At 38.4% G+C, this 60,948-nt stretch overlaps 1 protein-coding gene across 6 annotated transcripts; it reads left to right on the top strand.

Annotated features, from left to right (window-relative positions):
- The first annotated feature begins 5,483 nt into the window (after nt 1–5,483).
- ICE1 (interactor of little elongation complex ELL subunit 1) lies at nt 5,484–43,132 on the top strand. 6 transcript variants are annotated; one of them, XM_059469635.1, is made up of 19 exons: nt 5,484–5,642; nt 6,384–6,442; nt 8,005–8,040; nt 8,483–8,500; nt 9,256–9,367; nt 10,354–10,430; nt 15,589–15,626; nt 17,427–17,509; nt 17,765–17,804; nt 17,893–17,949; nt 19,581–19,670; nt 26,417–26,769; nt 27,919–32,346; nt 34,097–34,265; nt 37,207–37,298; nt 38,837–39,027; nt 40,180–40,286; nt 41,209–41,307; nt 42,237–43,132. In XM_059469635.1, the coding sequence occupies exons 1-19, from the start codon at nt 5,559–5,561 to the stop codon at nt 42,416–42,418; spliced, it is 6,315 nt and encodes a 2,104-aa protein (XP_059325618.1). In that variant the 5' UTR covers nt 5,484–5,558; the 3' UTR covers nt 42,419–43,132. The 6 variants fall into 6 exon arrangements, with proteins under 6 accessions (XP_059325618.1, XP_059325598.1, XP_059325611.1 ...); XM_059469615.1 differs by having other exon boundaries at nt 37,138–37,298; XM_059469628.1 differs by lacking the exon at nt 17,893–17,949 and having other exon boundaries at nt 37,138–37,298.
- Nucleotides 43,133–60,948: the final 17,816 nt, after the last annotated feature.

Below are 60,948 nucleotides of genomic sequence, written 5' to 3'. Positions count from 1 at the left end.
GTTCCCTGAGGCTCAGTATTGGGCCCAGCCCTGTTTAATATCTTTATTGATGATCTGGATGAGGTAATCCAGTGTACTCTCAATTGTGCACTCATGGATAACACTAAGTTGTTGGACAGGAGTGTATGATCTGCTAGACAGTGGAAAGGCTCTGCAGAGGGATTTGGACAGGCTGGATTGATGGGCCAATGCCAATCGTATGAGGTTCAAGAAGGCAAAGTACCAGGTTCAGCATTTGGGTCACAGTAACCCCATGGAACTCTACAGGCTGGGGTAAGAGTGGCTGGAAAGCTGCCTAGGAGAAAAGGATGTGGGGGTGTGTGAGAGTCTGTCCGAATTTTCCCTCATCTGCCTCACGATCGTCATTGGGAGACCACTGAGGAGAAGACACACCCCCTGTCTAGAATCTCTGGCTCTGAAGAAGAAAGTCACATGCCAAAGGCCCTGAGACCTGAAACACAGTATTATTTGTTTTCACAGGTGTGTTTGCTGTATGCTAAGAAGGGGGCACTGTGCCCCCTTTGCAACAATAGCAGCTTGGGAAGCTGGCCCACCTCTTGGCCTGGCTGGACTTCTCCTGAGTTTCAGGTGATCTCCCACAGAAGACCCTCACCTGTTTTACAACCACCGTGACAGACAGACTGAGATGCAAGAAGCTTCTCCATCAAGGACTGAGACATGAAACTCCTAAAAGGCCCCTCTCCTCCTTCCAAGGACTGGGACTGAAACCCCCAACCCAGGGGAGGTGTGTGGGGGAGGCAAGCTGACCAAGCCGAGATGTTTGCCTGCAGTTTGTGACCACTGGACCAAGAACACAATGGTTCTTGCCTGCTGCCTAGCTTGGACTCTGTGTACCCTCCTTTCCATCCTTTGTTTCAATTGTGAAATTTATTCTCCCTTCCCCAAGGAAAAAGAGTATAATTGGGGTGCAAATGAACTGTGCCTTTGAGATCTCCCCAGCATAACAGAAAGACCCTCGACTGGACTGGACCAAAGGACTTTGTCTCTGCGTTGGTAGCTATATCCCCCCCACCTCTCTCTCTCTCCTCTCTCTTTCTCTATCTTTTTCTCTCCCTTAATCCCTCTATCGCATTTTTGCTGTGGTTATTTCAATAAAACTGCATTTGTTTTGATTATCACTGCAAACCCCCTTGTACTGTGTTGGTTTTTGCACTCTGAGATCACTCCTACGAACCATCAGGTCATCCGTTCACTAGGACAGATCCTGACAGGGTATAAGTCAACAGCTGGCTATAAATGCGTTTATCAATGTGACCAGATGGCCAAGAAGGCCAACGGTATCCTGACCTGTATTAGCAATAGTGTGATCAGCAGGACTAGGGAAGTGATTGCCATCCTGTACTTGGAACTGTTGAGGCTGTACCTTGTGTACTGTGTCCAGTTCTGAGCACCTCAATTCAAGAAAGATATTGAGGTGCTGGAATGTGTCAGAGGAGAGCAACAAAGAAGGTGAAGAGTTTAGGGCATCAGTCCATGGAGAAGCAGCTGAGGGAGCTGGGTTGTTTAGTGTGAAGAAAAGGCTTAGGGGGACCTTTATTGTGCTCTACAACTGCCTGAAAGGAGGTTGTAGCAAGGTAGAGTCAGCCTTTTTTCTCCCAGGCAACTGGCAACAGGACAGGAGGACATAGCCTTGAGCTGTGCCAGGGGAGGATTAGATTGGACATAAGAAGAATTTCTTCATGGAAAGGGTTGTTAAGGATTGGAACAGGCTGCACAAGGAGACAGTAGTATTGCCAATCCCTGGAGGTGTTCAAGAAAATATTGGATGTGGTACTTAATGCCATGGCCTAGTTGAGAAGGTGGAGATTGGTAAAAACTTGGACTTGATGATCTTGGAGGTCTTTTCTGACTTAAATGATTCCGTGGAGTCTAAACAACTAGAAAATTTGGACATTTTTAATGTTAAACCAAAATTTTGGTAACATTTTCACTCCAAGCATGAATAGTTACAAGAAACATTGAATTCTTCTGAAAACATCTTATCTACTAATTTCTTTCAGATATAGCATTACTTCTTTCTGCAGAACCCTGTCCTTAAGAAACTCACTTACCATATCTTTATTTTCTCTCTTTCTTCAAGTTGTCATGGTGATAGCCTTGGTTAAGAAACTCACTTGAAAAAAGGCTGACTCTACCTTGCTACAACCTCCTTTCAGGCAGTTGTAGAGCACAATAAAGGTCCCCCTAAGCCTTTTCTTCACACTAAACAACCCAGCTCCCTCAGCTGCTTCTCCATGGACTGATGCCCTAAACTCTTCACCTTCTTTGTTGCTCTCCTCTGACACATTCCAGCACCTCAATATCTTTCTTGAATTGAGGTGCTCAGAACTGGACACAGTACACAAGGTACAGCCTCAACAGGTGCCTTGTTACCTGACCTGACTACAGGCCCAAATTCTCAAATCTAAAACAAGTAGTATTCGGCTCCATTCCCTTGGAAGGGCACTTCACATGGGAAACTTAGCCCAGAGGGTAAATTCATTTCAGTGACACTGACACACAAACTCTATTGTAATTCTAAACGGTATTTTATTATACTGTTGTAAGGCTCTCAAAGTAGAAAGAGAAAGCCTGACACACAATGTTTCATCAGAGCACTTATGAAGTTACAAGAGTTACAAGTTTCAATGTCTTCATCAAGGTCCAAGTAACTGTGCAACTCTATACATTACTGTTCATCAGAAGGAAGATTTAACATGGTCTTCAGAACTAGAAATGAATATTGATTCCCCTAAGGAATATGTATAAACTACAAGGAAGACAACAGTGAAAAAGCAACTGGATAAATTGTAAGCCAGAGAAAGTTTCAGGTAGACTAGAAGTGTAAGCAGCAGCATGCAGTGAATAAAGTCCAACACCATCAGCTGAATAGAAAAAATTCACAAACTAATGTCATTATAGAGCACCACTTGGCACAAAGAAGGCTGTATAGATCTATTTATTAAAGCAACATGTTGCCTTTATAGTTTTACAAGATATTTACCTTTGCTTAACAAACACATACATACTGCCCATTGGTTATAAAAAGGAAACAAAACTCTCAATAGGTGAAAAGGAGCCACGTCACTCTCTGAGCCAATCAAAGTCCATATCTTTATTTTCTCTCTTTCTTCAAGTTGTCATGGTGATAGCCTTGGTATCTTCCTTAAGAGAGATAGGAGGATTTCCTTATCTTCAGGAAGCCTTCGCTGGCTCACAAGAACAGAAATGTCCTTCTTACAAACTAATTTGGACTTTGTGCAACCATCTGTCCTGTCTGCTAAATACTGAGCGATTTCCATGTACCTTAAACAGTAACACAGGGTGGCACAATACAGTGTGAAAAATACATATTAAATGATTGGCTCTTCACAGATATTAAAAGGAATACTGTATGTGTTGCATTGTATTAATTAGTAGTAGTGTATTTTTTTAAGTAGTGTGGTAAATATAGTTTTAGGTTACAACACAATGTTAAAATAGAAACTATGCGATGTAAGATACTTTAACTAGCTCAAGAAAGGGATGAGATAATCAAGAAATTCTTTGCACAGCGATAACAGCAACAAGACACCTAAATCTCCAAGAGAAATATTATTGCCTCCTTATTGGAAAAGACCAACTTTCTTCCACCTCCTTCCTGACTTTGAGAAGCCAATAGGATTAAGGGGGAGAACTTGATAATAACCAGAGAACACCCTTTATTTGAAAACAATTTATGCATCATGTATAAGATATATGAATATGCAACAGGCTATTGCTTTTAAGGATTAATCCTTTGTCAGCATGTGTGCTTTCGGGGCTTAATTGCCCAGGAGGCACCCGGACTGTCCATATGTCTTTGTTTTTATTGTACTTTATTGTCCTAACTCTGATTGTCCAAATTCTTATTACTCTAATTTTTATTACTATTTTTATAACCATTTTATTACTATTAAACTTTTAAAATTTTAAAACAAGTGATTAGTGTTTTTCACAACAGTAAGCAGTTACTACTTAAACTTCTGTGCCTCTAAGTGATTGAAAGCATGGCCTGAAACACATAAGTAATCTGGTCTAGCAGCATGTGTCCCTGCCCATGGCAGGGGCCTTGGAACTACATGATCTTTAAGGTCCCTTTTAAGCCAAACCATTCTGTAATTTATAAAGTCTTTCCCAAGCTTACTCGCTATAGAAAGATGTAGGGTAAGTGGGAAATGCAGGCAGTCATGACAAGCGATGCTAAATATTAGAAGTGTTTACAAATGCTTGGATGAAATAAAAAGCTTGATCTCTTCCCATGAGTATTATGTTCCCACAAGATGCTGAGTGAGCTGAAGTGATCCGCTCCCATTTGAAAAACTAGGATGTGGATGCGTGTCAGGGAACGCCATCAGCTTAGCATGCCCTTGTCTAGGAGGCAGCTCTAGCTTGGTAGCACGGGAGCAGAGAGCATCACCCTGTAACAAGGGTTATTAGCTTCTGAGAGATAACACAGAGAATATAAATTTTCAGTTCTCCTGAAGTTCCTAGATAGAGTTTAAAAACTAACTAGCAAAAAACCCAACCCAAACCCAAAAGAATGTAAAAGTATGCACAAGATGATAAACGTGGCTGGAACCAGTGGATAAATAGATAGTGAGTAATATAGTGAGATTTTTGGCAAAGTTATGTAACAAGAAGCAACAATGCAGGCCCAAAAAAAAAAAATGTTCAAGGGAAGGTCATCTGTAATAATGGGACACTCAGTAAGTACGAGCATCAGAGACCCCTTTAGATGACTGCCTAGGACTATAAAAGGACTTCCAACAGGAGGCAGACGCATGCAAATTAGTTCTACGGCAGTAATGTTTACCTATTAGCTAGGAAGTAAGTTGTATGGCTATGTATGATCATGATAGAATCAATGCCCTGTTGTAGTTTCATTACACACATCCGATTAGAGGAGCTATCCTCTCAAAGTGTTCAAAGCTGTAATAAAGACTGCCGGCTTTCAAATATTTCAAATTGTATTCGTTTATTTTCCGGCCGATTTCGGTATCACCTCAGGCTGATTACCAATGTTCGGTGATTCCGGCCGCAGGGGAAATCAGCTTCGCCCGGCCTGGCCTCGTGTAATTTATTGCAGAGCGTGGCCGCACTGTCACGGAATAGCCGCCCCCGCGCGTGCAGCCCCACCTTTCCTCCCCACGCGACCCTCCAGCGGCGGCTCCGTCCCTCCTCTCGCGCCACGGGAAAGAAGCTGCCCTATTCCGCACCTGCGTCAGGCCCACAGTAGTTCCCTTACCAAAAGTGCCCGCACCGAGAAGAAGGTGAAATAATAGTAGGGGTAGAAGGGCGTGGCTGAGGCCGTGCCTTTCAGGGGACTAAGTCGCTCTCCACCAGTTGCTTTCAACGCTCAGTCTCTGCAGAGACCACTCTTTGCTGTCTTTTCTGCTGCTAATAGTCAGGCAGCAGTGGACAGCATTATTGAGGAGATGAAGGCGAGCTGGGTCCTTGCTAAAGCGGTGGCGCGGTCTGTGACGCCATTGAGCGGCGCACACGCAGGGCTCTCGGGGCCGCACGGAGGCGTGGGCACGATGATGCCCGGAGAGACGCCACCGCCGCCGGCCGAAACTGCGGCCGCCGGCAGGACCTGCGCCAGCTGCGGTGTTCTCCAGCAGGTAGGCATCGACCGCCGTCCCTGTGGCGCTGGAGTGGGGTTTTTGCTCACAGACGAGGTAGTGGATCAGCGCCGGGCCGCTAGTGGGAAGTGTCGGGTACCCCAGTCACCACTCCCTGTGCCGTCGGGAACGCGGATAGCGTGCGTGGTAAACGGGCTCTAAAAGTAGCAGCAGTGTCGAGTTTTAGCTAGGCGAAGTGTGGAAAAGTAGCTCGTGTCTCTGCGACGTGCTTAGTGGGATCTACCAGGGAATTTCTAGTTGTGTCCTGTTGGCTTTGATTCGATGCAGTATAAGGATTTAGAAATTACTTCCTTGAGGGCTCTTAAGCGAGTGTGTATTTTTATGGTATTACGCTTTGGGTAATTTTTGTTTTTCCTGTAAATGAAGAGAAGGTCCTGTTGAGACTTCATAGGACACACTTAGAATGAGTATGGATGAGAAACTGGAAAATCTCAAGTGAGCTAATGTTTATTGCTGATATTCTGCCGAAAGGTCAGTTGAATTTTGATGGAAAACGTTATAGGGATTTAGTATATTATCTACTGCAGAGGCAAAGTTTGAAGAGCTTTTGTAGCAAAGCCTCACTTAAAGATGCATACTTACTTGTGGAGCCTGCATTCTCTGCGTGAATGAAGACAGTTTATTGAATTTTCTATAAAATTAGCCATTGGATTAGGGGTTATTTACAGTACTGATTTTTGGGGTGTAAGTTCTTTACTGACCTGAGACTCTTCCTTCCAGAATATGAATGAATATGTAGCTGCATTAATTGCATTGAAGCAAAAAATAATTGATGGAGAGTAAGTACAATTGCATGGATTCTTGTTTGTTTGTTTGGGTTTTATTCTTAAGGACTTACACCAATGCAGGAGATATGATTTTTGGAATGTGAATATTCGCTTATGCACTACACTAAATGCTTCTCAAAATGAAAGTTCTTCGCAAGCATGTCCTAAATCTAGACTGTAAGACTAATTTATTCTGTAAAACATCTGTGTATTATGACAGTAAACAGAGCTATTTTGTGTACCTGTAATATTATTAGAAGTACAGGCAGAAGCAACTCTTTGAAGATATTTATTTATTTATTTAAGGCAGAAGCAGATTATATTTATTGATTTTTATTTATATTTATTTTGTTCATTTAATTGTGCTTGCTTATTTCATTTTTCTGTAGTGAAGAATGTGGGAACTAAAAGTTGAGTACAGATGTGAACTTTTTCAGCAGAATTTGGTCTGATTATTAAATTCTGAAATTCTGTTGGGATTAAATATCAGAATGTGAAAAGTGAAGCTGAACATTGTTTAGAATTATATGATTATAAAATCCTTCTTACAGTTTGCTTTCCTTTCTGTGCTTGCTTCCAATTCTTCTCAAAACCCATCAACATATTGTATGGAGTATGGAGTAATATATCAAGATATGTTTACCTCCATACTATGGCCCAATATCCATGCAATGGCTCCTAATTGTAGTGGTTTGTTTCTTGTGTATCCTTTTCTAGATACATGTCAATCTGGCTTTAGTGAATCTAAATGACAGTCCTACATTCTATTTCCAGAGTATTTCAGCTAGTCCACACTGGGTCTCTTAACTAGGATCCTTTTTTCAAAGCTCCTTTACTCTGTTGCAATTTCTTTTCTGACCTCTAAATTTTGTGTCCCTCTTCTTTCTGCCAGCGCATATATTTCTTGCGGAAATTGCCTCTTCTTTAGCTACTTGCAGCTCAGCCTTTCTTTTTTCCTTTACTGGATTGCTCTTAACTATTGCAGTAGAAAGTAATGCAGCCCTCTCTGTATAGGGTAACTCCCATGGTATTACTCTTTCTCGTCCTTTCCTTTCTCTGTTCTTAAAAAGCATAATATTTGAGAAAAGAAAGGAGTAGCTTTCCTTGGTGCTGTCCCATGGCCCTCTTGCATCAGGCTAAGTGTTACCCTTTATGGCTGCTAGGAGAATAATATAAAGATTAAAGCCTTTTAGGGTCTTTCATACTATTTCTCTGAGATGTGTGTTCTTTTTTAGGAAAACATCCTTTCAAGTATGGAAACATGTTTTTTATATATATATATATGTATATTATTTCCTTTGTCTAAGCAATACTTTTTTTTAAAGCTGCAATTAGTTAATGGCTACAACTTCATGTAATCGCCAGTTGGTTTTTTTTCCTACTTAAAGCAGTTTGATTTGAGGTTTGAATGGCTTAATGAAATCAAAGGTTTATATTGGCTACTATCAGAAAATTTAAACCAATCTTACACTTTCTCTATTTATCTATAAAGCAAAAGGAAAGATACCCTAACATATGATTGTCAAAATCAGGTGAGAAAATGAGTAATGTGTGGGTTTTTTCTTTTCTTACAGTCATTTGCTGACAGAGTATCAACAGAAATGCACTGATATCCTTTAGTTTTCTCTTTGTGTTCTTACAGGATTAGTATACCTAAAACATTTACAAAAGGGCTTGAGGCTTTCTGTTTAGGTTATGAGATTATGTCTCTAATAAAGAACAAACTGGGTGGATTTTGTAAAGAAAATAGGCCTTTGGAATTAAAACTATCCACTTAAGATCTGCCTATTTCTGGTATATGATTATGGTGGTCTATTTGAAATCTGAGTTGCTGAGAATTACTCAATCTTTTTCATGTAATAGAAGAAGCTCTAATTCACTTCAAATGTACTGAAATGCATGTATAAACACTTAGTTCTGCAAGTCTTGGGGAGTTTTTTTTCTGGGAGGAAGTCTTTACTGGATGTTTCTTTGCAAGTTGCAGTTGGATTGAAATATACTTAAGGACATTTGTTAAACTGTTTTTAATTTCTGCCTTAACAAGAGATAACAGCTTCAATTTGCTGAACGGTAAGTTGGATTTATATTGTTTACTAAAGATGTATTACTAAAGATGATATATTCTTTGTGTTGCGGTTACTTTTAGGAGTCTGACGGTGTCATAGCAACAGCCATAGGTCTAAGCTGCACTTTTAGTATGGTACTTTTACCATGCTTCCTAGGCCATAGTTAGCAAAGGTATGATGAGGAGAAAAATCTGTCCTTCCTCTACAATACATGTGTGGGATTCTTTCCTGGCCCTGAGCTAGTGAGAGTCCAGATGTAGATGTGAAGCTCATCTTTTGGTGGTAGTTAAATGTATGGCTATTTGGAGCGTCCATATTTGTGTGAAGTGTTTTGACTTAAGAGTTGTGTCTGTGTGCCCTTGCTTACTCTATGATTATAGAGGAAGAGGCAGCGTATAATTTTTATGGACTCCAACCTGCCTGTTGAAAAACACTGCATTTGGACTCTGCTCTTACTTTACAGCACTGTGTATGCAGAGACACTTATTACTGGCACTTTAATGTAGGCAGCATACTTCTGTGGCACATGCCATCTGCTTGCTTCTAGCTTTGGGTTCAGTGTAATGTTTTTAAATCAGATTTTCTTTAAATAGGTGGAAAAATGAGAATACTGAAACTATTAAAGTTTTTAGGTATCTCTCTCAGCATTTTTTCCATAGGATAAAAGCAAAATACTCATGCTTGATTGAAGAATCAGAATGCTGAGTTTCAAAGCATCTGTGGTTTTGGCAACTTTTTAAATTGCACATCTAATTTCAGAGAGATCTCTGCTCTTCGTTGCCAAGTGGAGAAGATGTTACAGAAAATTCTGCCTCTGGAAAAATGTCAGGAAGAGTTGGGTTCTGTGAAGGCAGAGTTGGAAGAAAAAAAGGTGTGCTTGTTTAAATAACTTGAGCTTTTTCTGTTGAAATAAATGCATATTCCTAATGCTCATCTTAATGAAGCTGACTTTTAATGAACTCTGTTCTTATTTCTAGCTCACTGAGACAGGTAGCTCTGGTGAAGTTAGGTGAAATTAATTAAATTACTTCAGGTTTCAGAGAGGCAATAAGTTTAGGTTGTTGTAGTTCTTAAAATTTTTGGTCAGATTATTTGGTTATTTTCTCACGAAGGAAGGAAGAAATGAGAAACATTCAGACTCCTTTGGTTTTCTGCTCTGGTCTTGTCAGATTATTGAATATAACTTGCGCTAGTGAAAAGGTGCCAAGAAAGAGGGTCTGTGCAGAATAGTGTTGTGCTTCTGTTACCTTTTTGAACATATGTTTAATTTTACATCATTATCTTCTGAAGTTTATTCCTAATTTCTCTCCCATCGCTTAGCTGAGGTTTAGTCTACAGGGAAGAAAGTTTAGATTGTTCAAGTTACCTACATGTATATATTTTCTAGACATTATAATAATTTCTGAAGAAAATACTCCAGTTTCTTTCTTGTAGCTTTTTTATAATGAAGATACTAACATTTGTCTTCTTGCTGTATGTAGTTAGTGTTCTGTGTTAGAATGATTTTATAACTGCTCTTCCCTCAGCAAGCATTAGTAGCTGATGTCCTGATGGCACTTTTTCAGAAAAATGCATAGTGTATAATAGTTAAGATCTTGATTTCATCTTCAAGTTCCTATCCAGCTAGGTGTTCAAGGCATGTACTCAAAGATAGACATAAAGAGATTAATGTTTGTTTGTTATAACTTTTGCCTTTAAAGAAAGAAGGTAACCTGACTCTCCAACTTGCTTCTTTTCTTATTGAATATACTTAAACTTTTTTGGCCAGGCACTGTTTTCATTAGAAGAGGTAAGGTGTCTGCCATTTTTTTTTTGCCCTCAGTATGGACATATTTTAACTGTGTTTTCCTTCTTCAGAATTCTCTCAAGATTTATCAGGAGAGCCAACTGGAATATGTTAAAATTAAAGAAGAAATATTAAACAGTGATGCTATGTGAGTGATGCTTCTTTTTTTTCTTAACCTTTCTTTGCCTCTTTTACCTCTTCCAAACTTGATAATGTACCTTATCTAGTTATGCTTTCCATCTCACTCAAATTTTTGTACTTATGGGTTCTTAGAACAAGGAGTTGATGGAAGAATGATCCTAAGTATTGTAGCAAACTCTTTTGAGTGCAGTGTTACTTACTTTATTGTCTTGTCATGAAGTGGCTTTATATGGTTGTTTAATTAAAGTCTTTAAGAACAGGATGAAATTGAAAAAAGCTGTAGTTTCTCCAGTTCTAAGTGGTTCTTAGTCTCAGCTTTTTGTTATTGCCATCCATTTCAGTTTTGCTGTTAAGTCTCTGAGGCCAGTATAAGAATAATATTGCCAAAGTGGTCTGAACTAAAATCAGTCCTTAAAATAATTATTTTAATGTAACAGCTCAGCAGTTCATAGTGAACTGTCTGCCATGTTTGGAAATGAGCAGGAAGGATTTGGCACCAAAAGTGCAAAAGTAATTTTTGCTGCCATAATACAGAGTATTCTGAAGCTGTGCCTTGTTAATTTCCAAAGATTGTTTTTCCAGTAAGCAGTCAGTCAAAGGTTTCCTTGCCTGGAGCATATGTGTGTGTTAACTCTTACAGCTCTTTATGCATACTCTTAATGGGCTTGTCTAATTGCTTTTTAATCCTCTAATATTTTTAACCTTTAAATCACCTATATCAGGGAACTGTGACTTCTCAGTATTGTGTGGGAAGGTTCTCATGCTCTCAAAAGAGAACCAGCTATATATATAGCAAGATGTTGGTAGTTGTGGTTATTTTTCTTCATGTGCATCACTTTGCATTTACAAAAACCAGTTGCACTCTAGTGACTTGGAATTCTAAGACCCTTTTGATTTTGTAGTCAACTTTTATTTCTAATGTGTTCTAGCACACATCCCAATGGGACTCCCTCTGGTGACTCCTTTCTTCCATGTAAGCTGGCTATCATTTTTAACTTCGGTGTTTCTAAGCTATTTTGGTGCTACCAGCCGGTCAAGGAAAGTGATTGGTTCTCTCTGCTCAGTACTGGTGAGGCCATGCCTTGAAGCCCAATTCTGGGCTTTTTTGTACAGGTTTACAGGTGTACTGGAGAGAGTCTAATGAAGGTCCACAGAGATGATCAAGTGACTGAAGCATTTCTCAAAAGAAGTACACTAGTCTCTTCATGTGACTTGTGAAACATACGGTGTTCACAAGCAGAGCAGCAAGCCATTATTACCCAAAAGACTGTATGAGGAGACTAGGATTGTTGTCATTTCTTCCGCCATTCTGCACTTACTTCACATATAGACGTACTCAATGTACTGTGAGCTTAATGAAATAGTCAGTACATTGTCTTATCTAAGAGCAGCAGAGAGCAGCTACCCCATTGCTAACTGCATCTTCAGAGGGAACTGACCACTCTGATGTGCTGGCAATTTATTGTGTCAGTATAGATATAATATTTGTCCCTGTCTGTCACTCCTATCTTCAAGAAGGAGGAGCCAGGGAACTACAGACCAGTCAGCCTCACTTTGATCCCTGGGAAGGTGATGGAGCAGGTCATCCTTGAACTCATTTTCAGGCACATGAAGGACAAGAAGCTCTAGAGTAGACAGCATGTCTTTATGAAGGGGAAGTTGTGCTTCACTGACCTTATAAATTGACATGTTTTCTAGATCAGGGGAGAGCAGTGGCTAGTGTCTGACAGGAAATAAGATCTCTGACACCGTTTCCCATAATAGCCTCGTCATAGCCCATTAGTCTGGTGCTGTAGGGGCTGGATGGGCAGACGGTGGATCAAAAACTGGCTGAATGGCTGGGTCTTGAGTGTGATGGTGAACACTGTGCCAAAGTCTGGTTGGAGACCAGTAGATAATACTACCCTAGGGGGAGACAGAGAGGCCTGCACAGTGGGTCTAGTCCAGTTTAACATCTTGTTAGTGATCTGCATGATGGGGCAGAGCCTACTGTCAGCAAACTTGACAATGGCACACGTGTGGCTGATGGGCCAGAGGGGCATGCTGCTATCCAGCACAAGCTTGACAGGCTGAAGAAATGAGGTAACTTTTCAGCAAAGAGAAGTGTGAAGCCCAGCACCTGATGAGGAAGAATCACCAGTATGTGCTGGTGGACAGCAGCTTGGGATGATTTCATGACGTGAGCCAGCGATACACACTCGTGGCAAAGAGGTACCAGTATCTTGGTTTTCAGTGAGTTTTGCCAGCAGGCTGAGGGAGATGCTATTCTCTTCTGCTCAGCACTTCTGATGCAACCCTTGAAATAATGTTAGTTCTGGACTTCTCAATACAAGAGAGACATGGATATATGGGAGTGTGTTCAGTGAAGGACCATGAAGATGATTAAGGAATAGGAACATTTCTCCCATAATAGAGGGCTGAGAGAACTGGAACCGTTAAGTCTAGAGAAGAACAAACTCAGGGGTGGTATTACCAATGTCTATAAATACCTGAAGGGAGCGTGTAAAGAAAAAAGAACCAGGCTCACTTCCTTGGACCTCAGTGATAGGACAAGAGGCAGTGGGAACAAACTAAGACAAAGAAGGTCATGTTTCCTGTGAACATCAGGAAACACTTTTTGCTGTGAGAAGGATTGAGTACTTCCATGAATTGCCCTGGGAGTTTGTGGCCTTATCATCCTTAGAAATTTGGAAATGGTCCTGGCCAGTGAGCTGTAGGTGGCCCTGCTTGAGCAGTGTGGGTTGAACACCATAACTTCCAGTGGGTTCTTGCCACCTCAGCCTCAATTCTGTGATGCCGTAGCTGTTTTGCATACCTCTGATACTGAGGCCATTTGAAGCAGTAGGTCATATGAGTTCAGTAATTTGAAAGCTGGATTTTTCCAGAAGCAGAATAATAGTGAATTGTGCATAAAATTACTGTTAATTTACAGGTACTATTAAAAAACCTAGGTGAGAAATTATCACTCATGTCCTTTGGTCCAGTCTGCTATTCAGAGCCAGTGTTAAAGTTAGTTTGCTCAGGACTGTCTAGTTGAGATCTGAATATTCTACAGGGATGGCAGTTCCCATGGAGTACAACTTCTCATAGCATTCTGTCAGCTGCAGTTGTGCATGTGTCTTAAGGATCAGATGTTGAGGAACTTGAGTTGGGTAACATAAAAGGAGTTCTGCCCAAATGCATCATCTGCAAACTGCTTTTTGTAAATTGCTAGATTTAACATCTACCTATTTTCTTCATGTAGTTGTGTGTTGATGAAATTAGTATAGTTCTGCATATGTAAATGTAATTACGTAATTTATAAATATTATTGCAATGATTATGTTGGCACTTTGTTTCTCTTTGTTCAGATTCTTGTTATTTGTATCCTAATTTTTTTTATCTCAAGTTGAAAAGTGCCTATGAGGATCATTGAGTCCAACTCCCTTCTCCTCGCAGGACTACTTAAAACTAAGCTGTAAGACTAAGACTATCATTCAGGTGCTTCTGGAGCTTTGACAGGCTTGATGTCAATGATTGCTTCCCTGGGGAGCCTGAAGAACCTTTTCCTAATGTCCCATCTAAACTTCCCTAGTGCAGCTTCATTGTATTTCCTTCTGTCCTATCACTGGTCACCAGAGAGACGAGATAAGCACCTTCCTCTCCACTGCCCCCTGCTGAGGAAGTTGTAAACTGTGATGAGGTCACCCCTCAGCCTTCTCTTTCCTGAGCTAAACAAGCCACTCATGGTCTTCCAACACAGGTTTCTGGTAGTCCCAGGGTCTGTCATTGGTGACAGATGTGAAGAAGGCATTAAATATCTCTGCTTTGCATCCCTATTTGTGATGTGACTAACTACATCAAGCAATGGACTGATGTTATTTCTGATCTTCCATTTGCTGTTAAGATATTTTGAAAAGCCCCTTTTGTTGAATTCTAATTCAGCTTGAATTCTAATTGAGCTTTGGCTGCATGAGTCTTCTCCCTGCAATGGTAAACAGCATCTCTGTGGTCTTCCTGTGTCGACTTATCTTGCTTCCAATGTCCATGCATTGCATATGTAGTACTTCTGTGCATTCACTTGAAGATAATCTACAGAGAAACAGAAGTTCATTACGTCCTGTTTTCTAAAGGACAACTCCCCCCTTCCCCTGCCTCCCTGTATTTTTTTCTATGAAGGTGTTTTATGAGGAATTTTGCTGAAATTCTCACCTATGGCTTGACTGTCAAAGCCATCATATAGAAAAGTAAGTATGAACCTCTTCAGGCTGAGAAGGCACAGAATCCTCGGTCTATTACTTTATACTATAAATACTTTGACTACTAAACATGCAAAAGGTGGTCAATCATACCATTTATGAGAGGATTTTTGAATATATTCTGGTTAAAGTCTGAAGTGGTAATTAAAGCCTGAACATCCAGAAAGACTTAGATGGTAAGTCTCAATCTATTACACAGATTTCAATATGGGGAATAAATTAACTGTGTTCTACTTCATGAAAGTGATCAGTTATCATTGGTAGAATTGTCTACTTACCACAACAGTTTAAAAACAATTTCTGTGATATTAGAATTTAGTAGAAGAAAATAATAGGAATGTGTATTTTTCTATTTTCTATTTATTTATTTTCCAGTTCTGTGTGTTTTACATTTAAGGTAGGATTGGAAATGTTGAAGTCAAAATTGTTCGGGATGCTTCATGTTTTTTCTTTTGGTTTGATTTTAGTCTAAAGTATCTGGATGTTCTGAACAAAAAGGTTTGGGACATAAGTCATTCTGAGGGCCATTCCTGATTATATTATTGCTTAGATATTATTCATTGTAAGCAAAGCTTGATAGTTTTTAAGGAGTAAAGCTAACCTGTCTGCATTACATCTTGGAAATGCAAAAAATAGAAGCCAGTTTTCTGCGGTTGTATTTCTAATACTGGGTTGTTGCTAAAGGTATATTTAGTGGATTGACTCTCTTAAAAGCAAACTTTGCGTCTGTAACAGATACAGCTGTTTGTGTGAGAATGCCAGCAACATGGCACCAATTTGATTTTTCAACTTCAAGGACTCATTGGTCTCACAAGATCCTGGGTATAGGAGGTGTTTTTTCTTTGAATGGCTAGATTTTTTTTCTGACTTTTCATGCAACATAGTTGTATTTTAAAAAATGATCTATTAATGTGTTCTATTTAACAGGAGAAAGAAACTGGAAACTAAAGTGAAAAAACTTGAAGGTAACTTTCTACATTGAGTAGGTCAACAGTACAGTAACATAATCCCTTTTTTTCCTTTTCTGTCCAGAGGAATTGTGACTTTAACTTTGATGCCCAAGGAACAAGGCAGGCCAGTACTATGTGGGGTGCTTAGTCTCTGATTTATATCAGCCGTCCTGCAGAATACTTTCTGCTGAGTGTCTTAGGCACATGACTCAGATATAGTTGGAAGGGAACTTCTAGTCATGAAAACTTCAAAGGATGGAGTGTTACCAGTGTCTGTAGGCAGCTTGGTTCAGTAACATGTTGGAAACTCCCGTGTTTCAGTTTACACCTAATTCTACCATACAGCAGTCTCATTCCATCTTCTTGATACCTCTTTGTACAGGAAAGCTGTTCTTGTATTCTTTCTATGATTTGTTATGTTTTCCCTTCTGGCTGGTTAAGTCTAGTTCAATTAGACTGTTTTCGTAGGGCATGTACTCCAGTGTTCTAATAATCCTGGCAGGATTGTTCATGTTTATGTTCATATTAAAGTATTTGTTCCTGATGCACGTTTTCTGACTTTTAAATGGTCTGGCACTTATATTTTAGTTGGTTAGTTAGTTAGTTTGCTTTTTTTTTTACATGGAGAAAAAGCATTGGCTTCATGGCCCTGTGTTTTTCTTGTTTGCGAGGATGGATGTACGTAAGACTTTTTGAGACTTCACTTGCTGTGTCATCAATTGGTAGGGCAGATATTTGCGTTCCTATCACGCATATTTTAGCTGTGCTTACCATAGTTCAAAATACTGTGAACTGAGTGACATATCTTAGTGATAGAAACCCCCTGAATCTTACTGTAAAGTGCAGGTACAAGGTGTTTATTTTGATGAGAATTTTGGAGTTCCATTGCAGGACAGCCAGGCTTTTTACACACTTGCCTCCAAAATCTCAAATTCTGGCAGAACTAGAACAAAATACTGAGAAAGAGCATGTGTTAGGTCCAATTTCAGTGACTATTTTATCTGTTTTGGTTTTTTCTATGTTCATTAATTATCTCAAACATTGTATCTTTTGGCAGTATGAAATTTTGCCATTATTGTTTTTTTGTTAGCTTACCACTCAAGGTTCCTTTTTAAAACATTTTATTTTAATAGGCTCTCTTCTGATTTGATCAGCAGGAAGATTCCTTTTCTTTTCTTTCCTATCCATATATAAGTCATCAGGCTGAACTCTCAGGAGTTCTCTCAGCTGACTGTGTCACCTAAGAATTTTCCTAGGAACTTTGTGTTCAGTTCTCACCTACCCTATACCCTCTATTTCCACCCATCTGCACTCTAGCCAAGTGTCTGTTAGACATTAGGAGATAAGGTCCTCTTCTCTATTAGTTTTGAGTGCTTTATGTATCTTTCTAATGCAGCTGGCTGTGGTGTTTTCATCTCTGAACCAGAGCTCTTATTTAAATAAGAGAATAAAACTGTAAAAACCATTTTGCAGTCAATTTTATCTCCTTTTTCAACAATATACTTGATGTATTTTGTTCTACAGTACAATATCATTACAATATGACCCACTCTTCATTCTTGCATATAATTGAGAAAACTAATAAATGTATTGCTGTGGTTCAAAACAGTAATTATACAGTAGAAGGCAACATACTTGTATGCATGAGATTTTGTCCAAATGAACCAAAATATAACTTCAGTAGATTTGTGTTTCACACTATCTTTTTTTTTCTTGTGACTTTATTTGCAAACTAGGGAACTACTATACCAGCACCACTTAAATTAGTGGCCTCTTTACAGTTTCTAAATTGAATTTTGGTTCTCTTTTTTGAAGAGGCTGCAAGAAAGCATGCACAGGACTTCAGACAACTAAAAACTGAAAAGAAAAGGCTTGAAAAGGAGCTGAAAAAAGCACAAGTAAGGCTTTCCTTGTCTTTGTGTGCAACTCTTTTAGTATTTTTGGGGGAAATAAAGAAGCTATTAGTGTAATAGGTGCTGAAATAGTAAAATTACATTTTTGGGGGAATATTGAGTAACTAAACATTAGCAGTTCATTGTAAGAGAGAAATTTTCCAACTTCAGAAATGTTGATATAGATTTCATGCTCTTTAGGAACTGATGTTCTAAGAAATATATATGGCATAAAAATTCTGTACTTCTTAATTTTAACAGGGAAAGCTTGGTGGTGTAATTAAAGAGAAGTGCAGAAAACGTAAGTGCTTACCTTTGAATGCCTTTGAATTTGTATGTGGTGTTGTTCCATTTGAATATTTTCTTTCCACCTCTCCTCTTTTTAATAGTTAAACATGCAGAAACTCAGAGTTCAAGTGAAGATCTTGCAACGTATATAGACAAAGGTAAGACTTTTTGCAAGTCCATTCTCTGTGTGGAACCAATTGTTACAAATTTATTGCAGCTCTTCTGGAGCTGCAATTTTGGAAAGAGGGGATACTGCTAAAGTGCTATAAGAGCAGATGTGATTGATACAAGTAGGTTACACTGATGAAAGACCAATCTAATAGATTACTATTTTCAGTTTTTCAATAAGGAAAATTCTTGATTCATAAAAATGACTAGTCTACCCTGTGCATATGTGAAGTCAGCTGATGTGCAATTATAGAACAAAATGCAAACACTGAAAAAAATACTAACAATCCTTCTGAAGTTTCCTGAAATCATAAAGCACCAAATAGGAGAGTAATATGGTAAAATTTCTATGTGAGACTTGGAAAATCAAATGGAAATACAGGAGGTATAGTTGTATCTTATCTTATTGACATTTTTTTGGTTTAGTGATCTTAAATATATACTACAAATTACCTGAATCTTACTCTAATGGAGCAAACTCCTTGAAAACTTCCTCCAAAGTACCGAGGCCAAACTTTAGGCAAATTTATTATTTGTATTTTTTGCAGTCTTTTAAAGTGCTGGTACTGCTTTTGAACTGTTTAGATATGCTGAAGGCTGTTTTGAGGCAAAAGAACTTCACTTTTCTATTTCTTGCTTTGAAAATAGGTTTGTTGCAGAAATTAAATGTTTTTGAAAAAGCCACACCTTGTCAATTTGTGTGTGTCTTGGCATATTTTTTACTTTTGGATTGTACTGAATTGGTACCACATTTAATCCTTTGATTTTTAATTAGTGGCAAAATAGGAAAATTAATATCTGAACATTAATTTGAGCTTCAAATAGCAGCAAGGATTTATTAATAATGAGTAAATGGTAGTGTTGTTATTAGCTGTTTAGCAAAATTTGGTAGGTTTGCCTTGTATATGCTGACTGTTTTTTAATATGTCTCTTCATAAAATAACAGCAGTTTGCTATGGCCTTTGACTTACAGAATTTGCACAAAAACAGTCTCAGTTCCTGATTGTTGGATTTATGATACTGTTGGCATAAGTCTATAAGGTGCAGTTCTGAGTTTTTCTTCCCTCTCCACTTCTCTTCTCTGAAACTAGGTTGTTTGACATCACCTAGCAGTGGTGCTGTTACAGCTGTAGACAGTCTCCTAGTGTTGTGGCCTGATAATTAGTTCAGATACATGGTGCTATTACATGATAAAACTAAGATTAATTATTACTGAGTAAGCAGAAATGTGATACACATCTTTGTAGAAGATTTTCTCCCAGGTTCATGTAACTTGATTTGTTTTACAGAGCTGTTTGATTTCAGTAATGCTACATTTGTATATGTTTTACCTTTTACTTTGGGGGCTGTTATAACTTTTTGCAGTACTCCCTATGAAAAGGAAAAGGTAGAGCATTCTCCAGCTGTTCCTTTAGTCTGCTATGGGGATGTGGCCAGTACAGGCTCTATTCCCTAAATGGCATTTAGCATTTCTCTTTCACTGAAGCTTGTGCCTTGTTTTAATTTTTGTAGGTATTTTGTAGGCATGTCTGTGTTCTAAGTAAAATAATCACAAATTCTTAGTTCAATTCTATCAATTTCTTTAAAATAAATAGATTTTTTTGTTTATTTATTTTAACAGGAAGAGCGATGTTCTTATTAGAACAACTCCGGATGTGCATTGACAGTGCAAAAGGAGAAAGAGAGAATGAGAAAAATTATCCTGTCTTAGGTACAATGGCGTGCAAAGTCTTGAAATTTTCTTGATACTCTCTCCTTTTCTGACCAAAAGGCAATGTTAGTATTTTCTTTCAGCTTCTATTTGGCATAAGGAATGATCGAACAAAAGAAAACTTAACTGTTACAGAGAGTAGGTTCCAGTTGGGTAGTAACTGCATAACACTCTTTTCAAAGACTTAAATACTTTCCTTGATCTTTGTCTGGTCAATTACATGTGTGATTAGAATCTGAATTATCTGAAAATAATACAAATATTAATTTGAATGGGTAAGTAAACTTGAACCATCTTCTGATAAAAAGCTGTTGTAATTTGCTGTTGCAATCAAGAAATCAAATTCTTTTACTGTTTGTAAGTAGTCAAAACTCATCTCATGGTTAAAACATTATTATTATATCATAATCAACTCTGTGGTATATAATGTGAATGATGGTGCATATGGGCTCTTTTTAGTCTGAAACAAATATGTGGTAACATAGTTGAATTATAAGGTTTAAGAAGCTGTTAAACTCCATTTTCTTCTTTGTAATGTGATATTCAGATAATGGTAAAAAATAATCTGAGTAGTTATCCACATGCATATTCACAGCAAACTTTTAACTTTACATAGCAGATATTTTCTTTCTGCACTGAAGACTAATAGATGCCTTGAAACTGCATTAATTTCTGTGTTGCATCTCTGGAATGTTTTTATTAAGCTTTATTAGTTTTTTCAGTTTCTCTACTACTTTGATTTTTCTGTAACTAAAGGTGTAGAGATACTGCCTGGGATTGGTACCCAGCAGCATTAAGAGCTTTGAAGATAAACTTTTCAAAGACCCTGTTAAGTCTGAAAATGTGCTACTAGTGTAGATCATAGTGAATCTGCCTTCAGATGTGTTCCAGTGGAATCCACTTAAGAGGTGCCAAAATATAAGGACCAGCTCATAAACCTGTTAGTCAGCCTTACTTCCTTGAGTTTAATGCAGCAAATGCATGGCTTCAGCTCCAAAACTGAGCTGGACACTTGTGCCCTGCAATTCTGAATTTAATGTCTTGATCAAGGATCAATCAAGTGACAAGAATAAGCGCAAGAAACTGAAGAGTTTAAAATATATGTGATTTTAGGGGTATCAGGTTCCAGAGTAATCCCTTTGTCATCCACCAAAAGAGGAACTTTAGATTTCAGAAACTGTGTTCCATCTTTCCTATTCATATCTTCTCAAGGAGACGACAGTACTTTCATAGAAGGAAGCAATTATCTCTAAGAGTCTCTTCTAGCCAGTCTTTCTTTCTTGCCACTTCAGTATGGAGAAAATTCTAAGCTTAGACCATGCTTTTGTTGGAATGATTAGATTTTGTAGAAATAAGTCTTTTGTCCTGTTACTGGTTCGTTTTTTTTCCCCTCATCAAGTCTAGAGCAGCTATATCGTTATTCAGCCTCTTATGAAACTGGCCTTTACCTTGAATTCATAATAACAAAGTGCTTATGTTTACGGGTGCAATCTTCTAGGAAAAAAAGGATCTTAATGAGTTTGCCCATATTATAATAGTTTCAACCTAGAGAGCAGATCAGCTTGATGGTAGTATCTTTTCCAGAGAATGTCAGTTCATCTGCTGCCTGGATCTAGCCTTTCAAAAGTGTACATCTTCTAACATTTCTTAGTATATTCAAATGTGCTGTACAATACCCAAAGCTTTGCATTATGGATCAGTGTCTTCTCTGTTCTGCTAAGGTTGATACAATTTTGAATGGTTTTCTTGAAGAATGTGTTCATATATGAAAATTGGAAGACTCATGAGGCTTTCCAAATGTGCTGTTGTGAAAGCCTCATAGGATAATGGAGGTTTGCCAAACTTATTTTAAAAGCATTTGGTAGTACTGTTACAAATCTACCAGTAATAAAGTTGACAATACGTGCATCTGACCATCAGTCCAGTAACCTTGGACCATAATCTAGGGTTAATAAGACATTGATAGTATTTTAGTCTTTGGAAAATTTTATCTCATATAGTTGGGACATAAAATCACCTACATTGTGAATAAACATTTAATGCAGCATTTGAAGAATCTTGCAGCTGGGTGCTGAATATTTTGGTAAGTTGGGTTCTCTAACATGCTCTGTTCATATGCAGTGGTGAGATGAACTGAAGAAAAGTAAAGACCCTGTCTGGGAGGAGTCAAGCTTCTTCAATAGGTATTCTGTAACTGGGTTCTGAGCTAAAGTTGGCTTACTACAGAGCTATACCCATCTTATCTGTTCATCTTTTTGTTTGGGGATACAGGATAGGGCAGAAGCTGCATGTAGATCGTAAATGCAGAGATGGAAAGGAGTGCACTTGAGTTGTCTGCTTTAATATCAGATTTACTGTCTCAGAAAACAGAATATTGCCTGTAGCTTCAAAGAATATTTAGTGTATGAAGCATCCTGAAATTCACATAATTGGATACAGGTTGAAAAATTCTGCCTCATTGTCAGGGCATTAAAAATTTCAGTGGAGGAATTTTTTTCTCAGAGAAACACCGCTGTTCTTGAGAAGTGTGCAGTTGCTTCTGCCAGGCATCTGCAACCACTGTGCTGATGAGGTTTTGCTGTAAATCAGATGAGATTCTTTGGCTAGATTATTTATTTTTATAAAATACCACATCTTAATCTGGTCCTTCTTGAGACGAAAAAACCACAAGACTTGTTTCAAAAAGTTGCTTTGTTGCTTGGAGTGAGGAGAGGACAACTTGCAACAGTGAATTGCCTTGCAATGTACCCAATCAAGACTAAAGTTTGAGTTGTAAGATATAGTTTGTTTAGTACCAAGGCAATCAATTTTAGCATTAGATCACTTATTTAATCTCTGCTTCTTTCTCCACTTTGCATGAAGAAGATATTTCAAGTAGTACATTATAGCTTTTGATGGTATTTTCAAATCAGAATAATCTTAATCTCTCAGAAGTGAGAGAAGGCAGCAGTGTAAGGGTTCGAAGCTACATGAACTAGATTCCAGGTTATAGATTTCAGAAGAAAACTTTATCATTTCATTGAGTCACATAATGAACAGGAGTGCGATTCCCTGGATAGAGTAAAATTTGTCTGTGAAATATGATCTTTGCGAGGATCCTTCCAATGAGATGGGCTCGGTATTCATAAGGCTTTTGCTGGACCTGAGGTTCAGACCAAGGTGCCAGAGTTAACACTTCAAATGAAGAAACTTACATATGTTGAATCTTTAAAAATTGCTATGGCAACTCTTCCTATGGTTAAATGGGTAACTGTAAGAAAGGTGTCTCATTGCCAAAGAAATGCAGTTATTGGTGACTGGGTTGGAAAGGGATGAGTAGAGAAGTTTGGAGAATTTCTTAGTTATTCAGAAATTATGTCTTCGATCCATTGTTCAGGGGAAACATTTAAATGAATTACACGTGTCAATATTCTTGGACTTGATATAGGTGCATGACTGATTTTGAGAGTATAGATAGGATGTAAAGTTCCTAATAAGTCAGTACTCTTGTGTAGTTCACTGTGAAAAGTTAGCTTCCTAATTTTCTAAATGGAGTCCTTTTAGGGGCAAAATCTTTACTGTGTTGCTGCCTGCTTCAGTGCAGGGTAAATTCTGAGCTTTGAAATGGTTGGCACAAAAAGACATGAAAAAAATGTAAGAGACAACCAAGTTCTGAATTTTCCTTATTTTCTTTGTTTCTATTTGTCAAAGAGCTCCTTTTGCCTTGGATTGGAACTCAAATTGTAAAATGAATGTAGGTTTGTCCTGAGAAAATTTAAAACATCCTAGAAGCTCTATGTGACTGTGGCTTGTAAATGGCTTTATAAAACAATGGATTGTTGTAATACTTATAAAATGTAAAGGGAATGGCAGAGCTTTCTTATCTTCAGTGAAAATGATGTGCTAGGGCCCTTCAGGTTGATCAGTTTCTCCCTCCTCCTGGTGTCCAGTGCAGTAGTTGAGATTTTTTCATGGAGTTGCTACATGAAGTGACTTGAGATAGATCTTTGAAATAGGGTTATTGATCAGTTTTTCTGATTTACTCCTTTAGTGGTGCTGACGTATCAGAATGTGCTTAAAAGTTTTTGATCGCTGAGGAGGCTATTTTGACCTATCAAATTAAATTAATGTTTTTAAATATAATACTACCATTGATGTTGCTTTAGGAATATCTGTGCAAGTTCTAGTAGTGGATTAACACAGATAGCAGTAAGGAAGCACACGATTTTTTTTTCCCCCAACAGAATGCAAGTTTTGCCAGTTAAATTAGTACATCCTATACTCAAAACCATTTTGTGCACGTGCTGTTATTTCTACTGTGGGATGGTGTTGTGACTTGCCTTTGAGGCAGGGCAATCAGATTTGTTGCTAAAGGATCCCTTGGGGTGGATTAAAGTAGAAAACCAGTAAATAATTGTATAACAACAAATTTTTTTAGAACTGCTTTGAAACTGTACATGGAAAACACTGTAAAGTGGATTGGAAAGGAGTATATAGCTATTCTGAAGTGTGTGATCACCCTTAAGAGGAAAACTAGAAAAAAAAGATAGAGGAGAAAAGACAAAGATAACCACCACCTGTGGCTCCCATGATGTGTGGGTGATTGTGGTCTGTGATTTTGATATGCAGTAGGAGTCCGTCAGAGGTGGAGACCTGCATAAGCATCAAAATTTGGGGTTTTTATAACCCTCATTTTTCCAGTAAACACTCCAATACCTCCTCCAGGAGGAGTTCCAGACATGTACAATCTTCTTTCTCGAAGATCATGGAAGTCCGGCAGTGTCAAGCTGTCCGGTCCGGGTGTTTGTCTCTGCCCAGACACACGTAGGATGGCTCTGGGACAGCCCGCACTTCAAAGGACAAGTCTGGACTCTTCAGATTTTCAGTCTTTGGATTGTTTATTTTTTCTTATTTATAGAATTTTCTTTCTGCCTGACAGAGGTCTGACCAGCAAGGCAGCCAAGGGCACTCTGACCTCCCACTGGGCGGTCGTCTATTTTTATACTAAAAACTACATACATCATATTTACCTTTATTTCCCAATACTTTTCACCCATATTAACAAGTGCACCTGCACCATTGACCAATCCCAAAGTGCCAACATCACCACAGAAAATGGATGACAAGAAGAAGAAAGAAGGACAAGACACACCCTGATCCCTCCATCTTGTCTCCATAACCCTCCTGTACCAAAACCCTAAAATCTATCTTTCATTCTGTAAACACATCATTCTTACACCATTCATTCCCAAATGACTCTCATGTCCTCAAACAGGTAGCACATCCCTCGAAGGGTCAAGGTCAAGCCACCAGGTACTTTTGGCAACATTCCAGGATCTCCGAGCCCCCCCAAGGGTTCTCTCAGTAACTCTGGACATTCAGAGTGATGTGCTGAGTTCCCACATCAAGCAGGGGTGTGAGAGTGTGTGTTCAGGGGCTGGACAAAGTTTCTAAACAAAGATTCTGAGTAAACTTTCAGAGTTTTGCAGCTTATGGTACACGAAACTGTCATAAAAAATCCCTTACCCTGCCTGTGCAGGTAAATTGTTTAACAGCAGTTTCTCTTAAATGTAAACTAGCTTTTTTAAGGAAAAATTCAGTCACAAAATTCAGGTGGTTCACTGCAGATGGTGTACTCATATGTATGCAGAATAGGCTTGATCTCTTGCTTTAATACTGCTGATTTGGTGTCTAGTAGTGTTTGTGAATACTATAACAAGATCACACATACAATGTCATATAAGAATTGCAAATACTACAGAGTAGATTTTAGCTCCATATGACACACTGGGGTTTGGGAATTGTTGATTTCTACTGTCTTGTTGGAGGTAAAATTTTCATTTTATAAAATCATAGAATTTAAATTTCAGGAAACTGGGCTATCCTTTCCCTTTTTGAAGTATTTAGCATAATTATAATAAATTTAAATGATTTGTCTTTAGACTTTCCTGGATGAATATGTTTTGTCTGCATAATAAATGAGTTACTGTGTAATAGTAAAAACTGTGATTTGAAAAGTAACAAAACAAAAGTATTGCAAAGAATCACACAGAGTATTTGGACATGCTTTCTTCTTGTTAGAATAAATGTAAAACTGTATAGTTGACATCTTTAAAGGGTTCTCAACTGCTCTGTATCTTAGTTGTTTCAACAACTTTGTGCATAGGATATGTTGTGGTGCTTTTTTTTAATTAGGGCTTCAGAACTGTCTAAATTATACCATTAAAGCAAAATCTTGTGTGATTAGACTCAATATTTAAATTTAAAGAACAAACAATTCAAAAGCATATGCATATTAAATCATAAACTAGAAATGTAGCTAAGAGCTTCCTTGTTGTATTTATGGAAGGGTATAATTGTAACTTGCTTGGAAGCACAGCTGCTGGCTCAAACGTGCAGGTTGCTTAAAGCTGAGAATTACAGCCTGGGTGGGGAATGTCTGTGCACGGTTGTTTTGTTTTTTATGACTGTGAGTTACTGGGCAAAGAGTGAGATAAAACATATGGACCTTCAATCCTACCAAGAATGACCCTTCCTGATGAGAAAAATTGGGAATGTTTTAATGATCCAAGTCATGCAGTTTGGGGAAAAGCTCTTTGCACATGCTGTTTTCATTAAAAAATAGGGAAAGCATTTCTGAAAGTGACTAAGATCTTCTACAGAAATGTCACTTGAAAATATGGTATTACATTTTTATTACTATTATATATTATCTCTGTAAACAAAAATGGGAGGGCAAAATTCTTAATGATATTTTTCTGTCTTAGACACCATACAAATCCACCAAAAGATCAGGAAGAGTGATGGCAAAACACTACCTTGGTGTTCCTCAGGGGAAGGTGCTGTAAAGCAAAATTCTGGAACAGCGATGATAATTCAAACAAGTACTGAGCCTTTTGGAGATGATTGTGCTGTGAACAGGACTACTGAAGAACAACTTCACAGTAGTGAGGATGAAAATGTAGATGTGATAATACAGACAGGCAGGGAGCACAGCGCTTCAGGCTTCTCCAGTCAGGAGTGGAGAGACCCAGATGGAAATGTGATGGATATATTGAATTGGGCCAGACCTCTTCCTGCTCTACTTTCTCCGGTACAGCTTTCACCACTGACTACACAGGTGAGTTTCAGGATGCATCTGACTTGGCACTTAACTTGGTCTTAAAATTACTAAAGGTACTAAAGAAATAATGATTTTTTTTTTTTTTTTTTGTATCAGTGTTACTTACTCATGCACTGAAAAGGTCTCTGTGTGCTTAGCTCTATATGGATACTTCTTTAACCTTGTAGCATACTGCCTGTGGAAGGGAGCAAAAACATAATGTTCAGAAGTGTATGTGTTATGATTGAAACCCAGTCAGAAATGAAGTGCCACGCAACTGCTTCTGACTTCTCCACCAGCAGGATGCTGGGGAGAATCAGAAGAGTAAAAGTGAGGAAATGTGTGGGTTGAGATAAAGACAGTTTAATAGGAAAAGCTGCGCATGCAAGCAAAGCAGAACCAGGAATTCATTCACTCTTTCACATGAGCAGGCAGGTCAACAGAGCTCCATCATGCATAGTGGTGACTTGGGAAGATAAATATCATCAGACCAAATGTCCACCCTTCCTTCTTTCCCTCTCTTTATATGCTCAGCATGATGGCATAATGGGATGGGATGTCTCTTTGGTCTGTTGGGGTCAGCTGTCCAAACTGTGTCTCCTCCCAACTTCCTGTGCATCCCCCTAGTGCTCTCACCAGTGTGGCAGTAGGAGAAGCAAAAAAGCCCTTGATGCTGTGCAAGCACCACTCAGCAATAATGAAAACATTTCTATGTTATTAACACCATTTTCAGCACAAATCCAAAACATACCCCCCTTTCTGTGAAGAAAACTAACTATCCTAGCCAAAACCAATATACAGTCACCACCTATGTCTCAACTTGCTGTCATAATTTCCCAGTGGTGAAGACCTTAAGTCCCAATTTGTGTTTAATGTAAGCTTGGCTTTCATAGCAAAATTCCAGAGCTTGAAAGTTAGATCCTGCTCAAATGCTCATTTCCAGTAATTTTAGAATGCAAGTAGGTAGATAAAGAAGTCTCCTATTTTTACAGAGGTACTTTCATTCACTATGAGGAGCAATGGTGGAGAGAGTTGTAATTTTGTTGACCAGCCTTAATCTCTCAAAACCATTGCATGTCAGGGCATTCAGTGTACTTGTTTAAAAAAGTAGGTCCTAAAACTGATTCTAGGGTTCAGATTATTAACTTTGCTTTTTTTTGATTGAAGGATATGTTCTTGGGAGAAGTCACAGGTTCCAGTGATGAAGAAGATGATTGCAGTACTTCTGCACTGGAGGATATTTTACAAGAAGACCAAGTTCAGCCTCTGAGTTGCAATGTAATCAGCCCTGGTGATGAGTGTAACAGACAGTGCAAATCATGTGAGCATGGTTTTGATGCAGAAATCTCACTTAATCTGAGTTGGAATGAAAAGAATATTCATATGAGTCCTAAGACATCAAGGAAGGAAAGAGATGCTGAAAGAGAGCAAGTTGAAGGTGCTACTCTAATGACAAGCATGACAACTAACAAAAATTGTTTGGAGGAGAATTCTGGGGATGTGGAAACTGAGAACAGAAAACTAACTGGAGCAACAGCACACAAATTGGAAGACATGGAAGAACGGAAAGGAGATGGTGAGGACATGAACAGTGAAGAGGGAGATTCTTCAGCAGATTTTATGTTACAAAGTTTCAAGTCTCAGAAACAGGTAGAAAAATGTAGTGTGGTAGAGCAAACAGAGGAGAATGTAACCTTAATTAGAGCTGTTGATAATGAGGGTACACATGAAAAATGTGATGAATTAGTGAATGTAGAGAGAAATAAATTAGTAGCACAGAGAGAAGCTTCCAGGGAAGCATCTGTTCTGCAGAGTGTTTCTCATTTCCTATCTAAGCAATGCATTGTGCTTCAAAGAGAAGATGCTGAGGAAAAATCTGATGAGTTGATAGAAAATAAATCAAAAAATGTAGTCAAATTAACTAATGTAACTGGAGCTATTGAGATCTCTGCACACTCTCAGTGCTCTGAAATAAAATATGACAGTGAAGAGATTCTGGAGGAACAACATATGCACACAAAAGACAAAGTGAACAGAGAATGTGAACCAGAGACTGTTGAAGTCTCTAGGGATTATTTACCTGTATCTGCTACTGAAGGAATCAGAATTTTGTCAGTCTTTCCAAATGATGAACACCTCAAAACCGAAGACATGAATATAACCAGAGCTCCAACTCCTGAACTACCTATGAAATTTAACAGAGGAAGTGTTCTAGAAATAGCTGAATTGTCAGAGCTACTCCATAGTGCAGAAAATGTAAAACTAGTAGATATAAAGGAGGTGGTAGGTTTACAAAGCAAACCACATCACGAGGAAGATGGTGGTAATTTATCTCAAAGGAAGTCAAACTTAGAAAATATACTTTCACTATCAAAGACAGCATGCATTATTGGTGCAGAAAGCAATGTAGCTAAGTGTAAATCTTCTGCGTTCGATTTTACAGAAGTGAAAGATGAAATAAAACAATCTGAAAACTTATGTAAGACATTAGAATGTGGGCAGTCCAAATCTCAAAACTTTAGACTGTTTGAATCTCTAGAGACTGAAGTCAGAGTTAATCCAGAAGATTCTGGAGGGGAAATCAGTGAGTTGTTAGCAAGAGGGGATACAATTGAATCTGTCTTAATAGAAAGTAATCCTATTTCTGAGGAACAGTGTGCAAAACCTCTGACTCAGCTCTTGATAACTGAAAATTTTAAATGTGATGAAATAGAAGGGAAATTAAATAAACAAAGCAAGGAATTTGTGACTGAGACTTGCTTCAGTTCACTGAAGCAGGAAAAGAATGTTGTGAAGAAAAATGATATTTCAGAGATCATTTGCCATCCTACTTCAGAAATGGAATATAGAAGTGGCTTGGCTTTTTCTACTCAAAAGGACTTGGAGAAATGCTGTATAAATAATGAAGAAACCAATTCTCCTATGCAAGTGGGAATTGGCTTGGAATCCACAAGATCTCCTGATCTAAATTTCAGTCTTCCGAAAGTTGTTGGTTTCCTTGAAACTAACTTAGCAGGAAAGGCTGCTTTTTCCTGTACCTGGGAAAACAAGGGACATACAAATTCCATTATGAGTAGTACATTTAACTGTTCTTCAGATAATTTAGAAGAGGGTGCTGAGATTCTGTCTACTGAACAAGTCAACATGGGCAAAGAACCAGATTGCCCTGAGAGAGAATATGTACACAAAAATGAAGAGACAACTTCAGATAAGGAGCAGCCAGTAGATAAAGAATCTCAAGCATCTGTTAAATCACAGATCATATATGCAAACCCTTATAAGAATGCTTTTCTCCGAAAGTTTGATTGTCAAGAATCAGGATGCAGGACTTCTACGTGGAAGGTTAGAACAGGTCCTTCTAGAACTTATTCACTAACAGGTGGGAGAGAAAGTAAAGAACTGAACAGTTTTGTGGGTTCTGGGAAAAATGCCATAGTAAATTGTAAAAGTGATTTTGATATGCCAGAGCAGAGCAATGACTCTGAAGAAAAGGACTGTTCTATACAAAAAGTGAAATATGTGAAGTGTTCTGAATGCGTTCCAATGTTTAGAAACAAAATGAGACCTTCCAGCAGAATTGCATTGGGTGCTCTGGAAACTGGTGCAATTGTTGATGCTGATTACCAAGTATGTGAGCTTCATTCAATGATGCACCCAGGAAGTACTTTTGCAGTTAGTCACCTAAAAGCAGACACTGTCGTGGGTATGAATACACACTGTGAACCAAACAACTCTGGAGATACTGCAAATGAGTGGTCAAGTGTGACTGGGGAGAGTTATCCTGAAGACTCAGCCTCTTGGAAAACAGAATGTATATTACTAACCTCTGAAAATACTGAGAGTGCTAATGAACTCATGGAGTCTAACATAGCTGGATGTATCAGTCACAATGAGGAAAGTCTATTAAAATCTGGAACATCAAAAGAAAGCCTCGTGACGCCAAAGGCTTCAAAAAATAGGTTACCACTATGCAAGATGTTAAGCAGATTCTCAGAAAATTGCAGGCTGACTGTAAAAACCAGTAAATTAAATGCAAGAATGTTAGCACTTGGCAATTTCTTAGAAGAAAATGATTTTGCTAAACTTCGGTCAAATGGGAAACAAGGTTTATTACACAGTGTTGATATGGGGGTCTCAGTGTTTGAAGAATATAATAATAATAATCAAACTACTTGCAATACAGGAGAAAGCAGCACTGATGTTATCATAGATAGTGGTACAAAAAAAAATTTACTCAATTATCTTCCAAATCCAACCCTCTCTGATGTAAGGTGCAGTTGTCAAACAGTTGGTCAGCTTTCTGAACCACAAAAGACAGTATTTGAGAAGTTACATATGGTGGAATCAGAGTCTTGTGCTCTCAAGAAGAGCAATAAGTGGAAGTGTAAAGAGCAAGAACTATCTGAAATCTTGACTGTTTCTACCAAAACAACTGCCCAAGTAATGCATACCAAGCTATCAAAGAAACTGGTTCGAGGTAAAAGAAAAACAAAGACTCTTACTCAGCCAGTTCTTGCAAATGCTAATACTTCTGTGGCAAAAAAATGCTCATCTGAGATGATAAATAAAATCAGGGAAGAGATAGGTCCTCCTCTCCCCCCCTTGCTACTGCCTCTGATTGCTACTCCTCCAAAAATTGCCTGTACTGTGTCCTCGGTAATGTCTTCTACAGGTCAATTCTCTCTGCTTTCCCCTCTTGATGACCTGATGTCCCCACTATGCAGAACTCCTGTTCTTCCTCTCATGTCCCCATTAACAGGTACTCCAGCAGTAAAATCTGCTATTTTATTTTCTCCTCCCTCACCCTCAGAAATGGCAGTAGGTGGAAGGATTCGCTCCTCACCTTTGAAATTTTGTACTTCCATTCCAAAGCATGCACTTCTTGTTCCAGGAAGATTTCCTCTCTTTGCAGCAGTTAGTGCTGGTCCAGGTGCCCCTCAGGAGAACTCTGTGAAAATATTGGACACTATGTATCCAGAGCTGTCTGCAAGGGCAAGGACACTAAACATTCTGAAAGGCAATATTCAGCTTAACCGATGTACTTTTTCAGACAGCCAAAGTTTGCCAGGACCTGCGTCTCAAGTAGGTGGATTCAAAGCATTTGCATCTACATCAACTGCTTTTGTTAAAGCTGGGAGCAATTTGAAATCTGATAGTGGCAAATACGAAGACAAAGATGTGCAAAATCAGCAATTCTTTTCAAATCATCTTGGAAAAAGGACACTGCTGCAGGTATCTATGCCAAGAAGTGCCAAAAGACTGAGACTGGAGAGTGAACCGCCAAGGATGGAGCCCAGTGATGTTATTGCTGTCAGAAATACTAAAAAAACCATCTCTGAAATGCAGGAGGCTTTCCATGGTATAACCTATGAAATCAGTGATTCATCACAGTGTTCCAATTTAGAAGAATCACTACCAGTAAAGAAGGATTCTGACTGCCAGAAAGTTTCTTTGGCATTAAAGAAAGTTGCTGAATCCTGTTTTGACTTGTTACCAGTTATCAAAGGTCATGTGTATGTTGGTAATATCTCAAAGATTCCAGTAATGAGAGATGAAGAGAGAGAAGTTGTCTATGAATTTGGTATAAAAAACAAGGTAAGTAGCATAATTTTAAATTTTGTTGTTTAATAATCACTTCTGTGCAGATGGAAAGAGTCTAAGTTTGTAGTATTTGAATTCTCAATTGTTGTGGCAATGTCCTGTGCCAAAGTGTAGTCTTGAAAGGTTATTAGAAACCTAAATTTTTATAACATAAGAAAATACAGAACTGCACAAGAAATTACTTTTCAGTGGTGTCCAAGATGCAAAACTGCAGTTATAAATACATATGCTTTTCTGATGTATGCATAAACCACTTTATCTTTGCAGCATTTTTTGAAGTGGACAGTATTAAGAGTTGTAGTAGTTTCTCCAAAGTTACTCTATTTTTTTTTTAATTCAAAAAAATAAACTTTAATGTATATACTGGTATATAATTTAGTTCTATGTTTACCTTTACTATTCTACATCAGGTTATCAAATTTAATTTTATTGGAAAATTCTTCCCTTATTTTGTTTCTCAGAACTTCCTTAGCATCAGTGCTGAAAAATTTTGCTTCAGTTGCCATCTTTCTCATAGATAATTTGTAGTTTACAGCAGAGCAATTCACCGACTAGTACATGGCAGCATTTTGTCCTGTTACAGTCCTGGTACATAATTAAGTTCTCCTCAGAAGTTGCTACCAAGATCTCAGGCCTCTTTGTTAGGAGTTGTCAAGTCTGTTAACTTCATAGAAGCAAGGCTTGTAGCTTTAGGCTTTCAGGTCCAGCCAGTAGCAAGACAGAGTACATACTCCTAGTAGAGAGACATGCACACAGTACACACCTATTCTTATTCCCTTGTCTGGTTAGTCAGGTTGAAATCCTGGTAGAGGAAAATACATTCATATATATACAGATACTATGGATTCCCCCAGCAGCTAACATTAGGCACTCAGTATATTCAGTAGGTGACTGATATTCTTCTCACTTCTCATACACTGACAAACTTAGAGACACAGACGTATATACATATTCCTCCAGCAGCTGGTCTGGACTTGTGTCTGGGCCTCAGACTTGTGGTCTTTCAGGTGGCTGGCTTAGATCTTCTGGTTCCTCCCAAAGTTAACACTCAGAATCCCTGTTGTTCACAGATGCCCAGTCTGAACTGTGTGCTCTCCAGCACCTGGCTCCTAAACCTCTCATTCTACTCCCCACTTTGAGGTCTCCCTCTAAGCATCCCATAATAAGTCATGCACACTCTGCACAAACCCAATGCTCTTTTTCCAGCATCTCATATTAAGTTCCATGTTACTATAGGCAGCAACATCTCCTCCCCATCTCCTGAAGTGTGTACAGTGATCTGGAGAAAGACTGCTGTTAGCTTACCTAGTAACTCACACCTGAACAATGGGCTGTTTGTCCTTCTGTGGCATCTTTGGAAGTAGCTAAGTCAGGGTGCTTACCTTTGCTCTGATTAGGTTATTTGGGTTAGTCTACCTGTCATTATTCCTCTCCTCATTCTGTCATTATTCTCCTTGTTCTTTGAGGAAGACTGTTGTTAATCACATAACCAAACAATTTATATTAAAACAGTAGTAGCCCTGTTCTTCATTTGTTTATCGCGTGTTTATTCTGAGAAGTTGCCTGCTCCTCCCTCTTTTTTTCTTTCATTGGTTGCCTCTGATTTACTTTCCTGCATTTTATATATATGCAAACAGTATTCTTGCAAATAAGATAATAGTTCTTTTTACTTGTTATACGACTACAATGTTGTCAAGTATTCTTCAGTATGTACCAGTATAACAATATATTTTGTGTCTTATAGCATTTAGCAGAGTCCTTGCTGTGTGTTATTCTCAATAAGCTGAAGGCTCAGAAGAATGCCCCAAATTATAATTTCAGTCAGGCTTTGTGTCGACTCTATGCAGGAATTTGTCGACAGTTGGGAGATTTGGAAAGAGCCCGCCTTTTCTGCTATAGTCTACTTAAAGAAGGTATAGTGTGGTTTAGTGGCCTTATATCGTAAATGTGCTGTGTGTCTTTGCTGCAGTGTGTCAGAATTATTATGTTTGTAAAAACAAACAGAAATCCTGTTCAAGGGTTGTTTTCCTCTTCAAGGCTTGTTTTCCAGAATTTTTTTCTGAAATGCAGAAATATAGACTGTTCTAGAAGAAATTCTCCTTCTCATAGTTCCACCACATCTGTACTGTAGTTTTATGGTGGCCTGGGCTCTTAGTAGTCTACTTATTTTTCCAAGGAAATATTTAATTTAGGACACTTTGTGCTTTCATTTCCCCACCATCTCCAAAATGATAATGTGATTTCTGTGAATTTTGTCCTTTTAGCCTATTAGTATTTTCTTATTTTAATTGAGTAGGTATTGATTCATAAAGTAAGTGTGATTTAAAACCAGGTATTTAACACAGTGTCAGGAGCTGGACAATACCTTGATCAAAACCAGGATATTTTTATAATATGTCCTCCTTAAAATATTTTTAGTTTCTGTTATCCAAATCCTTGCTTTGTTGAGAAGTTTTTTCAGTTTTCGTTCCCTTCCTTTACTCCCCTGCCTTTTGGTCACAGGAACAAAGTTAACACATATGTACTATTGCAAAGTTAAGAATCTAAGTTTTGGAAGATTAAAACTCACTAAGTTTGAAAATAGTATACTGGTATCTGTGTTTAACATTAAAATAAAATTCAAGAGCACTGACAAGCAGAGTGCTAAAGCTTGAGATTGTTTCAATTACTTGCTATGTTTCATATAACATTCCTGTCTTTTTTTTTGTTTTAATCTTAAAAAGGTTTGTGATTTCATTTTGTTCGTAATTCCCATTTTTTGAGGGGGTGTAATATTTTTGTTTGAGTTCTTTTTCAAATTCCTGGTTTCCCCTCTGTTTTTCTATCCTTCCGTCTGTTATAATTCTACTTTTACTTCTTTTATGTTAATAGTTTTAATACTGCACCATGTTAGAAACTATTACTTGTCAGATATATCTGCATCTAAAATAATAATTAAGCTTTTTGTTTTGCAGTATCTGACTGTGTTTTCTTTTTGTGGGCTCTTGCAAATATTAAACATTTCCCCTTTTTTCCTTTCTTTTTCCTTTCTAAGATCCAAACTTTAATAGCTTAATGCAGGCTTTTATTGGATGATTTTATCTTCTATACATTGAATTGCATAAGTTTCTATTGTCATTGTTCTGTGGTTTTATAGTAATTTTTTGAGTGAGAACAGCTGTAAACACATCTTAAGTTCGGTTTAGGCATTTTAAAATTTGTTTGGTTTTATTTGATTACTTTGCATTTATTTTTGCGTTTTCTCTTACATGTAATTTCACATATTCCCATCAGAATTATCACAACCCAAGCTACACAATTACCAAATTCACTATTAACAGTCAGTATTGCTTCTTTAGACCAACATCATTTGTTGTCGTGATGACTTGTCCATCGTTTTTGTTCTGTTCTCCTTTCTAGTATTCTGCCTTAAGTGACTATAAATAAAATGTTACCTTTCTGGTTAATTTTCCTTTCACCTCTCCTCTGTTTCCTCCCTTTTTTCTTTTTTTAAATTTTTTTTTATTCTCCTTGAACTCTTTACTCATCATTGAGTGAATTTTATAAGTGTTTCAAATTCCCGGGCAGGCAATTCTAGTTGCCAGTAATTCTAGTTCACCAGCAGTCCTGATAGAAAAAACTGAATTCTTCACATGATGAGCAGCTTCAGAGTAGAAGTTCCATCCAAAACACCTCATTGAAGTGTATATCTTTTATGTTCATTAAAGCTTCTTAATTTGATATATTTTGATATGTTTTCTAGTACTTAAGATCTTTCAAAAAATGTAGATGTTATGCTGAAGTGAAAAGTGAATTCAGCTTGTTTTTTGTATAGTGTTTCAGGCATATGCATTCCAGTATAGCATTTCATGCATGGAAGTAGTATCTGCTTTTTTACTTATTCCAATGTATTTGTTATTGCTTACAATCTACACATTCGTGTTTTATCTTAGTATTCTGCCTTGGAGCTCTTAGCTTTGGTATTCAGAAGGGTCTTTTGGCTTCCTGTTAATGGTCTGGAACTGTCCTGTCAACTGATAGTTGTCTGATACTTGCTCTGAATTACTTTATTGAATGAGGATTCTTCAATTATATGGAGTAGCACAAATTTTTACATCTATGGAAGTATAAATAGTAGCATGCAACATTCATATATGCTCACATACAACTTGCATAATATGCAACTTCTCTCACAAAGTCTGGGAAAACTGCTGAGGAATATCAGATTTCAATTATGTGAAAGTTCTTTGCAAGCTTATATATATATATATATATATATCCATATATATAATTACATATAATTTCACAGGTGTATGGGTGCAAGGTATTAGCAAGCACTGTAGATTTTTTTTTTTTTTTTTGTTTTTTTTTTTTTGACTAATTCTAGTTTGGCCCAGTGATCAGAGTGCTTATTTGTGACGGGAATGTATTAGGTAGGTTGTTGGAGTTCATCTTCCAGTCTAATTGAATCCTAAAAGAATCCAAATTCAATGCTCTAAGACCACTCTCCTTAGTGAAGTAAGAAAGATGAAGGGAGAGGGAGTGAAATTACAATGGGGGAGGTGGCTTAAGGTTTGTTGGGGTTCTGCTGGTGTTTCTTGTTTGGTCTTTTTATTGGATCTTTTCTTCTTATTTACTCTCAGGACTGAGATGGGCCAGTATTCCTTAGGCTTCAGTTCTGATGTGACTTCTGTGCCTTTTTTCCCAGTTACCTTGCTGAATGTACTAGCTTTTAATGCCAGAATATATTCATTTTTGTGTTTTAAAATGTTAAAAATTTACTAAATTATTTCTTTTTTTCCTTAGACTATCCAGACTCAGAAAAATTGATTTTATTTATCACAAATGTATGGTCTGACATATTTGTCTTCCAAGGTGCAATTAACAAAGCTATGCAATTAGTTGTCAGGAAGAGTGCAAGCAATGAGATGCTGGCCTGTTTAAGTGCTTATCTCAACTGGGAACAGGTAATGTCTGATTTCATTGTCAATATTAGCTTTTGTCTGCATTGGTCACTTTGCTGGCTGAATCAAATCAAGCAACTTTCTTTTCTAATGAAGAGTGTGAACGTTTCAGGCATTTTCCCCCTAGTTGTCTAGACCCTACTAGAACACTAGAATACAATACTTTATTGTACTTGTTTTCCCATCTATGGAACATTAAAAGTAAAGGTTGTTTTTAAACTTTTAACTAGAGCATTTTTTGACTAGGGAATTCTTTGCATCTTTGGAACTGTTCTTTGAGATGTTTCTTTCTTTTGCTTTATATTGTTGCTTTTTAAAACATGTATTTGTTTTGTCTTTTGTAGTTCTCTGTGTAACAGGTAATATGTTACTACAGTTATTTTCAAGATAAGCCAGTTTCTTTTTACTCATGATATTTATGCAAGGTAGACTGTAAATACTTGTTTATCACAACAAAACTCAATTACATAAGCAGTTGGTGTGATTAATACAAAACCAGTGATACCAGGAGAAGGATGATCAGTGAGAGCTGACTTCAAGCCTTTGAGCATTCGCCAAATCATTTAATTTCTATCAGTTTTCAGCAGGCACATATTAACATCCTGAAAAGAATGTTGCAAGAAAGGAAAATTGAAATAATTGGGAGCAATTTTATATCTTGCAAATGGAAAGCCAGAGGTGCTTTGCTTCTAAAGGAGTTTGTGTAACAGGCTTGTGTGTCTGTTTAAAGGCTAGGGCCCCATATATTTGAAAATTCCATATTAATGCCAGGCTTGCTTCCTGGAAATAAAATAATTTTGTATATATCAAGTGAACAAAATCATATTGATTCATAGCTGTCCTAGTTCTGGCCAGAACAGGGTTAATTTTTGCAGTTGCCAAAAGGGAGCATGGCTGGGACTTGGAGATTAATTCTGTACCACCTCACATCATTACCAGGGATGTGGGGAAGGGAGTATTTTCCAGGGAGAATGAGTCGCTTCCAGGCCAGCATAGTGTGGTGGAGGGAGAGGTTGTGTACTGTTGTTTCCATGTGAATTGTTGGTCTCTCTTTTGTACCCTCCATCATTAGTATTTATTGTTATTACTGTTTGTATTCTTATCTCATTGCTGTTTCCAGTGAATTGTTCTTCTCTCAACCTGTGATCTTTATATTTTGTGCCTCCAACTCTCCTCTCCATCCTGCCACAGAGAAGAGGAAGGGAGGGGAGGGAGGAAGCTAGCCGTGCAAGCACTTCTTACCTGCATTGAGAGAAATAAAAATCCCCAAATTGTGGGAGATGAGAGAGTGGGTGTGAGATCTGTGTTTTTTCCTGTTTGGGTATTTTTTCCCAAACTCTCCTTTTAGTAAAAGTGTCAGGAAAAATATCTAGTATTTGAAGGTTTTGGTTTATGTACTGTATTTGTTTGTGCTAATTCAACCCAAAAGTTGATATATGGTGTAAGATGCTGTACAGAGTCAGTATCAAATATTTGTAAAGAGTTTGGTTCTGGGCTGGTAATTTTTTATGCATTAAGATAATTACCTTCTAAAATTCCAGAGTTCATCTTTAGATGCTGGTATTATGGTCTCAAACCTGCTTTTAGAAATGCAGTCATGTACAAAAGTAGAATTTCACCTGCATGAGCAGTATGGAGAAGATCTCAGTGAAGATGCTTGGCAGTATATATTTGCTGTTGATTTACTCTGCTCTCATATGAAGTGGGATTGGACACATGATAATGTTATAAGGTATTGTGGTATTGTGTGATCATGACTTTCAAATGTTTTCCTTTGTGTTTTTTTCTGAGGTTTGTTTTGGTGGTGTTTTTTTGTTTCCCAAATTCATTATGACTTAGCTTTTAACATAATAAAATGTTGCATAGGTATTTAGAAAATGATGATGTTTCAGCTTGATGAGACCTAGATTACTGTGTATGTGTGCATTATTTTAAGATAGGAGAAATGATCAATGAGGAAATGTAGTATGTTATGGTATTGTCCCAAGAACCCTGTTAGAGCCCTTCTAGTAAAGAATTGCTTTCAAAATAGCTGTACAAGATTTTGAGATTGTCTGTCAGTGAAGCAAAGTGATTGTCTTCTTCTAAACTTACTTGTTGAATTCCCCTTCCCCCACAGTAGAAAATGAAGGTGGAATTTCTGATATGAAAATAACACTCCTTCCGTGCTGGAAGTGAAATATATCCATACTCATTAATGTATTATCTTGATTTCAGTCTGATTTTAATTCTAAAATAATTATAATACTTAGAGTCAGTGTCTTAAATTTTCTTTGAACCTAAAATCCAGGATATGGACTGCTACCATACTTAACCTTGTTTGAAAGACTCCATTTTGACTGCTACACTGATCTGACAGCCTTGATTTTCTATATAGAGGTTACATGACTTAGGAGACATTTGTTTTTCTGTGACATAACATAATAAGTGATACTTATAATCATCATCTTGTATATAAATTCCATACCTTCAGATAGTAAAGAAGATTTTTTTGTTGAATACTTTCAAAATTAATACAAATTAGCTTCAGTGAAACATATGTAGTCTTAATTAAAGCCATATCAAGGTGATTGTCTCTTGAGTTGTGCTGGTAATACGTAACTAGGTCTATCAGCATAATTTTAAGAATTAAAAAAGTCTTACTTTGGGTCATGTTAGGTTTAAAAACAAGCATCATATCCTACTTGTAACATACAAACTGAATTTTCAGTCATATAAGATACTTACAGAACATATCAGCATGACATTTGAAAGTAACATGATTTCATATACATTTGTTAAGTCAGTCTGTGTGAAGTTAGTAATAGAAGAGTCATTTGTGTATGAATACTATAACTACCCCTTCATGCAGTATGAGATTTTCAAATTAATTTTTCTTTCACAGCAAAGTGCTTTGGCCTTCTATGGATAACTGGATAAAGAAGAGAAAGGGGCATGAAACTGCTCAATCAATTCGTGATAGTGTTATAGCATTGACACTCAGGCTAATTGGTAAGTAATCTAAATTCTTGGTTGAACTTCTGTTTTGTACAAGTATGTCTTTATGAAAGTGTCAGGCCTGTCTGGAAAGGGGGTTGAAGTATTATTGAATTTTATTGGATCTTTATGCAGGTATTTTCTGTTTATCAGCCTGTGGAAAGAAGGTATTTAAGTTTTCAGAGATGTCATATTGATTCATGATAACAAATACCAACATGTTTTATGTATTTAAAATAAAATTATCTGTAGCCACATATAGAATCATAGAAATCCTTAGTTGGAAGGGACCCACTGGGATCATTGAAGTCCAACTCCTACCCTGCACAGGCCAGCCCCCGGAATCACACCACATGCCTAATGCATCTTGAAATCAGACAGGATTGGTGCTGTGACCAGTTCCCTGAGGAGCCTGTTCCAGTGCCTAACCAACCTCTGGGTGAAGAACATTTTTCTAACAGCTAACCTAAACCTCCCATGACACAGCTTCATGCCATATAGTTTCCAGCAAAATGTATAAAATGCGGGGTTTTTTTATGCAATGTAATACCATAATAAATTTAAGTTGGATTAATTTATTTGGGATCTAGGTGGCATTTGATGTAAATATATATAATTTGAGTTTCAATAAATATTTTCAGTATGTAGGCTATATGACAGGGTTTATTTAAAAAATTGCATTCTTTCTGAGTTTTACACTTAAAAATTTTAAACCTATAGGAGGTTGAATCAATCTGATGAAAAATGCCTTGGGGTCTTTAGTTACATAAGGAATAAGACAACTGTTGTTCCCAAGACAACATGGTAACAGGAATTTTTTGTAGTTAAAATTTGCATTTTCTGTTGATATTCAACAGATAGACAGTTGGGAAGTATAAAAGCTGGGAAGTTGACTGTCTAAATAGTCAGATATGTAGTAACACTTTTTTCCTTTCAGGTCGATTAGGACAAATAGGTTTGAAGGAAGGCTATCTTGCTGCAGTGAAGAATATTAGTTCAGTAATTGGACTGTTTGTACAGCATGCAAAAGAAGAAGGTAATGTTCTTTTAGAGGAACTTGAGTGTAACATCCACAATGTGAAGTTTTGCAATGCCAGAATATAAATTAAGGCACACATGGGAAAACAGGCTGCTCTTGCAGTTTTCATTAGTGTATAACAGGTCAAACAGTTTTCAGTTTGAGTCCCTTTCTGTTACAAAGTTAATGAGCTATTAACAGTATTACCTTCTGTTTGAGACAGAGAAAAAATGTGAGATGGTTTCAGACACCTTGGAATTGGACTGTTTCATGTAAGAGCCTGTCAGCTGCATTAGAGATCACTTAAAGGGTGATCAAGTTAAGATCACTTGAAGGGTGATTCTGACTTGAGCAGCAATAACTAATATTTTACCTGAGCAATTTATGCTGACGCTTACTAATAAAATTGTTGTACTGGGAGAAGGACAGTTCAGGGTACTGATGAGATGAAACAAGGCAGTTACAGCAGCAGAAATCCACATTGTTAAGTTACTCTGGATGTTAAGTACATTTTGCAGTGAAGCATTTGTTATTGTTTGGGAGCTGTTTTGAACCACCTGTATAACTTCTCTTCCTTGCAATCTCAAGTTCTAACTTGGTAGTGTATGGTGTGCAGTGTATGTCTGTTTTTCAGACTCTGTAAACCTGACTGCTTTCTTAAGTCTGATTACTCTTAACTAAAGTCACTAGATTCTCAATTCCTGTATGCCCTTTGAGTACTAAAATGTTGCTGAATTGAGAAAACTGGAAAGCGTTAGTATAAAATGAGATGTTACAGAATTTGTGTGCACGTTGTCATCTTTCTACGTTATGGTGTTAGACATCACAACTGTTGATGTGTTTTATTTTCAGTTCTTGAATAATAGTTTCTATAGATTCAAGATTCCCTAAAACATTTTTGCTTATCAAAAAGTTTCTATAAGCTGATTTTTGTTAACTTTTTGCAGCTATTCCTTGGGGTGTGCAGCTGGCAGCCATATATTCACTATGTGACTTGGGTTCAAGCAATCCAGAAGGTATTGTTGAGGCCATCCATACCTGGAGAGCAAAAGTTCATTACAACATCCCTTCTGCTATCACAGATGGCATAGCTGAAATCACCTCTCTGTGTGAAATGGAGCTATACTAAAATGTAGGGAAGTGGACTGATCTAAAGGAAAAAGTGCCTTACCAATTAAGCAGTAGTTGGTTCCAGTTAAAAACCATACCAAGTGGTGTGTCTTCTTGTATGTCATGCTTTTAATAAGAATGTCTGATCATACAAAGCAAGGTCAAGAATTTTATTTGGCTTTTCTGTTTGAAGGAAGAGTTTTTATAAAATAAAAATACTTGCTTTTCCTAGTAGCTGATTAGTGATCTGAAAATGAGTGCATCTTGAACTCCTGATATAATTCTGGTTTGATGACAATAAAAATCAGTAACAGTTTTCATTTTTCTACCTACATCAGTTTGGAGTATGGACTATTTGATAGAATATTCAGTGTGACTTGAAAACTTGGCTCTGTTATTTTTTACCATTTTTATAAAGTAACCATTCAGATAGCAGAGCATTCCCCAGATTCTGCTTCATTTTGCTTGGGTTATCTTATAAACTTAATTTAAGATACTTGTGGAAAACAGGTAGGAATTTACTTTTTTTGTAGCCATCATGTATGGAGTAACATACTAAATATCTAAACTTGTATATATGGTGTATTCTGATGTGTCTCACATTTGATATTTTTTCCACTTGGAGAATTTTGTGTATGTAAATAGAGAGTTGGTTAAAAAAAGTTCATGTTCCTAATGATAGCTTCACTACACTCTGTTTTTGTATCTTTCATAATAAAAGAGATGAATACTATTGTGTTCTTGTTGACCTTTTAAATAACCCAGAGTTAACTGTGTTTCTAGCTTATATAAATACTGGTTTGGGGGGCAGCAGGAAATTGCCTGTTGAGGTAATTTCACTGAATGAATTGTCCATAACATTGCAGTTCTGGACATCCCTCCAAAAGTTTCTGGTATGCTGTAGAGGCTTTGGAAGTAGATTCAAAAAACTATGGAAAATTTTATTTTCACTCTGTGGTTGTGCCCATGTGAAGGGGGTGAGCTTTGCTAATGCAGGTTCTTATTGTAATGGGACCTAGCTTCTGACAGTTTTGTGGTGCTGATACGCATTGTGATTTTTGTGCCTCTTCTAAGTATGACTGCCAGTGGAGTCTCCTAGCCCTCTGTGAGTTTCTCTCCTCTGAGGTGAAACTGTGTAGAGCAAAGTGGCCATTGATTTCAGTTGCAGCTATAGCTGCTTGCACTCTGGACCTCAGTGAGCTTACCACAGACAATTCAGTCAATGAAAAATAATCTAATAGAATTGGTGATACCTGTGCACAATAGGCATTGCTACAGATGTCTGTCATGAAGGCTTCCAATTTGCCTCAGGTTGAAACTGTATGATGTCTGGGACTCTGCACATTTTGGTGATTGTGAAGCCTTTGAAGATTTTATGTGTAGCCTTCATTTACCCTTCTTGCACTAAAATGAGTACAAAATATCTGAAGTGGAAGAAGTCAAAAGAAAACACAGGTTGACAATAAAAGAAAGTATGGATCACAAATCTGAAAACTAAAGGAAATGGGAAACAGAACGAATAAAAAAAACAAAGTAGGAAACAAAGTGAGTAGAGGATCACAGATGCTTCAGTGCAAAAATACTGCAACCCAAAAATCTTCACAGCAAATAGGAACACCCATTTCCTTTAGACTTTGTATAAAACACTGGCATTTGAAGTATGTGAGATTCACAGGGGAAATATCAGAATTTTCCAAGCAAAAAAATATAAAACTATACTAATTTAAAACCAAATGAAAAAAAAAAAAGAATTCAACCTACCCTCAAACCATTTTCATGAGAAATATTCTGCTTATGTAAGAAAAATTTTTGTGTGTACTGGAAACATATAACTGATTTTAATTCTCTGTCCCTCTCTACTGCCTGCCTAATCAAACTGCATTGGAATAAGTAAACTTAGAATAATTAATACTCTGAAGGTGTTTGCTTCTGTTAAGTACTAATCACTCATCATTCATCAAAAAATACTTGTAACTCCCACACACAGTGTCAAATTTACCATATTTAAAAAGCTATAAAATGTTGATATCCATAAAGGATAGTGATTTTCAGTATATGGAATGCTTTATCCATCTCAATATTTGTTCAAAATACTAAAGTCCCATTTTGTTCAAAATAGCCATTAAAACAGGGATTTACAGGTTTCTATCATCATTTGCAGATTTTTGCTTTTTTTTTGTTCTCACACAAATATTGAGTGTGTGGCTTGTCCAAAACTATGTGTATCAGGAAATGTTCAAGATTTCACTTCCTCCATGCCTTCTCATATTCCTAAACTAAAACATGAAAAACTGTCTTAACTGCTGAGACATTACTGTCAACAATACAAGGCTAGACAAAATGCTAACAGTCAAAATTCATGTTAGATTAAAATACTCAGCTCTAGCAGTTCTCCTGACTCAAATACAGAAGACAGTAAAAATCTATAATAGTTTATTTATAAGGGTAATTCTGACTATAGGCTTCTGAGTTCATAACAGTATCATTTGATACTTGAAAAAGCCCTGATATGTATTGACTCCAGGAAAAGAAACTTGTCATAAATATTGGAGAGCAATGTAACTTTGTCTATGTGTAGATGAACAGGATACTGGAATAAGTTGTTAAAGAAAAAAATTTATTTATCTATTTTTCTTGTTTAGTTGCTTTCATACTAGAAGTTATTTTTAGAGTGTCTGAATCCTAACATGTTGTACTGGCAGAATTATTTGATTGTTTACTCAGTCCCTTGCTGGAATACAAATTTTGGACATACATACCTTTTATTTAACTTTGTTTCTACAAAAAGTAGCATCTTTGGGCTAGGCTATGTGGTACGCCACTAGGGTATTTTCCAGGATGATTTTGCCTCTCGACATATAGTAGGAAATATTTTTCAGTGTGAATTATTTCTTCATAAAATAAAAAAATGTTGGACTCTAGACTGCTTAAAGTTAATCTCTAGTTATTTTATCAAACCCTCTGATACTGATGTATGGTCTGTCCTAGCTTCTGCTTTCACCTGCCTGTTTTGAACAAAAAGGATTTCTTATCTGGACACTAGAATAAGACCAAAGCAGTTGCGAGTTTTCCAGTTTGAAATGACTAATGAAATTACATGCTGTACTCTGTTTTAATTAATGAAACTGCATGTATGAGTGGAAACCAGTCCAGAATACCTGAAGATTTGTTATAAAGAAGCTGAAATTACATGGTTAAAACACTTTGGAGTATCACCATTTAGCTTACATTCTTCCCACTATACCTAATTTTTCACTTCAAGAAAAGTCAGAGACTACTCTCAAAAGATGGACAAATTAGCAGGAAGGATTTCTTCAGAGACAGGGTTTGCGATTACACTGTTACTGGCCTGAATAGGCTGAAGTCTTGTTTTGCAAAATTCTGAAACTCGTTTAACTGTTCAGGAAATCCATGAAATGCTGATGATTTTGGGTGCTCTGAGCCCATCTATTGCATTCAATTTAATGTAACTCACATTATGAAATTACTTTTTGGACTATTTAAGTTGAAATTTTGAAAAAAACATTCTGAAGCGTAATAAAACAAATAGGTAGGTAATGGGAGTTAGGAAGAAAATAAGATAGATATTTATGCAAATGGCCTGGAGTTAGATTATTTTGAATTTTAGTCTCAAATTGCTCAAATTCCTTCAGCTGCCACATCTTCCTAGAGATGTCTAAATGTTTGCTACTGAGAATTGCCTCTGTCTTCTGAATAAAACCTGCATCTTGTTGCCATACTTTGACTAGAATAGAACGAATTCTGACATGGTTTAAGCATCAAGTAGGAGAAAGCCAAGTACTTGGCACAACTTGTCTCCTGGGGCTTCACATACAGTTACAAGCCTGTCTCCAAAAAGCTTTTGATGGTCACAGAATAACAGTATGAACTAGGTTGGAAAAGACTTTTAAGATCATCTAGTTAACCTATGACCTTACACCTCCTCATCAACCACTAAGTGCCATCTCCAGTCTTTTTTAAACATGTCCAGGGGTGGTGACTCCACCATCTCCCTGGGCAGATGACTCCAGCACGCAATCACTCTTTCAGTAAGGAATTTCTAACATCTAACCTAAACTTGGCACAGCTTATGACTGTCCACACTTTCTGTCAGTTGTTGCCTGGGAGAAGAGATTGACCCTCACCTGACTACAATCATCTTTCAGGAAGTTGTAGAGAGTGATGAGGTGTCCTGGGTTGGCAATATAATGCTTATATCTCCAACTGTCTGTTCTATTATGCTGAATAATAAGCTTTGCACCTTTAAAACTTGTTCTGAGAGCGAGGGAGGGGAGAGAAGAAGCGTGCAGTTGGTTTTCAGACACTGTACTCCTCCATATGCCCGTGACTGGACTATGTTGTCTGCAGATGGACAGACTGCAGGACAGAGTTCTCCTTTGCTTTTAGTTAGTTTTAACTAGCTGAGGCAGTGAAGTTCCCTGGACTGTGGTTTGTCCTTTCTTTGGACCTGTTTAAACCTGCTCTGGACTGAACACCCAGAGGAGCACCGGCAGCTCACACCTGTGGCCCACCAGGCCGGGCCTGGGCAGCGGCATTTCCAGTGCTGGAGGGACTGGTAAGAGACTGAGTGAGCCAAGCTACAGCCCACAAAGGGGACTTTTTGGAGTTTGTAATTTCTTTTGAAGTGGCAAGAAGTTTTATTGTTTAATATTGTTCATTTTTTGTACTAGTGAATGCTTTGCCTGTTAAATAAACAGCTTTTTCCACTTTTCTCCAAAGAAATTTTTTTCCTGAACCAGGTGGGGGAGGGGTCGCTTGAATTTGCTTTCTAGACGAAACACCTTTAGGGGTTTTTCTCCCAAAATTGCCCAATTGCCTTACCCTAAACCAAGACAAATACAGTTATTAACACTCTGTGTGGGGCTCCAGAAAGTGGAAGAATCCTGTACTATTACATTTTAGTTGTACTTACTCTATATTGTGATAAAGCAGTCAGTAACCATGTTGCTGAAATTCATAATGTCTCTCAGGGTGGAGGCCTTCATGTATTTCTGATCCCTTAGTTTTCTTGAGGTTATTTTCTTATCCAAAAATAACGCCAATATTCTCCCTAACGCATAGTTTTTACAGTACAGGAACACAGAATAGCTATTTTGCTAACCTCTGTAATAATGATTTATAGAGAGTTTACAAAAGTGTAGGAGAGACATTCTGTGCTGTTTTTGTGAGCCAGCAAAGGCCTCCTGAAGATAAAGGAAAGCCCCATATCTCTCCTGAGGAAGACACCAAGGTTGTCACCATGGAGACATGATGAAGGAGAGAAAGTTAAGAGATACAGACTCTAGCTGGCTCAAAGAATGACGTGGCTCCTTGGTCACCCACTGAGAACTTTGTTTCTTTCCTATAACCAATGAGCAGTAAATGTGTATGTTGGATGAATGTAAATATCTTGAAAAAGTATAAAAGCAACATGTTGCTGTAATTAATCTCTCTTGCACCCTTCTGATGCAGTTGTGGTACTTTGTACTATGTCGTGCTCTATAACAACACAAAGGTACCAGATTCTGGTCAAGATAAGTATGGTTTATGGTTTATTCATCCTACACTGCATCCTAGTTCCAATAACATGTTTTAGGGGTTTATTAGTAATTGTACCCAGTTTGTTAGAGGAGGAGCAGGGGATGAGGCTTTTCAGCCTTTCCTTTCCTTTTTATTCCTTCGAATCTCTTAAAGTCACTTTTTAAGAATATTCAATTTCCCTAAATGTTAAAGAAACCACCTTCTTAATATTTAATCTAATAAAGTTCCTCTATATAGTTTACAGCTTGTCTAGATTGAGGGCTGAGATGTCCAGAAGAACTGATGAGACCCCTGACCCAGAAATAGACCCAGGTGCAGAAAATCCTGAGTGTTGTAGACAAGGAGAGAGAATGGGTCCAGCCCTGAAGGAATTTTCTGATCCTCCAGCCTGGGAATTTTCACATGAACAAATTCAGAACCCAGATGAAGTATGGAAATATCTAAAAGAAAACTGTCATTATGACTCTAAAGAGAAAAAGATCATTGCAATAAACTGAGCCCTAGCCTAAGCCACACACTGCTAGATACTGTAAGGCAACAGATAGAGGCAGAAGAGCAAAGAGATAAATCAACAACTACCCCAGTCACTCAGACTACAGGCAACACCCCAGCTACTCAGGTTGTAGCTAAACCAGACAGTGAGCCTAAGCTCACATCTAAACCAAACAATAAGCCTCAACCAATACCTGTTGCTCCTGCCATGACAGGCGGAAAACACACATTTAAAACCAATCAGCCAATAGAAAATGATGATCCAAAGAAAAGACCCTCAAAACCAAAAACAAAGTCAGAGAGGTCACTCTTGAGTCCTTTTCCCTATAAGACCTTCATAACCTAAGAAATAATTACATTCAATGACCTGATAAATCTATAATTAGTTAGTTAGTCCATCTTTGAGATGCTGCAGGCAAGGCTACAATTCTGGATGGTACTGAAGTGAGGCCTTTGGGATCCCTGTTACATAATCCAGTTATCAACCAAAGAATAATGAAGGGAGCTGACTTTCACAGTCTCAGGCACAGATCCTGAGAAGTGTGTGACAAAGACATCTGTGTGCTGACAATCTCTATATACAACAAACCTAATAGAAGACCATAAAACAAGAGATTCCACGCTTGAGAGAAATGGCAGTAGCAGATACTCTCTTCTCAAATAACCTAGGTACTGTAAATCCAGACTTAGTACCTATACATCTGTGATGTTGCGAAAACTTATATGACTTAGACCACAAAGATACACTTCTGCTTTAGCAATAATGAAGTGGGATGACAGGGAGGAGACCATACTTAATATGGTGAAGAAGCTCCAAACATGCAAATACCGTACATAATCCAACACATACAAGAATCGCCGCTTTAAAAAGACATATGTAGAAATCAAAAGATAAAATAAAATCACAAAAAACTCAGAAAGGAGATTAAAAAAGACCTTCTCCAAATCTCGACAATACAGATCAGAGGTTCTAGTACCACAAGTAAACATCCCGTAGATGGGGAGAGAAGGTACACCTCATGAGCTGAGCTGTAGTTCTTCCTGTGTAATAGTAAAGAAAACATAAAGAGATAAGATAGAAAATCTACTGCTACTTTAACACAATGGGTGTGTGAATTAAAAAACAGCAAAACTCAGAGAAAAATTCCACCAAAAAAAAAAGCAGCTCCAATAACCCATAACCAAACTGCCATGTATTATGATTATGACAACGTCTGATCTCCTCAAAGGACCTCCAAAACATATGTCTGGGGGAAAAAAACCAAGCTTAGAGAAGCCCTGCCTCTGGCCAGGGAGAGGTAAGGAAAAACTGTGGGTTTTAGACTGTGTATATTCATTAGCCTAACATATCAAAACCACAAAAATATGAAGCCTTAGTAAACAGTAGTGCACCATGCACATTAATCCCATCAAAACCTGTGGGGGCAGAATCTGTTTCTATTGCTAATGTGACAGGAGGATCACAAAATTTAACTTTAATAGAAGCTAAAGTGAACCTAACTAGAAATAAATAAAAGAAACACCCTATTGTAACCAGCCCAAAAGCGCCATGCATTTTGGGTAGAGACTTCCTCTGAAATAAGTATTTCAAAGACCCAAAGAGACTCAAGTGAGCATTTAAGATAACAGCTATAAATACAAAAGATATCAAGCAATTAAACTCCTTACCTAGACTATCAGAACCATCTTCAATAAGACTTCTGAAAGCAGAAGAGCAACGAATACCAATTGCCACTTCAACAATACACCACCAACAGTACAGAACAACTCAAAATACTGTAATCCCCATCCACAAAATAATCTGTAAACTAAAAATCCAAAGAGTAGTCAAGAAAAACCACTCACCCTTGCACAGCCACATTTAGTCTATACACAAATCTGAAAGAAAATAGATTGACTGTAAACTATCGTGCCTTAAATGAAATAACTCCACCATTAAGAGCTACTGTACCAAACATATTAAAACTCCAATACAAACTAAAGTCCAAGGCAGCAAAGTGGTGCATCACTATTAACATTACCAATGTATTTTTCTCCATTCCTTTAGCAACAAAATACAAGCCTCAGTTTACTTTCGCCCAGAAAGACATACAATATGCCTAAACTGACTGCCCCAGGGGTGGAAACACAACCCCATCATCCACCATAGAATAATCCAAGCTACACTAAAAAAAAGTAAAGCTCCAAAACATCTACAATACATTGATAACATCATTTTGTGAGAAAATACAACAACAAAAGTGTTTAAAAAAGGAGAGAAAATAATCCAAATTCTCCTAAAAGCCAATTTCACCATCCAAAAAATAAAAGTTGAAACCTACTCAAAAGATAGTTCCTAAAAATAAAATAACAAGACAAACAACGTCAGATTCCCACCAATATCATCAACAAAATCACATCTCCACCAACCAACAAGCAAAAACCACAAACTTTCTTAAGCACCATAAACTTTTAAAGAATACATATTCCTGAATACAACCAAATTGTAAACCCTCTCTACCTAATCACCCACAAAAAACCCCCACTTTCCAATAGAGCCCTAAATGACAACAAACCTTTACCCAAAACAAACAAAAAATCACTCATATAATAACCTTAACCCAATCAAAACAAAACCAAATGTAAAAAACATACTCTACAACCAAAACAATAATCTATCCTAATGCCCTTAACAAAAAATACCTAATAAAACTCAAAACCAACCATATGATTTTAAAATCAAAACTACAGAAAATCTAAAACAAACTACACTCCAAAAAAAAAAAAAAAAAAAAACCAAAAAGGGAACCTATAAAAAAATCCAAACCACCTTAAAAGTAATGAACACTGAAGTACAACTCCTCCTGACACCCCAACTACCAATGCTAAAGTAAATATTCAAAACAAAAATTCCCTCTACCCAGCATACCACCAATACGACATAAAACAAGTAGATTACCCTCATCACACAACACACCCATATTAAAAACCTAAATCACCCTGAAATTTTAGAAATCGTTACAAATTTACCTAAAAATAAAAACTTTAGTCTCACTGGCAAAAAACCCCAAGAAACAATACACACTAAAAAACTCTACCATTCAATCAACTACCAACAAAACCCCCACATTATGCTCTTTTTACTGATAGTTCTTACCACATTATAGAAATAAAACTAAAATAGAAAACAACCTCACATAACAAATCAAAAAGCTCCTAAAGAAAAAAGTAAATCAAGCCAACTCACTAAACTCAAAACCATTCACCTAACCCTAAGCATTACTAAAAAAGTAACCAAAACTGTATCTCTACACATACTGTATCTCTAAATTCATAAATAACAGCCAGTACTCTATAAAGAGTACTGTACTGTACTAATTAACAGCATAGAAAAAAAGCTAATGAAAGACATCACTACTAAGGTAGAGAAACTACCTATAGAAGTTCACCATATAAATACCCATGTCCCCAAAACTAAAACCAATAAAAAACACCAAAACAATCAACAAATAAATCAAGCTACAAAAATAGAAGTATCAAAAATAAACCTAAATAAACTTAAATTGACAACACAAAAAACATTATTCCTAGTTAGATGGGCTCATAATACCTCAAGTTATCAAAATAAAAATGCTCCCTGTAAATGGGCATGAAACCAAAGAGTAAATCTAACCATAAACAATACTTCTCAAGTTATCCATTTCTATAAGACATATACCACTGTCACAGACATCTTTTGTGAAAAATCCCTTCTTTAGGATTTTTCCCCTTTCTGAGAAGCTGTGGCCTCAGCAACAAAATGTAAACAATGGTTATCTGCTGCTGTGGAATGCAACAGGTGCGTCCGTTTGGATTTACTGGCCACTCAGGGCAGAGCTGTTTTTGCTTTCTGCCTGGACACAGAACTTTGTTATTCATTCCTTTTCTATTCTTAGCATAGCTAGCATTCTGAGAACTTTCTCTCTATTCCTATTAGTATAGTTATAATGTAGTGTATATATCACAAAATAATAAATCCAGCCTTCTGAACAAGAGGTCAAGATTCTCGTCTGTCTCTTCACCCCTGAGGAACCCTTGCAAGCCCAGCAACAACTGGTGACCCCTCGTTGGAAGAGCAAAATAATTTGATGAGACCCCAGAGGAGCAAATTGCTGCACTGCGTAAACCCCGAATGTGTGGCATTGATGGTTGCTTCACAAGTAACCACAGAAGTGGATTCTAGCCAGGAGCTGAAGAACCGAAGATCCTGATTTGGACAGAGTTCACAGCAAGGCTGACCACAAAGAGAACCTTCTGAAAAGCCTCCAGGAAGACGTTCAGAAAGAGCAGCAGCACCTTGGAGCTGGCCAGAGCATGCTGGACTCTTTCAAAAGGTACTGTTGGCTTTTCCCTTCCTGAAGATGCAGCCCTTCATAGTTTGTGGCTGCTGATGTGGAGAATTTCTACCACAGAGGATGAGGTTCCTTTTTCTCCTTCAGAGGAGAAGCTTACTGCCCTCTGGCAAAAATGGGATGAAGAGGATGGAATTCTCCTGTTGGAGACAGATCTCTATGAGTTTTTTCGATGGGCAAAGCTTTTTGGGTTCTTTACTAATGTGCTGTATGCTCTGGATGTTTTCGTATGGGAGTGCATGGACTCCATCTTCCAATTCGTTTTGGACCTTGGGTATAGTTACCCCGGTATCTATCCAGCATTTAGAATGCTCTTTCCAGTTTTGAAGCGGAGAGCAGCTGTTTTTTCCCTGAATTGCTAACTGCACAGGATAGGCTCCATTTCCCCCGAATTCAGCAGGAGAAGACCCTTTGGGGGACGATCTGCTCCTTCCCAGCCCCCCTGAATCGCACCGGGGGGGTGAAATTTTACCGCGAGCTGAAAAAGTTTTTTTTACTGCGACTTCGGAGCCTGCTCAGATGGGGCCATCCCTTCCCCCCCTTCTCTCTCTCCGGGGGGATGGGAGTGGGCAGCACCGCCCCAGCCAGCGCCGCGGGTGCCGCCCCTGGAAGCCCTGCAGGCCCCGCCCTGGCCCGCGCCGCAAGCGCCTCCCGGACCCGCCCCGCGGCCGCCTCCCCGGGCAGTCCCGCCCGCGGCTTCACCGGCTTCCCCGCCTGCATCTGAGAGCTCAGAAACACCGCTCCCTGCGCCGATGTTGCTAAGCGACAGCAATCCTCCGCCACCGCCTCTCCCGGCTGTTTCGCCGCTGCCCGTGCTGGCTCTGCCGCCTCCCGTGCGCGCTCCGCCGGAGACTGCGACTGCGCCTCCGCAGCTGACTCCAGAGCCAGCGGCGCCGACCCCGCGCCGTGCCTGCTGCCGCTCCCGGAGCCAGGCGAGACGGCAGCGGCGTGTTCCTGTGCATCCCTGCCGCCTCAAGCCGAGCCAGTCCCTGTTCAGGACGATGCTGAAAACGCTGCCGACGCCGCGCCGTGCCCGGCAGGCTCTCCCGCAGAGGCAGAGAAGCCTGCGGTTCCGCCGCTCCCGGCAGCAGCTGTCGCGGCAGTTCCTGCAACCAGCGCGATTTCCCCCCCGAGTTTTTCGGGTTGTCCCGGGGCTGCCCCTGCGGGGGGAGCTGAGACAGGGGAAGAAGGCGTCAGTCGCTCCTTCCGTGGAGCAGGCACGGCCCGACAGCTGGGGGCGGGGGCAGCCCGTCTGCCGGCTTTCAAAATCAGCATTCTCGGCGGGTTGGGGGTTGCCCCCTTGGAGGTTGCCATCTCTGCCGCCCCTCTTGCGCCCCAGCGGCGAGGGGCAGGTGGGTTCCGAGAGTTCTGCCTTTGGTCCCCAGCCCAGAGGGGGTGGTGCCGTGAGGCAGATGGGAGACGCACCTGATGCATTTGCATTGCAGAGGCAGAGGGCACAGCTGGAAGAGATCGTGGCTTGCTTGCTCTGGGGAACAAACATCTCCAGACCCGAGATGAGGATTTTTGGGGCTGCTTCTATTTCCCTGCTGCTGGCATGCCTCAGTGGTTTTGGGGAAAGGAAGCGTCTCACCAACCGTGCTGCCATTGTACTGGCAGCAGGGTGCAGGCCTGTGGGAATGCAGAGCCTGCCTCGTGGGTTTGGCCTGGGCTGTTGGGCCCAAGTTCCTGGGCCAGGGCCACTGCCCGGCTTTCTGATGGCTTTGGGGCTTTTGGTTTCCCCTACCGGTCCTGGCCCGCCTTTTGTGGGCCAGCTTTGGGGTTCCTGGTCCGTCCATGGGCCAGGGCCCCCCAGGGCCCTTTCTCTGGCTCTGCTCTGCTGCTGCTGCTGCTCTTTACGATCACAAAAAAAAAAAAAAAAAAAAAAAAAAAAAAAAAAAAAATTGAAATAGCTGGCAGCAGTTCTGAAGCATTGAAGGATTGAAGGGCCAGAAAAGGACATTCCAGAAGTTGTTTCAAATTGTTTGAAATTGTTTTATGACTGTCAATGGTTTTTGATAACTATTGATGGACTTTTCTGCAGCAAGCCTGTTTCAGGACCAAAAAGGACTTCCAGATATGTCAAGAGGAACATCTTCAGTCCATGGACCTTTTTCCTGAAACTCAGCTGCTTGGACTTGAATTTTCTTTGTGTTGTTTTTTGCATTTTCTTGTATTGTAAGATTGTTCTAGTGATTTGATAGAATTGCATGTTTTACAGGTGAAGAAATTCCCTGTTCATTCCACACCAGAATATTTCTTTTTAATGTATTAGAATTTAAAAAGGTGAAATGTCACAGACATCTTTTGTGAAAAATCCCTTCTTTAGGATTTTTCCCCTTTCTGAGAAGCTGTGGCCTCAGCAACAAAATGTAAACAATGGTTATCTGCTGCTGTGGAATGCAACAGGTGCGTCCGTGATTGGTCTTGGGTGAATGTTTGGATTTATTGACCACTCACGGCACAGCTGTTCTTGCTTTCTGCCTGGACACAGAACTTTGTTATTCATTCCTTTTCTATTCTTAGTGTAGCTAGCATTCTGAGAACTTTCTCTCTATTCCTATTAGTATAGTTATAATGTAGTATATATATCACAAAATAATAAATCAAGCCTTCTGAACATGAGGTCAAGATTCTCGCCTCTCTCTTCACCCTGCAACCCTTGCAAGCCCTGTAACATACCACCATCAAACAAACCGAGTAAAACCCCTATAATATAATAAGCAGTAGTCCAAATATATAGAGAAACCTAACACATTAATTGTGGGGGCTGAAGAATCAGCCAGCAAAGGGGTTGGTGTCATCCCCTGGAGAGCCAACCCTTGAGCAAGACACCTTGTAGTCAGGGTGAGAAAATCTCCCTGCCAAAATCCTTTGCAAGTTATATGTTGATTCCTTGTAACCCATTGGTCCTCTCCCTGTCACCCCACCAAGCTACTTGTATCCTATTTGTTGCCAGTTTCTCCCCGCCCCTCTCTTTTCCTATATAAACTCCCCTTTTTGCCCTGACAGAGAGAGGTGCTATCCCTGGCTCCCTTCACAGAGGTCCCTGCTTCTAATGAAGGTCTCCACTCTGTGGAATTGCCGCACAGTGCTCTAGTCCCTTTTCTGTGCGTTGCCTTGAGAGGTGACCGGCTGGGATTGTGCTTGTGCCCCTGAGATGTTATCAAGATGCTTCTTTGGAAAGGTCACGGCACTCCCACCATCTACACCACTATGGCAGTTAATTACATTACACTACCCCACACACACCAAAGTAAGCCCTATGTGCTCACAATTATAAAAACCACTGCAAAATATTTAGAAACCTACCCTGTACCTCACACTATTCAAAACACCTTCCTAAACCTTAAAAAACCAAATCCTATAGAAACATCGTACCCTTAAAAAGATTAAATCAAACAATAAAACTCATTTCAAAAACCTTATCAACACCTAGACTAGAGAACATAACATTAAGTAACTCCTACCATACACCAGCTACAAGCAAAATAAAAAAATACAATAAACTGTTAAAAACTACCTTAAAAACATTAAGTGAGAAATCTTTCAAAAAGAGCAACATCTAACAAAAACCACCTAATTAGTTAACACCCAAAATTCCACCAGCCAAACAAACACTACCCAATCTGAGCCTTTGCATACAGTAGAGAAAAAGTCCCAGTAGTACATATCAAAAATTTGTTTAAAAAGACAATTTAAATAAATTCTACCTCAATTACAAGCAAACCATTTGTAAAGTTATCTTTGCAAGTTGCTAAAGCAACTTGCTTTACCGAGTTGCACATAGTAAATCATACTGAAAGATAAAACAACACAATGTATACCTCAAAGAGATCTAATTGTTAAGTGAAAACTATGAATAAATGTCACTATTAACTAAATATTGCTACTATTGTCTATATATAGCTATATATTATATATATAATATATGTATTTGTGGAGTTAGAATATATAATAATTTTAGTAACAAACTAACAATATAGAGATAAAGAGTAGAATGTCCTGACTCAGCTATAGAATACTTATATCCCCAATCATCTATTCTATTTATACTAGATAATAAGTTTTAGACCTTTAAAACTAGTTCCAAAAGCAAAGAAGAGAGAAGAAACAAAAAAATTATTTTCAAACACTGCACTCACTCCTCCACATTCCTACTGCTAAACTGTGTTGTCTGCAGATAAACAAACAAGACAGATCTCTACTTTTAGTTAGTTTTAGCTAACTAAGGCAAAAAATACCCTAAACTGTAGTTTTTCTTTTCTTTAAACCTATTTAAACCTACTCTAGACTAATATACCCAGAAGAGCACCGGCAACTCACACCTCTAGCCCACCAGGCAAGGCCTAAGCCACAGCACTTTCAATGCTAGAAAACCTAATTAGAGACTAAGTAAACTGAGCTACAGCCCACAAAGGGGACTGTCTGAATTTATGATCTCTTTTAATGCAGCAAGAAGTTTTATTGTATAATATTATTCATTTTTTATACTAGTAAATACTTTACCTGTTAAATAAACAACTTTTTCCTCTTTTCCCAAACCATTTAGAAGAGAAGCCCCTTAAATTTACTTTCTAATAGAAACCCCTTTATAAGATTTTCTCCAAAAATTGCCCTCAACCAAAACAAATACATGAGGTTACCCCTGAGTCTCCTTTGTTCCAGGCTAAACAACACCAGCTCCCTCAGCCATTCTTCACAGGGCTTGTGTTCCAAGCCCTGCACCAGCCTTATTGCACTCCTCTGGACACATTCAAGGATCTCAACATCCTTCCTAAACTGAGGGGCCCAGAACAGGACACAGCATTCAAGGTGCAGCCTTACCAGAACAAGAATCACTTCCCTGGTCCTGCTGGCCACACTATTCCTGATACAGGCCAGGATGCCATTGGCCTTTTTTTGTCATGTGGGCACACTGCTGGCTCATGTGCAGTCAGTTGTCGACCAGTTCCCACAGGTCCCTTTCCACCTGGCACTGTTCAGCCACTCTGTTCCCAACTTGTAGTGCTGCAGAGGATTGTTGTGGCTAAAGGGTAGGACTCGGCACTTGGACTCCTTAAATTTCATGTTATTGGACTCAGCCCATCTATTCAGTCTGTCCAGGTCCCTTTGCAGAGTCCTTCTTTCCTCCAACAGATCGACACATGCACCCAGCTTGGTGTTATCTGCAAATTTACTGACAGTGGACTCAATCCTCTCATCCAGATCATCAGTGAAGATATTAGACAGGACTGGGCCCAGCACTGACCCCACTGGTGACTGGCTGCCAACTGGATGCAGCACCATTCACCACCATCTTCTCTGGGCCTGGCCATCCAGCCAGTTCTTAACCTGGTGAAGGGTGCACCTGCCCAAGCCATGGTGGCCAGCTTTTCCAGTAATATGCTGTGGGAGACAGTGTCAAAAGCTTTGCTGAAATTCAGGTAGACTACACCTACAGCCTTTCCTGCATCCACCAGGCTGGTCAGCTGGTCATAAAAGGGCAGCAGGTTGGTCAAGCACTCCTAAACCCATGCTGGCTGGGTCTGATTCCCTGGCCATCCTGTAGATGCCATGTGATGGCACTCAATATGATCTGCTCCATAACCCTGCCAGGTACTGGGGTCAGGTTGACTGGCCTGTAGTTTCCCAGATCCTCCTTCTGGCCCTTCTTGTGGATGGGCATCACATTAGCCAGTGAGCCAGGACTGCTGGTAAATGATGGAGAGTAGCTTTGCAAGCTCATCTGCCAGCTCCCTCATCACCCTGGGATGGATTCCATCTGGTCCCATACATTTGTGAGCATCCAAGTGGCTCAGCAGGTTCTGACTGCCTCCTCCTGGATAACAGGGGGGCTCTTCTGCTCCCTGACACCATCTAGCAGCTCAGGAGGACAGTTTCCTGAGGACAATCTGTCTCTTTCTTAAAAACTGAGGCAGAGAAGGTGTTCAGAACCTCTGCCTTTTCCTCATTTTCAATTACTAAATTCCCTCCCACATCTTATAGAGAATGGAGGTTGTCCTTGCCCTTCCTTTTGCCATTCATGTATTTATAAAAATATTTTTACTGTCCTTCACAGAAGTTGCCAGTTTGAGTTCTAACTGGGCTTTCCCCTCTCTAATTTGCTGAATGATGATGGATTCATTATTGAATGCACAGGCAGTAACCTGGTTGGGTTTTGTTTGGGGATGTTTTTTAAATCACAGTATTTTAGGGACAAATTGCTCACTGCTTCTATGCTTCAATATTAGTACTCAGCTTCATAACTGTTGGAATATTTGCCCAAAAGCAAGTCTTGGCTGAATATAAGATCCCTACATATGTTAAAAAAATTATGAGTCCTTTTGGCCCTCCTTATACCCCTTTTTTACAATAAATATGAGCAAAAATAGAGATGGGTTCTTCTCACACAATCAGCCTGTCTGTAGATCTGGCATATTATTTTTTCATGTGGTACATTTTTCTCTGCAAGCTGGCAGGATTTCCCACTAGACGTTTTATGTGATTTGCTGACTTTAACATTAAACCCAAAAAGCAAAACAACATGTAGGTAGCATATAAACAAGGTCCATTGACTGAAAATGAATGTGAATTACTTTGCCATGAAGGTACAAAGAGGGACAAGCACTTCCTCCCTAAGAATTCCAAAGGAAATTTTATTTTAATAAAAGACAAACAACTTGTTTTAGGTAAAATTATTTCATTTCACTCAAAATAGTTTCTCATGATCGTATCTATAATCAAAAAAACTTCAATTCCAGTTTTGTGTAGATGATGACAGAAAATAATCTTGAAATTCTCACTGCAGCTGGTTTTTTATTCCTAATTTAATTTTCACTTTTCATGTTTTTTCATATCTGAATTAATATCTTTTTAATTTGTGATCACCACAATGGATCCATTAACCATATCATAAAAAATGAATTGAATACTATATTTTGAAGCTGATCATTGTTTTGTGGCTTGTGTAGGCTTGTTGTACTATACTTTTCTTGCTCAAAGCACCATTTAACATAGGGTTTCTCATGAACAACTTTAAACAGTGTGAGAAAGGTGTGTTTCATTAAGTGTACAATTTCAAATGGAAAATACTGATTAACCTTAACATCTAGATATACATTATGGTAGTTTCAATTCATTTCTGTAAAAATACTGAAATTTTCCATAATACCTAAAAAAACTCCTTAGAGCTATTTTACTACCTCTTAAAGTCCAGTGACATAGACCTATTCAGAGCTGAGCTTCAGCAGACTGGGATTAAATCACACACACTTTTCAAGCCAAATTCAGTTACAATAATACTCACTCATAGATCGAATTAATGTGGAAATGACTTAATAGTACAGTTAAAACTGTTTTACAGAGAAAAGTCCTTTCTAGTATCTTCATTTTCTGTGGTGATATGTTCAGTGTCCCTCTGGTTCTCAGAGTTGACATTATCAGATTTTTACTTCATTTTGTCTTTCCATCAAGCAACCTAAGCAGTGTGAACGCCTTATTCCCTAAATAATTATACTTTGAAGTTATTTAGACAGGCTTGAAAACATAGAACTTGTGTTTTCAAATGCATGTATAATCCATTTATTATGTAAATAACTAATAGAAAAATTGGAAAAAATACATCAACCAAGCAAACACTGTAGAAGAAATTGGTTGTGATCACAAGAAATTGTGTGGCAGCAGGACTCTCTAGGCCTAAAAGTTGACAACGCACAAGCAAGAGGATGACAGGTTGTCCTAGGGTGATGTTATGATGCTTGTATCCCCAATCAGGTGTTCTATTTATGCTGGATATTATATTCTATGCCTTCAAGACTGGCTGAGAGCAAAAGTGGGGAGAAGAAGAAGCACGGAGTTTTTTATCAGGGACTGGACTTACTCCTCCACAGTCTGCTGGAACAGAGAGCACACTGTTGTTGTCTGGGCACAGACAGGGCAGAACACCGTGTTTTTTTAGTTAGTTAGTTTAGCTAGCTGAGGGAGTCCAAGCTTTCCCTGGACTTTTTTCTTTCCATTTTCTTGGAACCATTTAAACCTGCTCCAGACCAGGACCCAGGGAAATACCGAGAGCTTGCACTTTGTAGCCTGCTGGCGTCTACTCTGAGCCGCAGCCTTTCCCAGCACTGGAGGAACTGATAACAGAGTGACCACCCACCAAAGAGGCTTT

The sequence above is a fragment of the Ammospiza nelsoni genome, chromosome 1 (assembly GCF_027579445.1).
Source record: "Ammospiza nelsoni isolate bAmmNel1 chromosome 1, bAmmNel1.pri, whole genome shotgun sequence".
Taxonomy (NCBI): Eukaryota; Metazoa; Chordata; class Aves; order Passeriformes; family Passerellidae; genus Ammospiza; species Ammospiza nelsoni.
The sequence above is the reverse complement of the archived record's forward strand: the minus strand, read 5'-3'. Positions and strand labels throughout refer to the sequence as shown.

What these genes read in the sequence shown, in the direction of transcription:
- ICE1 (XM_059469615.1), top strand. Translation starts at nt 5,559, where the DNA reads ATGATGCCCGGAGAGACGCCACCGCCGCCGGCCGAAACTGCGGCCGCC. An exon ending in AGGAGCTGAAAAAAGCACAA is followed by an intron (nt 17,510 to 17,764) that starts GTAAGGCTTTCC and finishes TAATTTTAACAG; the next exon opens with GGAAAGCTTGGTGGTGTAAT. An exon ending in ATTGACACTCAGGCTAATTG is followed by an intron (nt 40,287 to 41,208) that starts GTAAGTAATCTA and finishes TTTTCCTTTCAG; the next exon opens with GTCGATTAGGACAAATAGGT.